The sequence below is a fragment of the Poecilia mexicana genome, unplaced genomic scaffold (assembly GCF_051168715.1).
Source record: "Poecilia mexicana isolate PSO_F unplaced genomic scaffold, ASM5116871v1 scaffold_2, whole genome shotgun sequence".
Lineage (NCBI taxonomy): Eukaryota > Metazoa > Chordata > Actinopteri > Cyprinodontiformes > Poeciliidae > Poecilia > Poecilia mexicana.
Genome location: NW_028263371.1, coordinates 16408526 through 16478081, shown reverse-complemented (window position 1 = coordinate 16478081; position 69556 = coordinate 16408526). Strand labels below are relative to the sequence as shown.

At 40.7% G+C, this 69556-nt stretch overlaps 6 protein-coding genes, 1 long non-coding RNA gene and 1 pseudogene across 13 annotated transcripts; 5 read left to right on the top strand and 3 right to left on the bottom strand.

The window, feature by feature from the left end:
- Positions 1 to 144: 144 nt before the first annotated feature.
- Positions 145 to 1227, top strand: LOC148160524 (uncharacterized). Its single transcript, XR_015765118.1, has 2 exons — positions 145 to 526; positions 764 to 1227. It is a non-coding gene; the product is annotated as an uncharacterized LOC148160524 (long non-coding RNA).
- A 9622-nt stretch (positions 1228 to 10849) lies between these two features.
- Positions 10850 to 26485, top strand: pde1a (phosphodiesterase 1A, calmodulin-dependent). The gene is made up of 14 exons (XM_088011983.1): positions 10850 to 11323; positions 11403 to 11585; positions 14546 to 14612; positions 16526 to 16642; positions 16981 to 17121; positions 17327 to 17427; positions 17636 to 17761; positions 18500 to 18601; positions 20154 to 20274; positions 21373 to 21454; positions 21559 to 21679; positions 23194 to 23378; positions 23928 to 24122; positions 24208 to 26485. The coding sequence occupies exons 1-14, from the start codon at positions 11232 to 11234 to the stop codon at positions 24252 to 24254; spliced, it is 1680 nt and encodes a 559-aa protein (XP_087868109.1). The 5' UTR covers positions 10850 to 11231; the 3' UTR covers positions 24255 to 26485.
- A 2429-nt stretch (positions 26486 to 28914) lies between these two features.
- Positions 28915 to 40710, bottom strand: LOC106904007 (NACHT, LRR and PYD domains-containing protein 3-like). The gene is made up of 9 exons (XM_088011973.1): positions 40629 to 40710; positions 38941 to 39235; positions 36701 to 38498; positions 35436 to 35615; positions 33252 to 33428; positions 32328 to 32504; positions 31812 to 31988; positions 31221 to 31373; positions 28915 to 30375 (listed from the first exon to the last, which is right to left on the bottom strand). Exons 2-9 carry the CDS (start codon positions 39221 to 39223, stop codon positions 30369 to 30371), a joined length of 2952 nt encoding a protein of 983 aa, XP_087868099.1. The 5' UTR covers positions 39224 to 39235; positions 40629 to 40710; the 3' UTR covers positions 28915 to 30368.
- A 4917-nt stretch (positions 40711 to 45627) lies between these two features.
- Positions 45628 to 46467, top strand: LOC148160523 (uncharacterized; annotated as a pseudogene).
- A 9355-nt stretch (positions 46468 to 55822) lies between these two features.
- LOC106904006 (trace amine-associated receptor 13c-like) lies at positions 55823 to 56923 on the bottom strand. 3 transcript variants are annotated; one of them, XM_014968067.2, is made up of 2 exons: positions 56751 to 56923; positions 55823 to 56636 (listed from the first exon to the last, which is right to left on the bottom strand). In XM_014968067.2, the coding sequence occupies exons 1-2, from the start codon at positions 56921 to 56923 to the stop codon at positions 55823 to 55825; spliced, it is 987 nt and encodes a 328-aa protein (XP_014823553.2). The 3 variants fall into 3 exon arrangements, with proteins under 3 accessions (XP_014823553.2, XP_087860051.1, XP_087860052.1); XM_088003925.1 differs by having other exon boundaries at positions 56820 to 56923; XM_088003926.1 differs by having other exon boundaries at positions 55823 to 56632; positions 56837 to 56923.
- Positions 56924 to 59967: 3044 nt separating this feature from the next.
- On the bottom strand, positions 59968 to 61285 carry LOC106903999 (trace amine-associated receptor 3-like). The gene is made up of 2 exons (XM_014968059.2): positions 61113 to 61285; positions 59968 to 60778 (listed from the first exon to the last, which is right to left on the bottom strand). The coding sequence occupies exons 1-2, from the start codon at positions 61283 to 61285 to the stop codon at positions 59968 to 59970; spliced, it is 984 nt and encodes a 327-aa protein (XP_014823545.1).
- A 1370-nt stretch (positions 61286 to 62655) lies between these two features.
- On the top strand, positions 62656 to 63845 carry LOC148160522 (trace amine-associated receptor 9-like). Of its 3 annotated transcripts, none has more exons than XM_088003924.1 (2): positions 62656 to 62766; positions 63047 to 63845. In XM_088003924.1, the coding sequence occupies exons 1-2, from the start codon at positions 62693 to 62695 to the stop codon at positions 63843 to 63845; spliced, it is 873 nt and encodes a 290-aa protein (XP_087860050.1). In that variant the 5' UTR covers positions 62656 to 62692. The 3 variants fall into 3 exon arrangements, with proteins under 3 accessions (XP_087860050.1, XP_087860049.1, XP_087860048.1); XM_088003923.1 differs by having other exon boundaries at positions 62656 to 62862; XM_088003922.1 differs by having other exon boundaries at positions 62656 to 62886.
- A 3891-nt stretch (positions 63846 to 67736) lies between these two features.
- LOC148160521 (trace amine-associated receptor 9-like) lies at positions 67737 to 68934 on the top strand. 3 transcript variants are annotated; one of them, XM_088003921.1, is made up of 2 exons: positions 67737 to 67847; positions 68136 to 68934. In XM_088003921.1, the coding sequence occupies exons 1-2, from the start codon at positions 67774 to 67776 to the stop codon at positions 68932 to 68934; spliced, it is 873 nt and encodes a 290-aa protein (XP_087860047.1). In that variant the 5' UTR covers positions 67737 to 67773. The 3 variants fall into 3 exon arrangements, with proteins under 3 accessions (XP_087860047.1, XP_087860046.1, XP_087860045.1); XM_088003920.1 differs by having other exon boundaries at positions 67737 to 67943; XM_088003919.1 differs by having other exon boundaries at positions 67737 to 67965; positions 68116 to 68934.
- The last annotated feature ends 622 nt before the right edge of the window (positions 68935 to 69556 follow it).

Here is a 69556-nt window from a genome sequence, read left to right as displayed (position 1 = left end):
CTTATAGAATAAATGATTACTTGTCATAGATAAGTAATTACATCTAATAACAATTGTTTTTGGGGGTTCCTTTGAAAAAAAATTTCCTCCTGGAGTCTCTAGTCTGCGCTCTGCGCTCTGCAAGTAAAACCATGCAGTTCTCAATAGAGCTTTGGAGCGTGACGTCACTGCTCTAGTCGGAGGGGTATCAGCGCCATCTTAGGGGTCCATAGACAACAGTCTCGCAGTATAAAAAAAAACAGTCTCGCAGATTTTTTCAATCCAAGTTACTTAAAATAATTTAGCTATGGTACGAACTTGCTACGTTATTGTCTGTAATGTCCGATCACACGACTGAAACGGTAAAAGGATATAAGACGGACTTTGGTTTCACTATTATCCTGCTTGGAAACAACGTGAGGAGGCTAAGCTATCGGTGCTAACGAAAAGAAGACGAATGTCCTGGTATCAGCGGTGACACGTCTTGATATCACGTTCTCCAAAATCCCCAGATACCTACAAGTTTCCTCCAGACATTTCCTTTCTGGTGAGTGTCTAAATTTGCTTTGTTGGTTTTGTGTCACAATGTTGTTCTATGATTTTGTCCGAGTGTTCTTACGTTCAGTTTCTGTTGTTTAGCTCGGGCTAATATTGTTTATGTAGCATAGTCCGAGTTTTGTCAGTGGACATCGAGGTTATTACATTATTGTGAAGTAAACTATTTTACTAGTGTTATCAAATTTACAGCTTTAATAGCGATGTGTTCTGATATGTCCTCTTAAAGGCAAACCGACGTATGAAATGGATGAGCTCAATCCTGACTGGGGTCCAGTGCTGAATGTGGGTCACTGAGGTAAACGCCACAACATCGGACCGACATGGGCGTCAATTACAGAGGCGATACAGCAAAACCATCAACAGGTTACTGAGACTGATTTCATTATTTACCCCAGAAGAGGTAAATAATGAAAACACAGTAGCAGAGGCAACAGAAGAGGAGCAAGTTGGAGAGGCTGAGGAGGAAGGAACCCCAGCAGAGGAGCTCAGCAAGGCTGCAGACTCTGAAGAGGAACAGGAACCATTTGTGTTGAAATACAGTTCTCTCATTTAATAATTTAATGTATTAAACATTCATGAATCGTTTGATTCAAGCACTTCAAGTTGCATGTAAACGTGAAGAAAAGAATCACATTTTAAGTAACAATTTGATATTTAAATATTCAGGTAATAAACATACATGTAATGAGATTATATTTTTAAATAAATATTTTATCTGATTAAAGTAAACAATTATATAATCAGACATCTGTCAAGACACTGGGTTTTTGGGTTTGTTTTGCTTTTCATTTTATTAACTTTGTGTTTCAATTCACTTAAGTGGTTCATGGTATTTAGTGTAGTTAGAATAATATTATTGCTTTTCCTTGTTTGTCTGAGTCCATGTCAAGCCTTCTTTAATGACTATTCTATTTTATCCTTCTAGTTATTTCTTATTTCAGCCTCCCTGCAGGGTTTCTAGTAATGTTTATTTCTTAATTTGATCACCATAGGTTCAGTTATTGTTCCATGTCTGAGTCTGTATCTTTCTGTGTCATTCTAGTTGGGTTATTTCTTTGTTTAGATCTTCTAGTTTCTCTTGCTCTGTGTTCCTTAGTTCTTATTGTTAGATCAGCCTTGTTTCTACATCCACATAAAGTAAGTCCACTGCCTGCTGCATTTGTGTCCACCGCCACATCATGACACAAACCAGATGAAAGAGCCCATCTTTAAACATTTAATGTGTAATTAAACAATAAAGGTGACAAATTTTATGAAATAGACCACACTTTAATAAATATTTGTTGTATTTAACATATTTCAGGTAAGTGAACATGTAATGACATAGATCCTGGCCTAGAATTTTATGCAATTGAACATTACGGGTAACAAATGATGATCATCTGAGGTAATACATTTTATGAATTTTCTTTTTTTTTAAATATAATTCTGGTTAAAAAAGGGGTCAAAATGGAATAAAAATATGCCTAATCTATAGTTTAATAGAATAATTGTACACAGATTTTGAGTTAATAGGTTACATGGCCTACAAGCTAAGAAAAATAAAAAATTTTGACTGCAGAAATAGCTAAAAAATATATAAAAGGTGTTCAAATGTAATAAAGGTGAGTGTGCCTCATCTATACAATCTAGTAGAACAATTTCAAGCAGATTGAGTTAATGGGACACAATTTGGAAGCTACTGAAGAAAACATTTAATATTAAAATTATTGAATATGACTTAAAATTTTAATAGAAGATAGTATGCCTCGTGTAATAGCATGAATGTCCACTTTTTGGTATCAGTTGGTCACAAGACAAAGCATTTATGCACAGGAGTGTTCGGAAATTGACAGCAGCAATGTGAAACTCCGAGCGCTTGTGGAGAGACTTAAGAACAGCTGGCCGAAATTAGCGTTCATAAATCGGATCAACCTTGAGCTGAACGTCTCTTACTCCGTGGAGCTCGGTTTATCCAGTATCCAACTTGAAAACAACTTTACTGCGGTTGGTAACACAATGAAAACACCGGTGTTCTGAATAGTTTGTTTTGGTCTGTGGACCCCAGACATGGCGCCGAGCGACGAAAACGTCATATCCTGTGACGTCAACTCCAAAGCTCTATACAGATATGCAAACTTACGCGGGGCGGTTTCTCGGGATCCCATTGGCCAATTTTGATGATTGACACGTCTTTCGAACCGTCAGAGCCAATAGAATCCGAGGGCGTTGACATTAATACGGAAACTAAAGCCATTCACCAATTAGAGGACGGGAAACGCATGTGACGTGCATTGACGGAGTTCGCCTCTACATTTTTATATGGAAGCCCAGGAGGCGGAAGAGGCTCTGGGCAGAGCCGAAAACAGTATGAGATGGACTTAGGGAAAATGGATTATCGAACCAAGTGGAAATATTTAGTCTAATAAGGATTATGACCACGAAACAGCAAAGGTAGGACTGAATTTATGTTTTTCGCTTCGTGAAATTAGCGATTTCTTTTTTTCTTCTTCAGCTGCTGGTTCAGTGAGTTTTGCACGTAGCGTGGTGATTCTGGTATTGTTGGAAACGGCAGAGCTTCGGCTTTACTCTGATTGATAGTTTGTGGGCTTTGGGAATAGTTGCTCTTTCACTGTTGCATTTTTTACCGCGTATGCCTCGTTAGCCTCGTTAGCATCTAATTACGTTTCGTTTTACCAAGCTACTTCGTGTTCAGGCTGGGTGTTGTTGATGTAGAAAATATTGTTTGTATCATTTAGAAGAGCTTTTTCCCGATCTGTGGATATGCAATATGCCTATATTGATAAATGTATAGCATGTTTTTTCAATCGATCTTGTTGCGGCAAGCGCAGAGGACCCAAATTTGGGTCCTCTCGCGACAAACAGGTTTAAAGTACGTTTTTTCAAAAATGTTTCTCAAGTAAATGTAATTGAATAATCTAGTAAATATAACTAGCTGCCAACCAACCCTGCTTGATTATATATGCAATATTCCAGGTTCCACAGAGGAATAATAAAGACCATTTAAAAGCGTGTGGGCTCAGTATCAAGCAGCAGGATGGTTTCCATCAGATGAGTCACCGAGACCCACAGACAGGCAAACGTAAAGAAAATACAGAAAATAAAAGTACGGCAGTAGATAAGAGGATCTGTAACATTTAAACTTCAGAAGGAATATTTAGGACAAAAAACAAGCCAATGCAAATGGGCTTGAATAAAATCTAAAAAAGGCTTTTATTGCTGTTTATTTGTGTCGGCAGAGGCTTACAGAGCAGACGCACAGCTGATGATCTGTGACATGATCCCACATTCAGGCGGAGAGCAGAAAGTATTCTGATCTCAGGGGAGACGTGACGGCGTCAACGAGAAGAAAAAAACAACAAAAAAATGGAAACAATCTAACCTCCCGTTCCCACGCACTGAACTTTACGACGACAGGTTGCCATTCACTGCCAGAAAAACCTTTAATTATCTCCAGCTACATCCAAATACACAATGTCATTTAAAAAAGGGGAAAGAATCTACTCTTTAAGTTGAATTGTCCCTGTAGCCATGGCAACTGCTAAATATTACATCCAGCTTTCTTCCAGTTTTCAGTTTTTTTTGGTTATAGATTATAATAATAATAAAAAATAGCTGCTTTGCCTGCGCGTCGTCGTTAACTTCCTGACATTTGTCAGACTCGGTCACGGAGAAAGAAATGACGTTTATCTCCCTAATCAAAACAAACATACAGGAATATTTTCCCATTTGGGCTTTTTACCATTTTGTACCAAACTTGAATATATTTCAAAAACATTTTGTGTGATAGACTAATGTAAATTAAGCTAGTATGCTTTATTTTAGTTAAAACTCACAATCTCAGACTTTTCCGGTTCTGCCGGGTTCTGGATCGATCTGGTCCGTTCACACGTTTGATCCAAATCAACAGATTTAACGGTTTGGCGTGAACCATTTATAAGACTCTGTTATGGACTTTGTTGTTATTAAATTTTAGTATAATTAGAAAAAAAATATTGATTTATTATTTAAAAGGTTTCTGTGAGTTATTTAAATGTAAGCTGATTTAATTTTTGGAAAGTTTTCGCTGCTTCTCAGTTGTTTATTTCTCTTTATTAATATTGAGTAAATCATGTGTGGATGATGTCAGCAGTTTTCTCTTCAATATGTCTTTGAACATTTATTTTATTAACAAGTGCCTGATGAATTGTCATTTTGTCACTTTCCGTGCTCCCTGTGGTCCAGAAACATAAATGCTGATTCTAGCTGCAGATTATATTAAAACTATTTAAAAACGTAGACTTTATGGGCCCAATATTTTTTTGGACACATAAATCCAAAGAGAACCAGTACTTTCCATTCCTTAATCATGTTCTTTTGTATTAAATTATACAGCAGCTTGTAGAAGTATTCATACTCTTTGAACTTAAAATTTTGTCATAAGTTTGAATTTTGAAACATGCATAATTTCATTTCCACTTCACCGCTTTCACACTAAACTCCAATGAAACATATTCACAGTCGTGTTTGTGATGTGACAAAATGTGGAAATGTTCAGGGGTGTGAATACTTTTGTCAGCCACTGTACATGGAAACAAGAACTGATCCCATCCAAATTTTGACAATTTAGACATGTCGAAGGTTAAAAGTATAAAATGTCTCACTAAAATACCTTCAATTCAAATCGAATTCAATTCAGAAATATTTTGTATAATGCTCGATAATTCTCTGTCTCCCTCCTTGGAGGCAGCTTACAGTAAAAGGTACCTACAGGACATGAAAGGTTTTGTTTTTGTTCAGCAAAGTGAGGAGAGAGCTGACAAAATGTTAAATGGAGAATGGAGGGTGAGGGAACCAGCGGGTAATCAGAACCAGGAAGTCAACCTTTGGAATGGTGAAAGACAGACAGCAGGCAGAAATGTGTGGAGAGACAAATGTAGACAGAGGTGGGGACGGACAGGCGGACAGATGGCTCGCCTTAGCGTGCCGGCCGCCAGGCAGCAGCCCAGGCTGTGTGCAGCGCACCAGGAAAACAGTATTCATCAGAATCAGTTAACGATGGACACAAACACAGACTAACTCTGCTGCTGCTGCTGCTGTTGACGGGAGATGGAGAAAGAGCAGCGCTGACTGCTGCGGCGGGCCAGAGTCTAAACGGAGCACAGGTGTGCCAGCTGTAAATTTGGAAGAAGCCAAAAACAGCTGTCACACTCTTTAACACGTACGGGAACGAGCGTGGATCTGAGAGAAACCAGAGAGAGAGAAAGGGACAGGAAACGGAAACGTCTGGAGAATCTTATGTGGCGTCAAAACAGATGGCATCAAACGTAAAAGAACGGGGAAATAAAAGCACTCAGAGGGATGAAAATGTGCATTATCCTGTCTGACTTACACAAATTCATGTGTAGTTGTGGTCAGTGCTTGGTTGGCAAGCCATTTTGTGGTGATTATAAAATAAAATCAACAGACTCCAAAAACAAAAAAAGCCTAAAAAAGACACTGGAATACAGTGTGTCATATTTTACAGAGACAAAAAAAAACTATTCACGTTCAGTGACAGGATAACTCTTTGTTTGATGGTTTTATAAACGGACTCGTGTGAATCAGCAGTCCAACGTTACGTACAGTGTTCCTGCCGTCTGTTTGACAGAGCCGGACTGATGAGCTGAGTTTCTGGACGAACACATTATTGCACATAATGTGTCAAGATGAAAAACTTTTCCTTCTGCGCAGGGTAAACTCTGGACTTCTTGCTCTACAATCAGAACGGGGAATCGCTAAGCTGGAATCGTCTAAACCTCTCAGTGTCAAAAATAATGCTGCGATCTTCTCGTTTCTCACCTTACGTGATAAGGCCTGTCGTTCACTGACAGGAATAGAGCGACACGGGGTAGAGCTGCCAACCCTCCACAGTTAAAACAAAATTAAAACCCTCTCGTCGTTGTTCTGGGAAGCACATATCTAATGTGACAGTGACAGTGACAGGATAACTCTTTGTTTGATGGTTTTATACACAGCTAATTTAATTTAGCTGTGTATTATGTTCTAAAAATGACTATTACACCCTATATTTTCATGTATCGACATTAAGGCCCACTGACTCTTATAAAACTCTGTTTTTTAAACTCTTATAACGCTGATCAAAGTGAAAAATAACTAAACTAATGCCTTCTGATACACATCATATATGGATACTAGGGATTCACAGATATGATAATGTGGGCCGATATCGATATCTGATATTAATATTGCTGTTGTCACATGACCAAACAAATGTCACATGACCAAACAAATGTCACATGACCAAGCTCCTCCAGAAACAAACAGCAACAAGATGGACATAAATCTGTTAACATCGGCCAGGTTTTATTTATCGGACCGATACCGATGTTAGCGTCAATGTATCGTGCATCCCTAATTAAGAAGCAATTGCACTTCATTTCAGGGGACTAGCAACAGGATACAGAAACTGACTTTAAATGGTCTTCTGTCAAGGCAGGAGCATAAAATCCCTCTGAAGGGCAGAAACTGAAGCGGAGGGTCACCTGTGGCAAACGGCTCCAGTCGGGTTTAAAGGGGCGGTATTATGTGTTTTCCAGGCACATAGTGACATTTTATAGCCCAAGTATTAAGGAACTAAGATATTTTCAATTGTTATAAATATACCAAATGATATTTATGTGAGGCAATTTAACAACTTGGGCCTATGTCTCTTTAAGAAGCTCCTGCTCTTTCTGAAACTCAGCTTTCAGCATGTCATTATGTTTACAACCACTGAACAGAGAAGGAGCTCATACGATGAGCTCAGCAGGTGTTTGATAATAGCTGCTGCCGCTAGTCTGGAGGAGCTGAGTGAGGGAAGTCATTTGAAAAACGTGGTCGCCCCGGGAAATTTAAGGATGTTTCAAACATGCATGGAAGAATCAAAGCAACACTCCAGGTATGTCTTTGATGAAGGAATAACATTATAACATGGTATATAGCTAAAAAAAGTCAGTTTTACAAAATACTGCCCTTTTAAATAAAATTAAACTGGTAAAATAAGCTCTACAAAACCATAGATTTTGCTGTTGGTAAACTTTCCTCCTAATCCATAAAAAAATCAGTTTTTAAAATAAACTTAAATATTTTATGACTACAATCAATGACATAATAAATGTTGGGAATTCGTAATCATGAACATTTTTTGTAACATCAGTGTTATTTATACGGTAGTGCCAGGGTTTATGAGCGTCGGGCTAAATCTGCAACATTTCCACAATTCACTGCTTCTCTCCTCTCAACTCTTAGAGCAGAGGGATCCTTAAAGGAGCGCTGACATTAGATTTGTTTTGGTACATTTGAGTTTACTGAATCTGTTCATTTGCTGATAAGAAGTGTTTTAAATCTCCATGGTGACTTTTTGCTTTGCATCGACTGATCTATTATTCCTACTTTCTGTATCGGTTTGCATGCAGAGCATCTGATATCCAGTGTAATGAAAGAAAGTTTGACTGTAGGATAATTGGCTTTTGCTGCCGCGGTAACAACTGCAAGCTGTTCTTTGTCAAGTTTAGTGAAAATCTGGCCGACTGCAGCAGCATGAACTTTTCTGACTGACTACAAGGGCCGCCTTGGCTAGGAAAAGCACAGTGCATAATGTTTATTTGACAGCTTGTTTATTCCCCGGAGGAGCCTCCAGTCGTTTAGCGCTGGCGCCGGCTGATTGACAGGAGGCATGGTGTCATCATGTGTCCATCTGGAGGAAGCAGATTTCCACATTCTGGTTGTGCGGTGCGAACGGGACAGCAGCTGTGTGGGTGCAAAGTACGAGGATCAAGTGGGTTGGCAGGTGTCTGCAGTCTGCAGAGAGGCTCTCTCAGGGCTGCTGTTTCCTCGTGTGGAGCGCAGAATGCACAGACTGCAATATATGCGAGGATCTCGGTGTAGTAAAGCACTGAAATGGCAAAGCAGCAGTAGCTCTTTGAACATTTCCTGTGTTTGTCCTTTGAATCAAGCTTAGAATGCTTTGATTATAGAGTGATTATATTAGGTGTTTCCAGTTTTTCTTGTGTCTGATGTCATTTACGAATCGGATTCATCTCATGTCTCTGATCCAGAGACATGAGATGTGCAGAGCAGGGCAACTTAAACGTTTACGCCCCAAAAACAACAGGGCCAGAGTGCTGACCCCCCATTGGCTGCCGACTGCCATCAAATATGTATAAATATTTCACTCTATATTTACTTATTTAATAAATAAATAAATAACAAAGACATATAATTTTTTAAATGAATAGATTTTTTTTCAGCTTACATTTTATTTAATTTCATTATTTAGAGGGCATAGTCAATTATTTAATGGGACATTTATTGTTACATTTATTTACTTAACAGAACATTCACATTTTAATTGTATAACAATTATATGTTGCATAAGGAGCTTCAAACTAATCTAATCGTTCAAATTCAATTTGTCCCAAATGGAAATTAAATTGAATCACGATGATTCTGAAAATATTATTTTTTTTACCTCCACCCTCACCCCAACCCCAAAGTTGGTGTCTCGCCTTTGAACATGAAGTTTCTCCTCGGAGCTGCAGTTTCCAAGCTTTTGAGCTTCACTGAACATGTTTCTCCCGTGACTTTTCCGCTCCTTCAGACTAGCCAGCAGCAATTAGCAAACACCTGGTGGAGCTGAATATCTGCTCAGCTCATTATAGGAGTTACTGCTCAGAGCAACGCTGGTAAAAACCTTGTTAAAGGGTTAATAGAGGAGCCATGTTGTGATGACTCCCTGAAGGCGGAGTTTCAGAAGGAGGAGGAGCTTCTTAAAGGGACAGAGTCACAATTTCAAAGTGTTAGAAGTCAAATTTCTTTAAGTCATATTTGAGACATAACAGCATGTTTATAACAACTGAAGGTAACATTTACTTTACTGTACTATGAAATGTAACTATGTGGCTGGAAAACACCAAGTACTGCCCCTTTAAAACAACATGGTGGAGCCATCAGAAGGATCTTATGTGTCTCATTTGCCTGAATCAAACAAGATATTCCCAAAGAAAGCAGCTATAGTACAGCAAGCCGGACGCTTGTTGGCAGAAACATGTTTTTATATGTAAATGACCTTGTAAATGTAAACATAGCTTTAAATCCCATTTTATAAAAAACAAAAAACAAAAAAAAAACAGCTTTATTTTTAGTGAGAAACACTGCATCAGAGAACCAGAACCAGTTCAATAAAGATTACTCTGGACTCGGAGAATGTGCTGTCGAAAGGATCCTGTCTGTTTATGCATTTTATTTAAGAAAACGCTCTAATCATCTCACAAAGGAGAAATGCATGGAGGAAACCACAGAGAAACCTCAGATCAAACCTCCAGTCTTCACCGACACAGTTTGTCTCTCAAATCTGCAAATCGTGAACGTGTCTGATTTTAGAACCAGTGCCTTTGCTGAGATAAGTTAGCTGCTGTAAAAGTACAAAACAATTCAAGCTGACAACAATAACTCCAAAGTGCTGAAAATAACCCAAAGAATAAACAACTGAGAGGAGTAAAAATACATCTAAAGAGGCAGGAACACTTTGATGGAACAAGCTTCAAAATGTCACTGGGAGGTGTGGGATGAAACAATGAGGCACATTTTTACATTTATATGAAGTTATTCCCAATCTCCATATGTAACATGCAATCTAATGTCTTTAGTGCAAAAGATGAACAGATTTTATAACATTTAGCCAGATGTGACGGGTTAACAAAAGAAGGGTATCACTGAAGTGGAGGCTCTATGGTTTTTACATTTTTCTTTTACAAATAAAAGTCTACGCTCCATCCTCAACACTTTATAGAACCACCTGCTGTGATTCCTACCGCAGGTCTTTAGGGCTTGGTCTCTACCAGCTTTGTACATTTAGAGCAGGCGTGTCCAGAATAGGTCCTCCAGGTCTGATATCCTGCATGTTTTAGTTTCCCCCTCGTTCAACACACCTGGATCAAACGATGGCTCGTCTGCAGAGCATTGAGACCATGAGGGAGGATTAATTACATTATTTAGTCCGTTTTTGTTAACAGAATAGCTTCAGTTGTTGCTCTGATTCCATATTTGGGATGAGTTTCACCTGATGGAAGGTGATCCTCCACTCAGTGTCAAGCGTTTGGTAAATTTTCACAGGTTTTTGTTAATGATTGCCTCGAATTTTTTAAATTAAAACAAAAACATTTTCCACTCATGCAGTATGTAGAATGTTGTGTTAGTCGTGTAACTTATGTTAATTACAGGAAATTTCAAGGAAATGCATTGAAAATTTGTTTCTGAAATGTGACGAAATATGAACATTTTCAGGAGCTATGAATACTTTTATTGACTTCAGTCCAAGATTCACACAAAATACACAAGCTTTGCTATGCAGCAACAAACAATGTATGTGTTTAAAGGTGTGATATGTATTAATGCATCAAAGACAAACCATAAATTATGCCTCATCTATTTTTTTAACCCTAACATTTTGTCTTATGTTCATATACATTCATTCCCTGACGTGAGGATTATAAAGACTTTTCTTTGAAAGAATGTATTTTATTTCTATAAAATGGTCCGTTCTCAGTTCAAACCCAATATTTAACACACCGAGTCACGAACATTGTTTTCTGGTACCATAGTGAGTATTTAACAACCTGCATCATGATGTTCCTCTCCTGTTGTTGTCCAGGCTGAAGGCGGCCCTGGAGCAGATGGACCGGGGCGTCGTGGACCTGCAGGAGCTCCGCAGGAACCTGGAGCTGGCTGCGGCCATGTTGGACGCCGTTTACACGGACGAGACCAGGTGAGTCTGCGCGGAGCAGACGGTCAGACGGATGCGCAAGTGCGCACGATGCGTCACAGATCCCATCCCTTTTCTGCAGGCGCCTGCTGGACACGGAAGACGAGCTCAGTGACCTGCAGGCGGAGTCCGTGCCGAGCGAAGTGCGCGATTGGCTGGCGTGCACTTTCAGCAGGAAGATGGGCGTGGCTAAGCGGCGTCCCGAGGAGAAGCCGAGGTTCAGGAGCATCGTTCACGCGGTGCAAGCCGGAATCTTTGTGGAGAGGTAAACGTAGACGTCTGACTTTTCTATGAAATTCTGTTAAGTTTGTTTTGTGAAACCTTTAGAAATGTGGGGTTAAAAAAGCCTAAAGTCATTAGAGTTATTGTCACAGATGGGTTGGATTGTTCTCATACATTTTAATCCACCAATGAAATCTTTGTTCTTGTTTTTCTTCTCTATAGCAGTCTGACAAAGACATTAAATGAGCACTTAAATATTGAAGTCCATTTTATAGTGATTACTCATAATATGACTCTCATCATGCTTCATTTCACTTACATTTTACATGTAAATGTGATATAAGAGCAATTTACCCATTAGGTTCATTCACCACTCTGCACAGAAGCTGCATAATGAGATTTATAACAGACTGTTCATATTCTTTGGTTTTTATTACAAAAGATCCCGGACATGGATTTAAAAATCTAACAAGCGCAAACACACAGAAGTAATGCCAAAGGATAACAATCCTTTGAGATGACCTTAGGCTTTCGGCATAAAATTCTGCTACATGAAAACCGAAGCTCTCATTCTCCATACATAATCAGAAAACTGCAACTCAACACATATCACATCAGTGACCCAAAATAGCAGGAGTTAATCTCATGCTGCCCCGACTTCACTGATGAAGATTTACTCACGTCGGCATGCTGGATGCTCGAAACTCAAAGGAACACCGACAGCATGCTGTAGCCTCTGAAAGGGGAAAAAAAATACAAAAACTGAGACATTTAGGTTATAAAAAAGTATTATACCCTGTCTAGACACAGCTGAACGCTGTACACTCTGCTCTCTATCCCAAGGTACACAATATTCTTTTTATTTCTCTGTAGTTTGACCTCCATTCGTTTTAGTGTAGCAACACATGTTGATATAAAGGAAAAAGCATCTTGGAAAAACACTAACAGTTGAGCCAAAAATTAATCAAACCTCTTGTAGTTTTAGATTAGCATAATTTCATTCAATCAAGAAGTTTGCTTCTGACAGGAAATGAAGTAATAATACTAATAATAATAACATTGTGCTAAACATCATCGTCATTGTTTAGTTCTACGTTTGTTACCACAACTAAGCTGCTTACTTCAACAAGTTCCTAAGACATCAAGTTCTCTAATGAAAGTTACTTCAGTTTGGTTTTCAATATCATATTTAAAAATATAGCTAGCGTCAAAGACACTAAATAGATCTGTAATCTTATGCATACATGGGATATAAAAACATGAGAAATTGTGAAAGTGAGAAACAGACATGTGAAACTGTGAAAAATCTTGGGGTAAGAAATAACTAGAGATGCTAACACATTAAAGCAACACTTCAGAAAACAACAGGGCGATGCCAGATGAGCTTTTCCTTTTTGTTTTCATTTTTTTATAAGTTACGGTAACAAATATTCTTCATGCGCCCCAGGAACTTTGTTGCATTTTGTCACATTGCAGCGACACACCTCAGTATGTTTCACTGGTATTTTATATGACTGACTGAGACAACAAATTGTTGGTAAATGTGAAGTGGAAGGAAAATGATGCTGGTTTTGTAATCCTCTTTTACAAACGACACTCTGAAATGTATGCAGTAGCTTTTAGTCAATAACTTTCAGATCCACTTTAAACTTTGATTCCCTTCATTAGCTTCAGGTGTCAGCCCTTCAGCTCAGACTTCCCTGTTTGTGTTAGAGAGCAGCAGTCCCACAGCATGATGCTGCCATCACCATGTTTCACACAGGAAACGGTGCATTGAAAATGATCTGCAGCATTTCCTGGTGTTCCTGCGTTTTCCCTCTATGGAACAATAAAAGCAATTTCTACCATACATCTCCATCTTCAATAAGTTATTTTAACTGATTTCTTACAATAATGATTGAAAAACATTTATAAAAATAATTTAAATATGTGATTTAAAAATGATTTCTTTTCTTTTCGTCCTCCCCCCATCTTTGAGAAATTTGTGCAGGACTTGTGGGAAACTGTATATGTCAGATTTAAAAGGGCTGAATACATTGTTTGCATGTTTTCTTGTATTTGCAAGAAATTAAACGAGAAAACCTTTTCCTCTCGCCTCACAAACATGCGCTGCTTAGTGATGATCTGCCAGCACAACAAGATACGCCGGAGTTGATGGCTGTAACGTGACAAAATGTGAAAAGGTTTACGGGGCATAAGAGCTCGTAATTAGAGTTCCTGTGGTTCACCCTGAGAAAGTTTTCATCCAGGGTCAGCTTGTCGTCTTTAGTAGAACAAAAACAACTTCTAGGAGTTGTCAAAAGTTGAAATACATGCATTTAAAAGAAAAAAAGGACAGGTTTGATGTAAATGTAGAAGGTAAATTGCACCCTTTCAGACAAAATTACACTTCCAAATGTTCAGTCATTTCCACGTTGATCAGAAATCTGGAGCGCCGGCAAAACGCAGAGGGAGCAGCAGCCATAGATTTCCTTCAAAGCAAACATAGGCGAGCATCCGGGCTGACAGCAGATGTGATTAAGAGGTCGAACATGAAGCGTAATGACGTTAGCGCGCGCGCTACAGGCGAACGGCACACAGGGAAACTTATGAGCTCCGATATCATTAAGTTGTAAATGAGTCGCAGTGGAAGAACGCAGTATCAGTTCATCTGCTGCAGCTTAATGACGCATGAAATCAAAAAATATCTGCTGCAGCCAGGCAGCGCTTGTTTGCCCGGCATCTGTGTGTGTGTGTGTGTGTGTGTGTGTGTTCGCGTGCATGTGTTTGGAGCAGGGTTGCCGTGGCAACAAACAATCCATCCTGGTCTCAAACTGTGGAGGAGGGTGTCGGGAGGGGGTCTGTGTGAGAGGTGTTTATATGCATGCCACTGCCCATATTTATAAGTGTGAGATTGGTGTGTGATATTTTTATCTGTGTGTGTGTGTGTGTGTGTGTGTGTGTGTGTGTGTGTGTGTGTGTGTGTGTGTGTGTGTGTGTGTGTGTGTGTGTGTGTGTCAACAGGATGTACAGACGGACTTCTAACATGGCTGGGCTGACCTACCCTCCCACAGCTCTGACAGCTCTCAAGGTAAAAAAAAAAAAAAAGAAAAGAAAAAGGTAAATACCCTGTTCCAGGATGTAGACGTTTCTTGTATTGATCCTTTGTTCAGGTGGAAGAGGGGAAAAGTTAAAGTGACAAGCAGGAAATCGGTTCCATTTAGTGCAGAGAGCCAATGCAAAAAAGGGATGGGGTAAATTAGAGACGAAGAAAAAGAAATGAGGCGTTTAGGGAACTGATGCAGAAGAGGGAAAACAGGAACTAGAAGTCACAGGAGGAAATGTGAGAAGAAAGAGAAAGAATGAAGAAAATATAATTGAAGACATAAAACAAAAGACCTTACTTATTAAACTTTGAAAAAAGTGGGGTGCTGTGGTGGCACAGGGGCAAAGCACAACCCATGCATTGAGGCCTTAGTCCTCATGCCGGTGGTCATAGGCTTGATTCCCGGCCTGGTGACATTTGCCGCATGTCTTCCCTCTCTCATAACCCCCCTTCTTGTCAAACTACTTTCAAATAAAGGCCACTAGAGCCAACAAAACCTTAAAAAAAAAAAACTTTGAAAAAAGTATTCCTATCCCTTGATATTTGCTACAAAACCAACAAAAGACGAAGAGCAAAACGGTGCTTTTCATGGAAATCTAAAAAAGTGACTAGCCGACATATTTGTCTCCCTTTACTGTGATACAATGAACTAAAACGGTCACATCAAAGCCTCTCTTCTAACCTCGAAAACCTCGTTCAAAACTTGTAACGAACGGGAGGAGAAGCACGTCGAGCAATTAAACACTGGTACAGATTCCCAAAGGTCACGATTAGAGTGATCTGGAAGCGGAAGTTAACTAACGTGCAGGAGCAGAGGAGCCCAGAGCGAAGCTGGACATCATTCAGGGATTTAGAGTTTATTTATACTTTATTTCTGTTAGATTTATGTTAGATTTATGTTTTACCAATTCCCCAGACGCTTGTCAATAAAAAGTTTTGCTGTTAGGATGAGGTGTCTTTTTTTTTTTTTTTTTGTCCACATCAAAATTTGTTTCTTTCGCAAAACTGGAAACACTTTTTTTTTTTTTTTTTTTTTGCATCACACGAGTCACATGATCCAAGGCGCGGCTTGGTTTTAAATGACGTGTCGCGTGGAGAAACGTATTCATGTGTGATTTTAATTTGCTTTTCTTATTTAATGAAAACACCGCAAATGTGAAATTGTGTGCAGTTTTTAATGGGCATTTTCAATCTCTTGAGATGTTTTACTTGTAAAAATCCATAAAATCCCAGTAAAACATATTGAAATTTGTAACATGAAAAAAATGTGGTAAACATCAAGGGGTATGGATACACTTCTGCTGAAAAAAAATAGTAGAAAAAACAACTGAAGAAAGGAGGATGTGTAAAGACGTTAAGAAAAAGCATCATTTACAAAAAGAACAAGAAGAATGAAAGGGAAATAACATCACTACGAAAAAGAACAAAGTGTGCAAGGAGGAGGTTTGTTAGACCAAAGCAGCAGAAGAGTCTGAAAACCGGTCTGATTAAAAACAGAAATAACAGATGTGGAAGAGCTGGTAGAATTAGATCATGTAGATGTGGTGAGCGGCGTGTTTCCTGATATATGTTCCTTCTTCAGGGCTTCCTGTGCAAACTTAAAAAAAAGAAAAGAAAAGAAAAGAATATTCAATTATCTCTCTAATTACTCTCCTTCGCTATTCTGGAGACCTGAAACTCATGAATCATGAGGGGACCAACTTCAAATATAATTGTGAGTTAATGAATAATTGCACTCATTAATTTAATTGCTGCTTTACCTCTTCTGAAGAAACATAGCGTACTGCCCCCTAGTGACGAACGGTGGTATTACACTGAAAGAGCTCGGCTTTATTTTGCGGCTTTCTGTCATTTAGACGTTTTTTTTTTTAACGGTTCTGTTCACTTTGTTTTTCCAGGAGGTGGATCAGTGGTCCTTTGACGTTTTCGCCTTCCACGAGGCCACTGGAGAACACGCCCTCAAATTCCTGGTGTATGACCTGCTGACCCGCTATGACCTCATCAACAGGTTCAGGGTACACGCATTTTGATCTGGCTACTCGGGTGGATTCTGACATTAGAGGAACGTGGCAGCACACAATTCATTTTACTAAATTATTGGTCAAAGAATATGGATCATGTTGTAGGTAAAAACAACCCATACAGACTCAGAGCATAAATACAAAATGTCACTGCTTGGCAGATGCTTCTACAGAGATTTGGAAACTTTGACAGGAACATTGGATGGATGATCGATCTTTAAAACAGCTCAAAATCAGACGCATTCCTATTATCTCTATTAGCTTTGAGGATTGGCTCGGGGTTAGCAGCGCGTTGCTCATGCTAACGGTACTAGCCGGAGTCCTGTGCTCAGATCCCTGTGCAGGCCCTGGTGCAGTTTGTTGAGGCTCTGGAGAACGGCTACAGCAAACACAGGAACCCCTACCACAACCTGATCCACGCCGCCGACGTCACGCAGACCGCCCACTTCCTGATGCTACACACCGGACTGATGGTAACACACACTCACACACACATTGATGTTGCCTTTTGCTCATGATTCTGCATAAAGCAACCAGTTTAAAGACTCTGAGCTTCTTAGGGTTTGAAGAATAAAACATACATTAGTTCAAACAAAAATGGCTTTACTGCTCATTACTCATAGGGCTTGTGAACAGAAAGCTTTCACATTAACACACTCATTGTGTGTGTGTGTGTAGCACTGGCTAAGCGAGCTGGAGATCCTTGCCATGGTTTTTGCTGCGGCGATCCATGACTTTGAACACACGGGAACTACAAACAACTTCCACATCCACACCAGGTAACACACCCGGCAACAACAGTGGAAAGGATCGTCGGTTGTGTGTGTTGGAACACAAACCTTTAAGATCGAAAAAAAGAAACTAGAAGTTCATCGACTAGGAATCATGTGTCGTCTCTTGGTAACGGCCTCTGAAGCTGGAGCCAATTAGACAAGCGTGTTGCATTTAGGGTCTGTGAAATCTGAACAGTTTTTATCCATCCGTCAGGTCGGAGGTCGCCATCCTGTACAATGACAGGTCGGTGCTGGAGAACCATCACGTCAGCGCCGCCTACAAGCTGATGGCCGAGGAGGACATGAACATCCTGGTCAACCTGAACAAAGAAGACTGGAGGTTCGCTCCGCGTCTTAATGATGAACGTTCCCGCATCCTCCCAGCCTCCAGCCTGACCAGCAGACGTGCACCAGTTCATTTTAACACAAACTAAAACATCCAGTAGGCACATATGCTGCGTCATCTTGCCGCTCAGTTATTCTGCATGTCTGCTGAAGCTCAGACACTTTCTAGTTTTGAACAGCAAAACAAATTTTATTGGTCCTCAAAGAGAGAGAAGCCATTTGATTGAGTTTGGTCCGTTGTGAGTTGTAAACAAGTCACAGCAACACGACTGTAGACGGTCGTCTGCCTAAACTCTAATACAGACTTCCTGACATATTTCAAACCAGATTTCACCAGTTTAGACATGAACATCATCAAGAGCGAATCGCTGTGTGGCAGCCGTTTCTCTCATGTTGTGTTTGCTGTTCTTTGTGTTTTCCAAAGTCGTCCACGGCAGAGGTGGTTGCTTCAGACGCTTACGGAGATGTGTGCAACGCTTAAAATAGAATTTCACATTTGAAGTCGTGGTCACTGTTTCTGCTGTACCTTCACGGCTTTACCTGCACTTTGATGCTTTTTGTGGTGGCCAGACGCAAACAGGGCCCATGTTTGGGAATCAGAAGCTTTTTTTTTTTTTCTCCAAAGATTATGTCGACCAACCAAAAACTGATGAAAATGACATTCAAGCTCTTCCAGAGAATATGTCTGTCTCAAACTGATCTGTAGGGATTCATTGTGTTGATTTTCCGGCAGGGAGCTGAGGGCTCTGGTGATAGAGATGGTGATGTCCACAGACATGTCCTGCCACTTCCAGCAGATCAAGACCATGAGGAACGGCCTGACACAGACAAACGGGTCAGTACGTCACCAGACATTATCTTTTTTTTTTTTTAAAGAATCCTCATGTTAAACTGTAGTTATAGACACATATAAAAATTCTTAATATTTTGCATCATATTTTGAACATTTTTCATCAATCAGCCACAAGGGGGTGCTCTAGGTCTCTAGCTCCCCCACTTCTATGTGGTCGCATATGAAACATAGTAAAAGTTGCGAGTATAAAGTATTTATTAGCACCATTTAACTGATGTGTTGCTGATAGTTGCAAACTATACTTTTGAAACTGTGTAAGCAAAAATATCCAATATTTGAAACTTAGGTCATAAGGGTTAAACAAAAAACCTTATAATGCTTTTATACCAGTGACTGGGTCTGCATGACAGTTTCAGCAAAAAGTTTGCCATTTCATGTGTTGACGCTTCTTGAAACAGCCTGAAATGTGTGGGGCTAGTTGTGAATACTGCACAACGGCTTTGAAACGAGCTTGTCAGGAAGTGGGGTTTGCGGTGGAGAGAAGAGACGCAGGTAGACCCAGGATGTAGATGAAAATGGTGATTTATTGATGAACAAAAGCTCAGTCCAGGATGACAGGCAGCAAGGCAGAGAGGTTAGCATGCAGCTAATTACCAGTAGCAACTGAAGACTGAATAACGAGAGCTAAGCTAACCAGGACTATAAGCTTCCAGTTCAACTGGCAAGCACGCAGTAGACAACAACTGACATAAGACATACATTTGACGAGGACCGACAAGAGACAAAGACAACAGGTGGACTTAAATACACACGGGGTAATCAAGGGAACGAGACACACCTGGGAACAATCGAGGGCTGAGAGGACAACACAGAGACTGGGAAACAGGACTAAACACAGAAAATCCCAAAATAACTACAGAAAAAACACGGATCATGACAGAGCTTTTAGAAAAGGTCCACAGTTTTCCTCCTGCGTGGACAGAAAATACTTTTCCTTTAGGACCCAATTCAGATTCATCAGCAGTCAAGCTTCCAAATTTAGATCCTCCGTCGTGAACGCCGCTTCCTGGAAGACGTGTGAGGCTGGTCCATCTGACGGACACGACTAGATCAACAGTGGGAGTTTGGTGCAACGGCCCAACATAAGGTCCTGCAGGCTGCTGGACCAGGACCAGATTGGCCAGTATGTCCCTGTAGGGGCTCTGCTCAGAGAGAGAGTTTCACAGGATTAGCGCTGAGTCCGACCGGTCCGGCTCCTGCCTCTCTCTCTCTGTTTGTCAGTGCTGCAGAAGGTGCGGAGGGAGGCGGCTGTCACGCTCTTCACCTCACGCTCCCCCCACTTGGATGGGATTTTGGGGGAAGACGCTGTCATCAGCCTGTCAGCATGCTGATTCTGCCTGTGTTTCTGAGGCTGACTGTACTCTCTGTAAACAGCACTGACAATACAAAAGAAAACACCCGGCAGCTTTTACCTAGCATACGGCTGGCAGTCTCTTTTTAGACTGAGCTGTGGTTCAGGAATAACAAAGCTATTTCTGGAATAGTTTGTGCCTTTTACGCTGCTACTAAATCTTTGTTGTTTGTCTGTCTCCAGCATAGACAAAGTGAAGGTTTTATCTCTGATGCTTCACGCAGCAGACATCAGTCATCCTGCCAAAGCCTGGCCGCTGCACTACCACTGGACTCACAGCCTGATGGAAGAGTTCTTCAGACAGGTGCACAGTTTGATGTCTTGCTTCTCCTGAAACCTGAGCTGCCAAGTTCTCTCAGTCCCCAGGACTAAGCACAAATTGAACGAGCTTAGTCCTGAGGGCATGTAAATCCTGGCAGCCCGCCAGGCTTATAATACACAGGGGGAAACCCTGAGTGGCTGAGCTTGAACGGGCAGATTTAGGAGGTCTTTTGTTTCGCAGGCAATCCAATTACTTACCTCTAAACACTGAGCCAGTATTTTTATGCTAAACTCACATCAGTACCATCATATTTTCTCCAGATTAAGTTTGAAAACCTAAAAACCATCTACCAACTTTGAAGTTATTTCTTAAGTTTGCATTTCAATTACATCATCATGCAGAATATGCGATTTAGTTCCAGCCATCTTATCTTCATCTGTGTATCTGTATTTTAACAAGGACAATGTTACAAAAAATCTTGATAAACCTCGTCACTCAGATGTTTTTATTTTTCCATTTCTGTTGTCAGATCTAAAACAAAGTCAGAAATGAACTCTTAAGAACTCATAGCTTAGTGTGTTGGAAAGGAGGCAGCAACTGATTTTGCCTCCTTTGGTGCGTTCATACCAAACACATCGGGCGCGTCTGGTTTACATTCAAAGTCTATGTGGAGATGCGTTGAGGCCCCGTTGTGGTGTAATTTGAAGCGCTTGGAGGGTTTAACGCATCAGGCACGTCTAACGTGTCTTACAAATAGACTGGCAACGGAAAACAACGGCTAGAGCGTCTAACGCACCCTCAATACGCTCTCGACGCGCCTCCACATAGACTTTGAATGTAAACCAGACGTGCGAAGCGCCAGGTGTAGAGTTAAATGTCCAGCATCTGCATTCAAAGTGCACACGCATCAAACTATGAAGGGTTGGATGCGTTTTTAATGCACCCAACGCGTTTGGTGTGGACACACCGTTAGAGACAGGAGGTTCAAAAGCTGCCTGCTTATGTTTTGTTTGCATCGTTTGTCAAGGTTGGTTTGAAATTGATTCAAAAAGCACACAGACCGGATTTGAGAGTGTAAAAAAAAAAGGAAAAAACCTAAAAAAAAAACTCCTCAACTTTCATATTTTGTTTCTTCTTTAGGGAGATAAAGAGGTGGAACTTGGTCTTCCTTTCTCTCCCCTCTGTGACCGCAAAGCCACCATGATCGCCCAGTCACAGATAGGTACCAACCTGATCCTGCTCCGTGCTTCGGTTTATCACATTTATAAAGAAATGCTAATGCTAATGCTAATGCATTCACTCATTCATCTGCCTCTCTGGTTGTAGGTTTCATAGACTTTATCGTGGAGCCCACTTTCACTGTCCTGGTTGACACAACAGAGAAGGTGATCGGACCGCTGATAGAAGAAGACAGGAAGGCCAAAGAGAGTGGAAACAGAAGGTCCAGGTAGTGACACCGTTTTCAGTGCCATTACTTATGATGAACAACGGGGAATTGTAACAGCAGAAAGCAGTAAACTGCACTGATTATGTTTTTAATGAGAAGGTGATTATGAACCGACTGCATAGAGCAGGGGATTGGTGCTGCTGGGGTCACATGCTCTGGTTTCTGCTGGTCTCAGTACCGTCCAGCTCCAGAGTAAAGGTCTGGAAGATGAGGGAAAACAGATTACCTCACCAAGAGACCACACGGCTTCTCTGAGACTGCGGTCAGCTCCACTGGTGCACCTCAGGGCAATGTACTTTAGGCACACCTTCTTCCTTCCACACATCCAACTTTAGTTACAAACAATGGATCATGACAGTAAGTGAAACGTTTTTGGACAATGCTACTTTGTTACGTAACAAGGATGGACCTGAGATAAAGTACAGAGAACTGGTAGTGGGATGTGAGGATTGATTCTAGTCTGACCTCCTGCTGATAAACACCTCAAAAAATAGACGCTGATTTTTGGATTGGAGGAGTCTGGAGGAGTTACCGTGGTTTCAATCTGTAAGAGGTTTGGGTTGACTGATTAGCAAGAACTAGGAGAGCATGAACCATTAAGAAGGGAGCAGTGGAGGACTGGACAGACTGTCTCTGTGGCTGGTATGGAGAAGAAATCTTCAAAGGAGCATGAGGAAACGGCTCGGAGAACCACTCTGACTCAGCACATTCACCAAGCAGAGGGAAACGTTCAGTCGCTGAGAAGTTCAACGGACAGAATTAGGAAGTCTTTTGTTCCACAGGAAATCCAATTACTTAACTCTAAACACTGTGCCAGCAGCTTCTCCCTTTTATTATTCGCTAAATAGGATGGTGCACAAGACGCATGGGTAACATTAGTGTGTAATATGATTATATGAGTCTCATTAAATCATATCTATCATTTTTATTAGTCTCAAATCTTTAAAAATGATCTCTCTGAAGCATAAAATGTTTGAAATTTGGGTCTTGAGAAAATAATTCCTTAATATTGATGAAACGGTACTAGCTGCATTGGCAGATTATTTCAGTGTATGAGGAAAAGGTCTTGTTATAGGTGATGTAATCTGCCGATGGAGCTGGTACTTTTTCATCATTATTTACTCAAAAACCAAATAAGTAATTTAACAAATATAGGAATTATTAAAAATCTCCTATCTCTTACTGAGAAGTTGCTTGTAAGTTAGTTTTGATTTATTTCAAGTGATAAAAATACTTGGTAAGATTTTGTGTTTTTGCCGTGCAGCTTTATGAAAATAAAGTTTTGCAGGATCAGAAGTAGCCCTCGTAATTCTCACGGTTGGTTTCAAGGCATCAGTACGACCAGTGATATTCTTAATCATCAATCCAGTCGACTGTCAGTCATGCATCTCAACATGCACATGAAAGCTGCTTGTAAGATTTCCTCTGTGTCGATGTTCCCCGAATGCTCTTGGTGGATGCGAACAATTTATCGGTACCTCACTTATGCTCTGCACGACGCTGCTTTCATTCAGCCTAACAGGAAGCGGTTCAGTCACTGTGGAGTCGGTGCAGAGACACAGCAGTAATCGCCATGGAAACACCGACGACGGACAGATGAACTTTTCCCTGACGGCCATTGACCTGCCAGCTCTGAGGCACCACCTCTCCAGCGTCATCGCCAGCAACAAGGATCGATGGAAGGAGCTGTCTGTGCACGGTAAGCAGGCGCGAGAACAAACACTTGTTTTGGCCTAAAAACTGATGGAAAACTACACAATGTTGTTTGTTTAATGATTGTTAAGGGAACAAAAAAACACAATTTATCTTGTTAGATTTAGAAAAAAACAAAACATTTTACTCTAGACACGAACAGAACTGAAGTTCTTTTTAGCCAGGACATTTCATGGACATTTGGACCACTCAGATGTCCTCTTAGGCCCCTCCCACAGTTACTGTAGCAACCAAATCCACTTGTCGAATACCACTGTTAAGAATTAAAAAAAATATCCAAGCATTGTTAAATATTTTAAGTTGGTGTCATAAGCTGTACCAGGCTTCCTTACAGATTCAGAAATCACTGCTGACCGATGGGCTGCATTTCATTCATCAGCGCTGCTGCCTGGTGTAATTGAAGATACAAGCAGTTTCTGCTCCGGTCATCATTTCATGGCAGCCCAGGGTTATTCTGAACCTGCAGAGTTCTGACTTTTAGCTTTTAGAACGCTTCTCGTTGACCTCGTTGATTGTGTCTTTACTCCCGGAGCAGAGCTGGCCAAGAAGGAGAAAGAGGAGACCGAGGCGAGAGACGAAGGTGAAGACATCGGCTCAGACGTCCCGTCCCAGGCCTCGCCCGGCCACGGCGCCACAGATCCGGCGCCGAACTCGGACGATTGCGCTCCAGCTGAAAAGTGCGATGATGAATCACCTGACCACACGGCCGCGGATCACCTGACCTGGAACGGTATGAAGACGACGTGACAGAAAAAAGCTTTTTTAACTCCAGATGTGGATGAAAACTCACACACTACCGCGCTAACTTTCTGCAGGGGCAGAGGAGGAAGAGGGGGATGACAAAGTGCCTGAAAACGCCTGATGATCCGAAACTACAAGTCCTCTATTAATCTGACTTTGGCAGATCACCATGGCAACAGGCAGCTCGGTTGCAGTAACCACTAGGGTTTAGACTCTTCTGTGTAAAGAAGCTGACTCAGTGGCCCCTCGGTGGCCCCCAGAGGACCTCCAGATTATCTGTTTACAAGTGAATGTGGATAAATCATACTTTGGAGTGACCATCCCCCCCCATCAGATCATGGCTTCTTAGCAGCTTCCTGGTTCATTTTCTGTCAGGCTCAGAGGTAAATTGTCTGGAAAAACCAAAGAGTGTGTGATGGTTGGCGAATCCCCGTTCACGATTACCGCAGACAAAACGTCGTTTATCAGGATGAATGAAACACGAAGCTGTTAAGAAGCAGCCGTGGCGGTGACATCGGCGGGCGTGTGGTTTTGTTTGGGCGCCGTCAGTGATCCGTGATGGGAGTGAGGCGTCGCTGCTGCTCTGCTCTCTGCTCCAACTTCACATTCTCAGGTATGTCGCATTCACCCAGTCACACCTCCGCGTCTGCGACGGAAGACCTTGGTGTGTTGAGATGCTCGTCGAATCAAAGTAAACGAAGTCGATGTAAGTATGCTGACGCAAACAGGCTTTTAAACTCCTTAAATTACTTTTACTTACTCTTCAGGCCTCGGCGTCTGCCAACGTTCGCCACCACTTTACCCAATTTCCATTTCAATATCGTGTAGGAATTTTGGTCCTCTAATTCAATTAAAAATAAAAATATTGTAACTCATATCATCCATGTGGCAGGAGGGATCAAATTGAATCAAATCAAGTCTTGCAGCCAATCAGAAGAGGCCTCCGACTGAAGGCTGTGGCTGTACGACAGGCTCATGACAGCGATGCTATGCTAAGATGCTAACAGTTCAACTTCCAGGCAGCAGAGATGATATTTCACAATAACATATCCTGCATGTCTCCATTGCTTGTTAAAAAGCTCCACTAATCCACCTCCTTTGCTTTTGCCGCTCCTCTTTAAAGGTCTTTATGGCAGCACGGTCCGACGCGGTGAAGTCTGAGGTTTAATAGCTGTGTATTGTGATCGATAGACGTAGTTTTAACTTCCTCATTCGCTCTTTGGTCCTGCTCAGCATCCGTGTAGCCTGCTTTTCAACTCCTCTGCGTTCTCCATCTCAATAGATTAACAAAATGTGAATAACATTACAAGTGGAGACGTTTTTGTCATATTGATAAAGCTTCTAGGAGAATGTCCATTGGACAGATGAGACAAAATTTGAGCTTTTTCACAGGACATATCGGCTGTTTGTTCAGTCACACAAAAATTAAGCAGAGCTAGAAAAGAGCACAGTCTGCTGTCAAACATAGAGGAGGCTGGGTTATGTTCTGGGGCTGCTTTGCTTTGCTTCCTCTGAAATCTGTGCAGAATAAAATTAAATCTCAAGGGAGCGTTCTGGAGAGAAATACGCTGCCTAGTGTCTTCCAACACAATAGTGACACAAAACACAGCTGAAAACCCCCAAGAATGGCTGGGAGCAAAACATTGGACTGTTCTGATTGTCCTTCTACATTCAATAGGACGTCTAGGAGCTGAATTACGCCATCGGGAGAAGACGCCCTTCAAACCTCAGACAGTTTGCCCTGGAATGGGGCAGAATCCCTGTGGACGGGTGCAGAAGCCTCACTGACGCTTGCAGAGATTGATTGCAGTCGTTACCTTAAAAAGTTGAGCAGCAAAAATGTGAGGTTGCAGGTACCATCATTTTTGACCAGGCATGTTTCACTGGTCGGCTTTTTGAAACGATTCTGCTGAAACACGATTGAGAAGAAACGTCTGATTTTCAGTGGTTCATTTTCAAGGAATTTTATTTATTGCTTTTGTCCGTTTCACGTCATCTCAGTGACCTTTGTGGGATTTTCATTCGCGACCTTTAAAAGTCCAGTTGATCTTGAGCTCAGCAGCTTTTCCAGATGACACATCTCAGTTTTTGTTTTGTGTTTCATGTCCTAAGATGTTGTTTAATTTCTGCTACCCTTCACACGCGGCCCTGCTTTCACTTAACCCTTGCCTTCCTACTTTATTATCCAGAGTACACGGGCGTTACTCTGTCCTTTCTTCTCATATCCATGGTTTCCTCCTGTGTTCCTTTATTTTAAATTGTCTCTCATTCAGATGTTCTTTATATTTTTTATTTATGGACTTTCTGCATCTGTCTTTGTCTCAGTCAAATAAAAACTTCTCTGTCATCGGATACTGGTCTGTCTGATTGTGAGCCTCAGTTTGAGTCCTTCGTCCATTGATCCATGACAACTGCCTTAAACGAAGAAGAGGAATGTAAGAGCTGAACAATTTAGGCGATGCTTCAGACTTTCATTTATTTTAACAACTCATAAAAATAAAGGTGGCTGTTTGACACCATCTTGAATTCAATAGAATCCATCCAGCCCTAGGTTCTTATCTTGCGTCTCTCTGGTTAGAGACCCAGCACCGTTAGTTCTTCCTGGGATGACACTAAGCGCTTTGTGCTGTCAAAGTAACGCTTGACTCTGGCAACACAGATTGCTGTGAGTCCAGGTGGGGAGCAGAGCAGCAACAGCGAGGTGGTCTGGATTTTACTGCGTTGTCTTCTTCATGAGATGTTTTCTGCAGCACGGAATGTCTTCTTGTTCTTTAGGACAATGTGTCCATAGCATAATATTATGATCTGTGCCATGCTTGTATAAACCGTAGAGACGAGCCCTCCGCATGGAGACGGATCGATAACGGTGACTCAGTCATCTGAAAATAACCAGACTACTCCTTTAAAACAGCAGCTCGTCGTCTGGGCAGTTTCTCTTCTCTGTGTTACCGCTGCAGCTGCTGACTGTGAGAAATGACGGTAGCGCCGCAGTATTACCACGGCGATGAGGTCATTGTTGGTTTCCACATGAATGGCCAGAGAGCCAGCGCTAAGCCAAGTGAAGACTCTGTAGATCACTGTGTTTGTTCATGCGATGTTTGCTGTGGTCGTTGTGTTTCCTTGGCTCTTTGTGTTACAGTATGTTGGGATGGGAGGCCGAGCGAGACACAAAGAGAGAGAGAGAGAGAGAGAGTGTGTGTGTGTCTGCTGTACAGTCATTTATTGTATTAAACATCCTAAACTCTGCTTCTCCGATCTTTTTTTTCTACATTTATGGTGACCTTCTGCCATCTTTGAGATTGCATCGTAGGCATTTCAAAAAAATTAAAATAAAAAATGGAACTAAATATTCCCAAAGATGAGACATAACCTTTCTTCCTTAATCACTGTAAACACTTACATACTGTATGACAGATGCGTTAATGTAAGGGTGTCAAACTCATTTTTGTTTTGGTGTCAGATCAAGATAATAAATGTTCTTAAAGGGCAGGTCATGCCAGAATGTATTGATAAAACCCATTATAAACTGTTAAAATAATAATAAATACCTGTCTCTGAATATTAGAAGTACTTCTTAAAATTAAACATCTCCTCATATTGCTCAGTCCCTTCATGATTTTTGTTTGTTTTTTTGTTTTGTTTTTGCAATTAACTAGTTTTGTGGAACTAGTGAAGAAATAGTTTCAAGGAATTTAGCAATATTTGCGTTTATGTATGGCGCTTGTGAGTTTGTTAATCGTTGGTGTCGATGATGGACAAATTAACTTGATGTCAAATAAGGCTGAGGCAGCGGTGTGGCAAAAGTACAACATACTGCCACCTACAGGTGTTAGTAGTCAGTTAAACACAATGGATTTTTTTGTGGAAAATTTGCAATAAACTTACAGTTACGCATTATCGGGGAAAAAATGTGGGAACCTGTTGATTTTCCGTGAATTTCCACAATCACAGAAAACTGGGTGGACTGTTTGATGTAATTTAGCGTCTGGAGTCTCGAGGGCCACACAAAAAGCCAAGGCAGGCCAGTTTTGGCCCATGAGCCTCAAGTTTGACATATGTGCTTTAATCCGTCAAGACAGGATCCATTAGGGGAGGATTACAAAAGAAGTTCAAACTATTCGGGCCTGATGTACTCTTGCAGTGGCTTCCCTCTCAGGCACTGGCTCCTAACCGTAACCCCTGACCCTGACCAAAGGTTTAATGCTGGCTGTCTGATCTAACCTTTGTGGATCAGGTGATGTTTTAATCTCATGTTCCTCCTGAATGCCGCTATGATCTTCCTTCCTGGAGCCTTTCACTAAAATATTGAAGCTTTTCAAAATAATTTCTTATGCCTTAAGCCAGATGGATGTTTGCAGGTGAACTAGCGGTGACCAAAGGAACGACCACAGAAACTGCAGCAGGTTTGGATTCAGAGAAGGATCTTTGGTGCACCCTAGTGATCAATGCCTGGAAAAGCACCTTAGATGCGTCATAAAGGTCTGATTCTTGGGTACAAAAATATTTGAGCTGCTCCAGAAAGTGTTTCTAATGCAAGTAAAGGAGATGCTGAAGCGCAATAAACTTTATTTTTACGTTTTAGATGTTAACCTTCATAAAGAAGAAAATAAAAAAATGTTTGATATAAAATAATCAAAAAAGCTGCATCTCTCTAATAAACCATCATTTAGTCACTGAGCTCAGTGCAGCAGTAGATAAAATGACCAAACATCGATAGAAAATATTATGAAAAAAAAAAACATCTAAAAACTGCATGAGGATGAAGAAAACTGCAGCCTGGAAACTGTTGAATCGAGTTTTATTCCGCTCGTTTTAGTTGCAAGCTGAAAATAAATCAGAGAGAAACTTTCCAGTTGAATCAAGTTCAGATCAAAACTCATGAACCCACAAAGTGGAGCTGATTTTGAACGCAATCTTCATCGATCCAAAGAGACACAATATCAGCAGTGATGGCGAGATGAAGCTTCATGAAGCACTGAGGTTTTCCTCGTGAGCCGACGCGCCGCGGCGCTTCATTCGCTTCCACTGCGACATGGAGGGAACGACGCACGTAAAACAGGCCAAGTGAAAACAACGTGACGCCTTAAACTGAATAAACAAGCACAACATGTCTGTGATACTAATACATCAATTCTGATTATAGACTTAATCTGTTCATATCAAACAATGGAGGATCCCAAGCTTGTTGCAAACCTTGGGAACTTATTTCTTTATAACTTAAAAATAAAAACCTTTACTGTGCTCAGGCTCGCAGGGCGCAGATGAAGCGCTTTGTCAGAATGTGTCAAAAACACATTACAGCTCATTTGACACTTCACATTTGAAAACATCAGAAATAAGAAGGAAATTAGAATACAGGTTCCTCAGTGTTGTTTTGTATTTTTTTTTTTTTTTTGACAAGTAATGATTTATTATTACTGTCTGATGTGTGAACCTTAGGAGAGGGTCCGAGGACTGGAATATTTTAGTAATTGAGTACTGCAGCGATTACTGTTATTAATAGAATACTGTGGAAAAATCCCTCTCTCTCGAAACATGGAGTTACGGGAGGAGAAAGGCCGTCACGCCAGTTCATTTAAAAATGCTTATAGGTCCCACAGAAAACAATAAAAACCCAGAAAATCTGACGTTATGCTGCTAGCGCTTAGCAACAACTCATAGGGAGAAGTGAGAGCGCTGCCCAACACAAATAATGACCCGGCCGGAACACGGTGCGCTAAAAAATAAAACATAGTTTAACAAAGCTTCGAGGCAGATGCATTTTCCTCGAGGAATTTTCATAATTGAGGAACTCGAGTCATTCGAGGAATCATCCCTAGGTTGCATCGCACAAAGGTGCGCAAATTAATTGCAAACGCACATGCAATAAAGTCCTAAAATAAGAAAATGTGACAGGTGAAACAGCAGCGTTTTGCCATTTGTTTTTGATTCACAAGCAAATTGGCGAACCACTTCTTGAATCGGTCGCGTGTTTGATAACTGCGGTGTATAACTAAGCATATTACTAACTAAGATGTTAGAACATAGCCTGGATCTGTACCATCTGCTCTGATGAGATGGAATCAGCCGACTCACGTCTCCTTAATCAGAACGCTTTTGAAACTTTAACAACAGATATGAGAAAATAAACAGGATAAAGTTCATCATCGTGAATCTCTTTTAAACTGCCTCTTCAAGCAGGTCATCAGGAGGATCGTCAGGACACAGCGATGCTTCTCTCTTTTCTCCGAGATCACTACGCCCTGCAGAGAGAAGAAAGGAGCAGCAGAGGAGATCGGTGAGCGCTTCCAGCCTCTCTTCATCAGCTCACAGTCACTGATGCAGCTCATCCAGTGGAAAGAGCAGGAGGGAAACCTTACCTTCAGCTCTCATCTTATCACGCTGGAGTGAACACAATGAACTCCAAGCTCACACACACGTACACACACTTAGCGTCCTCGGACGGCTCCATTCAAGTAAACAGAGGAAATAAACTGCTGAGGTTCACAAACACTTTGGTGAGGGATTTCCTGCTGCTCCATCCAAAACACACACACACACACACACACACACACACACACACACACACTGCTGCTGCTGGTGAACACCTCGTCTGCCGTTGAAACATCAGCTGAGTAATAAACACGGAGGCTGTCCCTGAACACGTCTGGATGAAACTAAGGACAGAAGGACAAATGTCCAGCTGTGACGAGTGGACTTCAGCAGAAAGACCACCTGGTGGCTAAACGTAATGACGGTTTGTGAAATAAGAGCCACTTAGACTGATCTCAGAGCAGGGACAAACATGAAACTTTATCAGTTTGTTTCTGTTGAACAGGGAGAACAAACAGTCTTAGATCAGATCTGAGATGCTTCTACAGATTGAACAATTACGAGCACGCAGTCTGGAGACATGCTGAAAAACCAGCAGCTGATATCGAGCTTGAATTCCTGGAAACAGGAACACAACAAGATTCTATCTCCTTGGCATGTCGCCATTCAGCATGCAGCTTTACTGGAAACACTGCAGCTTCGCTTTGATGCTTTGGACTGGGTTTGGTTCAGTACTGCTGACCGTAGCCGGACTCGCTCACAACCATCTACTGACCTTACAGTCTCTACGAGATCCTTCAGCTGCTGAACATCTGACCTCTTCAGTTTGTTCGACAGCAAGTCCAGTCGTTTCAGATGGGAAGGGTTGGACTTCAGAGCCGAGGCCAGAGAAGCACAGCTGACCTCTGACAGCTTGCAGTTCACCAAACTGAATAAACAACACAAGACGTGAGCTGAAGCCAACAGAACCAGTTAAAGATCGCTACTTAATATCAATGACATCATGCTGCTGCGTTCACAAAGACTTCAACTCTTAAAATATCAGCTCCACCAGCGTACGCGTCGATACAAACTCAGCTTCTGCAGCCAAATTATTACATTTTTTACAGAAAGTGAACAAATTAGGGGAAATTTCAGAGGAAATGCAAACAAATGTAGATTAATGCAGATACATTAATTATTGCACAGCCACAAAGACATGGCGTCACAAAGAACACTTAATGTAAAACTGACTTTAGGGACCTTAGCTCCAAGTCCAGGAACAAATTCAGGAAAAATATTTATTAGAGCAGAAGACATGACCTTTGTTTTTCAAATGAATTATACCAAAGTATTCACTGAGATATGAAGGGAAATAAGCTTGCACCTGAGTTTTTGTATTTTGCAGTCAGGACTCTGTAGGAAACCACAGAGCTCTTTGACTCCAGCATCTTTCAGGTGTTTGTTGTAGTTCAGGTTCAGTTCTGTCAGATGGGATGGGTTGGACTTCAGAGCCGAGGCCAGAGAAGCACAGCTGACCTCTGACAAACTGCAGCTGCTCAGTCTGAGTACAGAATAAGACGCGTGAGCTGAAATCAACAGGATACGGCTTAAAACTGAACAAAGAAATATCCAATTGTTTTTTTATTGTTTTATCCAAATAAAAAACAACTTTTGACCTTCTCTCTGCAGACGTGGTTAATGCCTGTGAAATTAGCGCTGTGACTGGTTGGACATGATGCTTTATTAACAACAAAGAAACTTCAACCGGACCAAGCCAGAGAAGAAGAAGAAACAAACTTTTCCATGGAGAGCCTCGGTGTAGATCACATAAATATCCGCCATATGCCTACAAATTTCACATCAGAAATATCGGCGTTAAACTAAAAATATGGCTTCTGACCTCAAAATCTTTATTTTGCAGAAAGGAGTCTGGAGAAAACCACAAAGCTCCTTCACTCCGGCATCTTTCAGGCCGTAGTTGAGGCTCAGGTTCAGTTCTGTCAGATGGGACGGGTTGGACCTCAGAGCTGAGACCAGAGAAGCACAGCTGATCTCTGTCAACCCGCAGTCCTGCAGTCTGAAAATAGATTAAAACAAATGAGCTGAAGTCAACAAATTGAGGGTTAAAACTGAAATATGAACAAATTAATATAAAATGCAGAAATGAAATAAATTCACTGATTGTAGAAATCACAGAAACATGATGAACTGATGTCAGAGGAGAATGGGCTGGTTGACATTATATATCAAACTGTTGTGTGTAAGACAACAACATCTGGACTAAGTTTCTATGGCAACCTGTGGAAGACGGACCCATCATAGGTGTCAGTTCAAATATTAAAGGATTGCTGGCATCGTTGCTAAAAACCGCTAAGGACGTGAAAAGAAAACACGTCTCTGATGTGATGGGTCAAATGGTCACGATCCTCGGGTTTTATTTGTACAGACCGGACTGAACCCTGGCCTGCTGCAGGTGAAACGTTTTGCAGCATTTTATTGAGAGAGTCACCTCCACAGAGGCCCAGATACGTCTTGGTGCCCTGCTTTGTCGTCTTTGACAGCTGTGAACCTGTGACTGTCATCTCTGCAGGAGGTGGTCAGACATTTAAAGCCAACAGGTTCTCCACCTCCTCAATGTTACACCAGAGATCTCCACCACATCACTAACTAGCAACCAGTAGCTTTAAGAGCCTTTTCCAGTAACTCGCCGAGGGGGTAATAACACAAATGGTCAAGAAAACAACATTTGTCCATTGGTGAAAGTGGACAAAGATAAAGTTTCACATAAGAAACATCAGCTCTAAACTAAAACACGGTTTCTGACCTCAGTTTTTGTATTATGCAGACAGGAGTACGAAGGAAACCACAGAACTCCTTCACTCCAGAATCTTTCAGGTCTGTGTTGCCACTCAGGTCCAGTTCTGTCAGATGGGTCGGGTTGGACTTCAGAGCTGAGAACAGAGACGACCAGCTGGTCTCTGACAAACAGCAGCTCTCCAACCTGAACAAAGAAAATAGTTAAGCCAACAGGATGCAGGTTAAAACTGAAATATGAACAAAAAAACAATGCAAATGTAGAAATTAAATAAATTCACTGCATGTAAAAATCATAGAAACATGATGAACTGATGTCAGAGGAGAATGGGCTGACTGATGTAGTTTATCTATCGTTAAGTCACCTGTGGTGTGCAAGACAACAACGTCTGGACTAAGTTTCTACAGCAATCATTATTTATCTGCATCCAAATCACTGGAAGCTCATTTTTACTTAAAGCTCCTGAACTAGATGATTAGCGATCCAATGTTTTCTGACTTCTTTATTAGAGATGAACCTGTGCAGGACTAAAGCTAAAGACAAGATCACAATGTTGAGAGGCGGCTTAAGCTGCAATAAATGAAAACACTGAAGAATTGTTGGAGAAGAAAAAATATGCCGATAAAAGAGCTTATGGAACAAAAAATGGAGGAGCAATTCTTTAAAGATGATGTGGTGGTGATAGGGCTGTTGTAAACGAATATTTTAGTAATCGAGTAATCTATCGATTATTCTTACGATTAATCGAGTAATCGGATAAAAAAAAATTATAAAATGAAATATTGGTAAATCTGGCATAGTACTATCAGATATCAATATCAGTCCAATTTTTCATATTTGAGCATCCCTAACAGTTGCTTTTTTGTAGTTTAGAAAACTAACCTGTAACAATAATAGCTCACTTTCTAAGTTAACCAGAAGAAAAGTTATAGAAAAATCTGAAATTATATTGAATTTAATAACAAAGAGGCAGGCTCACAAATATGCTTATAAAAAATGTCTACAATCCAGCTTTTAGTTTATGTATTCATCTTCAGTGAGTTTAATAGATTAATTAAACTCACCTTGCCACCTAACCTGTCACGCTTTGGGTTTGAAAATACGGGAAATGCCGCCTGGAGTGGGAGGAGAGGGCGAATGAACGAACATGGGGTGGAGGGGAGGAAATAGACCAGCGGACTGACGAACCGTTAGACCGGGGGACGAACACGGGGGGAAGCAATACGGGATATTTACGACACCTTCACTGGTCACACTCAGAAACTCATCTACCAGCCATGTACGATGCGCTCCGCCACCCGTTTCTTCAGACCGGGATATGAAATGTATTGTGCGGTTCGTCGGTAAAGCTACATTTACACGGTAAGCATCAGCTACTCAGCCGCCCGCCCTGTTCAGGCTATCCGCTCACCTCAGCGCTCTTCCCGCCGTTCGCTTTCAACCAGCAGCCCCGGAGGAGAAATGCTGCCGTACTCCAGGCATTCCCCCAGTCATTTTAAGGTCGGGCATTATCATCAATCAATAAAATCCCCACGGGCCAATCTTGAAGATTGGACTTTATGCCGCTGAGACTTAGCTTTTGTCAACAACTCAGAGGCGGAAGTGAGAGCTCCGCGCAACGCAAATGAAGTCCCGGCCGGAACACGGTGCGCTAACTAATAAAACATAAATTAACGAAGCTTCGAGGCAGGTAAATTTTCCTCGAGGAATTTTAGTAATCGAGGTACTCGAATCATTCGAGGAATCGTTTCAGCCCTAGGTGGTGAAGTACTACATCAGGCTTGTATGGTTGGTGCTCTGTCTTCTCCTCATCCGTTTTCTATGGATTGGTTGAAAACTTTAACCTTTCCAGACGTCCCCCCTAACACTGATGTAGCTAAGCATTAATCTTCCAATCCAGCATACTGCACACATTATACACAGGTTACTTGATGACAATAAGTGTTGGAAGACACTGACTTATATTCCTCATTTTTGTTCATCAGGCAAAAGCATTTTAATATGAGAAAAATAAAGTTCAACAGTCTGAAAGTCAGATATAATAAAAAATAATTCATTTATGAGGTAAAGCATTTTAGAAATACTATTCTGACAACATATTGTTTTAAAAGATAATGCATCAGAATAAAATTATTCAGTACACGTGTTAAAATATCCGTGACTGATTTTATTAGAGAAATAGAGAACACAAACCTCAAACTCTTCACTATGCTGGCTGAACTCTCCAGGATCTCACACAGATGCTTCATTCCAGAGTCTTTCAGTTTGCAGAACTGACTTATTTCCAGTTCAGTCAGATGGAAACGCTTGGACTGCAGAGCTGAGGCCACAACTTCACATTCAGTCTCCGAGAGCCAACAGCCACCACCAAGTCTGTGATTAGAGAAGAAATACTAAGTTGTATTTACAATCACACAATCCGTTATAAACACAGAATAAAATATGATAACATGCATCTATAGTGGTCTGTCCATTGTCTCAAAGAAACAAAGGGTTGGGGGTTAGAAGAAATCGTAATGTCCAAGTTTCCATAAAACCTAAACCAGGGGTCCCCAAGCTACAGCCCGTGGGCTGGATCTGGCCTGCCTCCTCATTTGGTCTGGCCCCCTGAACAATGCCGGATCCGGCCCACCTCCTCATTTGGTCCGGCCCCCTGAACAATACCAGAGAGCATTCAGTGTTTTCTTTTTTTTTATTTATATATATATATGGGGATTTTTCTTCAACCACCAGGGGGCCTCTTGAGAAGATATGAAACTTAGTTTCCCTCAATGGAATATATACTAGTCAGTACCAGTCACCGTTTCGCTCACGGTTTTTTTCCATTTGCATTCTGGGTAAAAATCTATCTACAAACGCGAATATGTCGTCGGCAGTAATCCAATGCACCTCCCCCCCCTCCAAGGTTTCATTCTCCCTGCACCCCCCCGGTCAACAAAACTTTTCTAAGGTTTCTTTCTCTTAAGACCGGCCCCGACCAGAAAAAGGAACAGTCATGTGGCCCTCGCAGAAAAAAGTTTGGGGACCCCTGACCTAAACAGAGAGTTTATAAAAACAGCTAAAGATCCTAAGTGGTGAATCATGTGGTAGCAGCCCAGTGAGTCAAGAGGGGTTAGAAGTTTAAAAAATGTCTCTGGATGATTGGGTCTTTCATATAAAACAGAGATTTTCTTGAGTTGTCAGCATTTTCTATTAATTTCAACACAAGAACTGATAAAAGTGGGATACTTTTTAAAAATGATTTAAAAAAAAAAATCTCTAAGTACCAAACGCTGCAACAGTGCTGTCCTGGATGAGCAGAACATTAAGATATTTGAATGGTTGAAATAGTCCAAAGGGTGAAGGAAGATGTTAAAGGCCAAAAAAATGCCCAGAAGCAATCTCTTGAAGAATGAAGAAGAAACATGAGGACAGCAAGGCCAAATCGGCATTCAGACCATGAAGACATCTGGACTCACACAGCCTTCCTGCAGTTTGTCACAGCTGGAACCAGTCTCTGTCGTCCATCTGGTGATGTGTTGTACTTCTCCAGGTCCAACTCATCCAGAACCTCCTCGGACATCTGCAGCATGTAGGCAAGAGCTGAGCACTGGACCTCTGAGAGTTTCTTCCCTGATTCCAGGAGCTGTTGAATCTCCTTACAAAATGAGAGGTCGTTCATCTCCATCAAACAGTAAAAGATGTTGATGCTTCTATCAGGAGAGATATCATCAGTGTTCATCTTCTTCAGAATGTCGGTGATTCTCTGGATCGTTTCTGGGCTGTTCTCTGTCTGACCCATCAGGCCTCCTAGGAGTTTTTGGTTGGACTCCACAGAGAGACCATGAAGGAAGCGGACAAACAGGTCCAGGTGGCCATTTTCACTGCTGAGGGATTTCTCCATGACTTTCTTCAGGAACTCATCCAGTGAGTAGCCATGGTCTGTTTTCTTGGACGTCATGAAAAAAGTCAAGAAGTAATACAAAGATGAGTGGTCATCTTCTTCCAGGAACATCTTCATTACCTCTGTGTTCCTTGTGGTGAAACTGTGGAGCATGTAGACGGCAGCCAGAAACTCCTGGATGCTCAGATGAACAAAGGAGTAGACCGAGGTTTTGCCCATCCCCTTCTCCTCTTTAAAGATCTCAGTGAACACTCCTGAGAAAGAAGCGTCTTTGATCTCTATGCCACAATCTTGGAGGTCTGATTTATAGAAGATGAGGTTTCCATTTAGCAGCTGCTCCAAAGCCAGTTTTCCCAGAGACTGAACCATCTTGCTGACGTCTAGATCTTGCTCAGCTCCTCCGTCATACTTTTTCTTCTTGATTTTGATCTGAACTACCAAGAACTTGATGTACATCTCAGTCAGGGTCACGGGCAGCTCTCCTCCCTCTTTGTTCTTCAACTCATCCTCCAGAACATCAGCAGTGATCCAGCAGAAGACTGGGATGTGGCACATGATGTGAAGGCTTCGGGATGCTGTGATGTGGGATATGATCTTGTTGGCCTTCTCCTCGTCATCTCTGAATTTCTTCCTGAAGTACTCCTCCTTCTGTGAGTCGGTGAACCCCCTGACCTCTATGACCATGTCAATAAACTCAGCAGGGATCTGATTGGCTGCTGCAGGTCGTGTGGTTATCCAGAGGAGAGCAGAGGGAAGCAGTTTCCCCCTGATGAGGTTTGTCAGCAGAACATCCACTGAGCTGGACTCTGTAGCATCAGTCAGGATCTCTGTGTTGTGGAAGTCCAGAGGAAGTCGACTCTCATCCAAGCCATCAAAGATGAACAGAACCTGCAACTGTTCAAAGCCACAGACATCTTTGGTTTTAATAAAGAATTTATGAATTAGTTCCACCAAGCTGAACCTTTTCTCTTTCAATGTGTTCAGCTCTCTGAAAGTGAATGGAAATATGAACTGGATGTTCTGGTTGGTTTGGTCTGCAGCCCAGTCGAGAGTGAACTTCTGTGTTAAGACTGTTTTCCCAATGCCAGCCACTCCCTTTGTCATCACTGTTCTGATTGGTTCGTTTTTTTCAGGTTTGGGTTTAAAGATGTCGTCTAGTTGTATTGTTTTTCCTGGTTTGCTGGTTGCTGTTTCAATCTGTCTGACCTCATGTTCATTATTAACCTGTCCAGTTCCTCCATCCAAGATGTAGAGCTCTGTGTAGATATCATTTAGAAAGGTTTTCTTTCCAGCTTCTGCAATGCCTTCACGGAGACACTGGAATGTCTTCTTCAGATATTCTTTATGGCCATGTTGACACCGACCAGCAAAATCTGAACAAAGAAGCAAAGATACAAGAGGAAACATTCAGCAAATTAAGACTCAGACTAAATTTATTGTTTTTATGTCAAGTTATTTAATCGAGGGGGTAATTGCAACTACAGACCATGAGCATTTAATTCAGACGAAACTTGAGACCGAAAATGGCACACATGAAAATGAAAAATGTAAAGAGGGAAAATTGTACAACTTTGCCTATTAATAAATGCACTCTTATTCATAGACTCCATTTACATGAATTGTAAATGGACTCTGTTGGACTTTAGGCCACCATCATGTGGTCTAAGGTACATAAGACCAGGGGTACATAAGACAAGAAACACGGGTTTCTTGTCTTATGTACCTCTGGGTCAAGCATCTGAAATCCAGAACTGACTCTCCTTTGGATCAGTTTTGGGCTCAGAAGGATATGAAGTCCTTCTGTCTGTTACTGACCTTCAACTACTGCAGCTTCAAGACTCAGGTCACTGAGCTTCTTCACCAGGTCATTTCTGTTGATCTTTTCCATAATAATCCCCATAACCATTACAGCTCCAGCAAACTGGTATTTCTGCACCATTAGGTCCACGACGTCCTGCCTCTCTGCCCTATCCAACTTGGAGGTTTTGATGGGCTCCATTCCATTCCAGGTCTCTTTCTCTAGAAGCCATTTGAAGCGACGGAATTCATCATCAACTATATCATCCAGGATGCCAGCAAGCTTTTCATCCTCGCACATCTCGACCTACAACTTAAATCAGAAGAAAATATGTTAGAAAATCTCTTGGTTTTTCATCTAATCAGAGGCCTCCTTCAAAAGTGTACAGCTTTCACACTGAAGTTTGCTGTAGGGAGAAATTCTGAAAAAAATTGGCATACTATAACATTGTGTGTAGACATCACCATAGACATGTCAGAGCACATGGATTTGTAGTCAACTGAAGTCTGAGCAGCTGCTCTTGCAGCTCTGCTCTGACATGTCAGAGCCTGACAATAAGAGAACTGATGTAAGCACCAAATGTTTCTCCATCTTAAATCATCTCCATCTTGCTGTACGGAGCTGCTTCAGTTGGTTTGCAACAACAACTGAAGCATCTAATCTGTGCAATGTAAAAAGTTTTTGTATAATCTACACTAAAATTGTGACAGACTGGCAACCTGTCCAGGGTGACCCCGCCTCTCGCCCAAAATGTTTCGCTGGAGATAGGCAACATGACCCCTCCTTACCCCACTAGGGACAAGGGTGTACAGAAAATGAATGGACGGATGGGTCTACGGTAAAATACTGGCAGCTGTGGTTGCCAGAATTTTACAGGAATTTACCGTTTTTATACGGTAAAATTATGGCAACAACAGCTGCTGGTATTTTACTGTAAATTAGAGATGTGTTTTTTTCACAGTATAGTTGTCTGGTTACACTGAGTAGTAGAAAATATTGAGATTCCTTCCTGCTAATTATCATTTTCAGAATTGACTAAGGTGGATGTCACTAATTTACAGTCTGGAAAATGAAATCTGTTCTGAAAGAAGGTTCAGCAAACTCTTTCTAGGAACTCTAAGTGGAATTACTCTGAAAATGAGTTTCTGGTTCCAGAACATTTTTTCTCACTGATAAACAAGGTACATGTATGACTGCAACTTTACGAGCTTTCAAAAACTGTGCAGCCCAGACTGAAATGAAGGTTGCTTATTTTCGTCGCAAATCACAACACCATACCTCAGTTTTCTTTCACTTCCCAATTATGCAATACTTTGAGTTTGACTCACAAAAATACCACTGGAAGGTGACAAAATATGATTGATGAGTAATTTTACATAGCATGATTTGAAAATCAGACCATAAGCCTAGTTTTTGCCAAGGTTGAGTGTTTAGAAAAAATCCTATCATGTTATGCAAGTACAAGTATTTAATAGGGATATTTTTTTAAAAGCCAGTGAAGCCAAATAAATAACCTGTTTCTCCTGATCGTATCATGCCTGACTCATGAAGCCCTCCCCTCCCTCTCACAGCTAATATACAATTTCAGTTTGACTAAACTGCAAAAATTGAGTTTTAAAATATTCACTGCGGTCCAAAAAGCTCAAAGAGAATAAACCCTCTCAAGACAGTAGGGAAACAAGAAAAATATGGAGTAAACACTCACCCTGATCCAGATTTTTGGTTCTCCTTCTGCTCTGCTCACAAATGGAGTCTGAGCCAAGCAGACCGGTTTCTCCTGATCTTGTTATACATGACCCACCGACGCCCCCTTCTTACAGAATAGGTGTGTACATATGTGTTGAAACATGTTAGGGATCCTCTCTGATAATCTTTGCTTTACAAGGAAACAAATGAAGATCATCAAGTTCAGATTTAACCTGGTATGCACTGCAAAAACACCAAGCCTTACTAACCTTACGTTTTGATCTAGGTTCTAGTGTAAACAGGTGAGTGCACTTGAAATACGACAAAACTAACTTACAAGTAACTTTTCAGAAAGAATTACGTACTTACGTTCTAAGTACGTAATTCATTAATATAAAGTGCTAGTTGCACTGGCAGATTATTTCACTTAGAACATGAAAAATATCTTGTTACAAGACTTATAACAAGACATTCTTCATGTTTAAAACACATTTTAGGATCTTAGTCCATTTACATTGCACCCTAGTTTTACCCAAAAACTGCAATAAAAACAACAAGAAAAAAAAAACAACTACAATAAAAACAAGACTAATAATAATAATAGTTGCTGCTCAGTATCAGGGTTTGCTGCAAAGTCAGTGACTTGATGTAATCAGCTGAGTTTCCTCAGATTGAAAAAACAAACAAACAAACTTCTTACCAATTGAAATAAACAGACTTTATTGCATTGTTCAGTAAATAGGATAGACCCAGGATGAGTGTTTTTGAATTTGAATTTACATGATTTGATTAATCTGACTAAATATTTCTGAATATAGACACGATGTCTTTGGTTGAGTGTCTTTACAGTACATTTGTTGGGAAGTCATGCTTTGTAAATTAACTAAATTTAATTCATTTAAACATCTTGAAAAATGTTTAAATCTACAGACACAAAAAAGTCTTGCAATTATTTTACATGTGGACCTGAAATGTGTTATTTTTAAAATGAAGCATGCTTTTTTCTTCAATAAATGTATTAATTTCTGTAAAAGCTTGATGTTATTCCTCATGTAGACCTGAGAGTCTGATAACATTTTGGTATTGTTTTCCTAAATAATTAGGGATTTTTTAAAATTAATTTATTAAATTAAGTCAAATAGTTCAACTTGCTATAATGATTCTCACCTGTATATCCCACCCACACAATCCTTAAGATAATATCCAATCAAACCTTGAGCCCCGTTAGCTTCCAGGGTTTAGGTTACATAACCAGTTTGACACAGCTTGAAAAGGTTAAATGTCTGCCATGTTACAACAGATTTCAACATGCCAGAGGCATTTAACATGTTTATAAGTCTGTCACACTGTTGTACAAGAATTTCAACCAGCTCTTGATTGCATCGTTTCTGCATTGCTTGCACGTCCCGGTTTGGGCAAAGTTTCTGTTGGCACACAGATGGCCTCACATTTGACTCTAGAATGTTTTTGCTATATGAAGGGGTAAATGGTTGACAGTGTCATAGTTATAAAATATGGCCTAAACCAACAACATCTCTCTATTGTCTCCCATCAACCATCTGGTAATGCAACAATCTATATGAGAGAAAATCATTGAGCGTAGAATGATCTTGCATTTTCTAACAAACTGCTTCTTAACCAGACTTTCAAAGAAAGTTTTCAGTCAATAACTACTCCTTGTGATGGCCAAAGTCATGGCTATCTCATGGCTTTTGGACTGCAGGGTCACTCTACAGCTCAGGACATTGGCACATTTCAAACAGCGTCACGGCTCAGTAGGCCAGTCAGAGTCCAGTGACTCTTAAAGCACCTTGTTTGACTGTATACTTGAAGCTGTCTGATCTGATTCTGTTTGAGACACTGCTCCCACAGAGCAGACGGCCTGAAGACAAACATTGTGATGGTTTGCTATTTCTTTGAAATAGTTCTACATTAAAGTGCCAACTGGCAAAAAAGCTTAAGTTGATGTTTTAATAAATATGTAGTCATTTTAATTATAATTCCAATATGTGTATTATTTATTAATCTTATGACTTCTACCATCATAAGTTATAATGTAGACTGGGTTTGTTCCAACATCTATGCATTACTCCAGGACGAACCTATGCTGCCATCAAGTGGCCAAATTTGGTAATTACACTTCTAATTTTTAAGTTTAACATTTTGACCTGTAGGTACCAAACTAGAAAATTCCTGCAGAAATTTTAAGGGGCCTGCCAAAGTGTGCCCGTCGGTTTGGATCCAGCGTTCTGATACTAAAAATTAGCCTTAATGCTAAAGAAAGCTTCAATGTAGTCAATAACCTGTGGAGAGTCAGAAGCATAAATTAGCTTTAATTTGTCATGTACTTATCTGGTCAGATTGCACCACCTGGGACATCTAAAAAAACAAGAACTCCATCTTATCCTCAGACTGGGAGAGGTCCAAGTCCATGAGGTAATTGAGGGTGTCCTTGACTAAAAATACACAAGTCATTCCATCAACAGACAGCTATTATGAACAACTTGGTTGCTACAATTTAGATACATTTGCTACTTCTCATGGGCCAAACCTCCATGTCCCGTTTCCTCTCTCTCTTTATGGCAGCATCTAAGGATCGTTTTGCGTGGAACAACCTGCAAAAACAGACTAAAACTGGAAGACCAGGTGAAAAACTGGAAGGGTATTTAACTCTCTCTTTTTCCCTTCACAAAAAAATCAAAGCAGCCGGACCAAAACAAAAGTTCAAGAAACACTCATTCTTGCCTCATGTCCTCAAATATTTTGTGCCCTTTGTGAACATAGCAGTTACACAGAAATGAGGCTTCATAAACAGGTTTTGTACACGCACATTGAAAGCTTTATTTATCTTTGCAAATTCAAAAGTGGCTGATCTTGAAATACTTATCAGTTTTCTGTCAGAGGAGTTGCTGGAAATATTGCACCATTGCAGTAGATAAAACAATCAGGAGCTACATGCATATTCTGTTTTATTTTGAAATTGAAATGATTTGAAATAGGTTTTCAATGAGGCCCAGATAGTTTTTCTTATTTTTTTAATACAGTTAGTATAACTGAAAATAAGTTTCACAATTTTTTGCGTTGTCATTTTGGCCTGGTGGGACCGGTTGTCCTGTTTTCGCTCTTTCTTTTGGAGTAGAATCATTTTTGGCGTTAGTCCGGTACTAGAAGGGGCTTCGACGGCCCTGTATAGGGTTGGCCCCCTGCTGTACCGTTTTGTTCTCTTTGATCGGCTCACCTGGCCCAACTTTCTATTAATACATTTGTGAGTTTTGTCATTTCTTTTGCAAAACTCCTTTTTTTTATTCATAACCATTTGCATCATTCAATGGGGTATATGCCAGGGACTTCCGTTTTAGCACTTCCGCATTTTTTAGCCACATAGAATGCTTCCGGTTCGCAGGTCACTCTGTGTTAGGCGATGGAGTTTTTCACTCGGTCCTTGCTGGATTTGCCCAAAGTAAACGTTAACGACGTTTATCGGATTATTGAAGCAGCTTCAACAACTCCGACGTCGAAAAAGGACAAGGGTTTTAAGCTGTATGTGTGCAGTTTCATAAAGGACTTCCAAGGTAAGTGATTGTTTTAAGTTCTCCGAAATGCCTGTATATGTGTATAACACAGCTAAGCTAGCCAGTAAGTGCTTTGTAAATGTTACGTGTCACACACAGTCACAGCTTTGCCTTGTGAAGAATCTAATGTCCTTGTCCTATAATGCAAAACGTTGAATGCCAAATCGCTACCTCAGACTAAGGCTCTCCACCTGTTTCCGTAGTTGGCGGATTTCCTCCCGGAGAGTATTGTTTTCCTCCAAAATCAAATCCACAACTGCAGGGTCTGGAGCTGAGGCATAATCGTGTTCCTTAGTACAGACATTAGCCGGTGGGTTAGCCTCCTCCTCGCTGTCCTCTGGTAGTGGTCTTTTCCTCCTCTCCCAAACCCCCGGTCGTGGAAGGGAAAAATTATTCCACTGGAAGAGAGCAGATACAGCTCCCTTTTTTAACCTTCGTCTTCTGATTTCAGACTCAGGCTCTTGTATGTCCTCACGTTTGAAATGCCGGCTACAAACTCTAGTGTGAGCTTTGATGGCTAAGTTAGCTCTCCGGATAGCCACTATCCATTTTTTCCGTAACTCCTCATCAGTAGGGAAGCAGAAAAAACTGACAAATTTATTACACCTGCTACTCACCGGACACAACGGTACACAACAAAATTCGGATGTTGTGCCAGTTGCTCGAAGATATGTCACTTCCCGTGACTTCTACATTCTCACAAGTGCTGAGAACTATATGGAAGCACAGGCTACCGGACACATTCTATGTGGCATAAATCTAAACGGAAGTACGTCACCACCTCTCGTGGCATATACCCTATTAAACCTCTCCTTGTTTAATCTCTCCCCAATCACACTGCACTTTTTACTGCTGCAGCCCCCTAGTGGTTAACATATTGTAACTTCACTAGCAGAACTAAAGTTCAACTCACTTTTGTCCTGTTAGACTCCCTTCACATGGTCAGCATTTGTCAGGTTTTGGTGGAATTAACCTTTTTTTCTCCCAGTTTTAGTCTGTTTTTTGCAGGTTGTTCCACGCAAAACGATCCTTGGCTCTGCATGTATCTGGAGAAGATGCGGGTCACGAAGTAGAAGCGGAGCAGGTGGTGGTCAGACTGATGCTGACGGACCTCTGTGTACTCGGTCCCATTGTTCATTTGGTTCAGACAGCCTCCTTCCACCAAGCAGTCCAGCTCGCAGCTCATCTCACCCTTGCTCTATATCTCACACAATGCCGGTACAAGACTATATATCACATATAAATATACGCCTAGAAACATTTACCTTTCCCTAATGACAATGCCTATTTTTAGAACTTTCGGGTGACCAGGTGCCCGTGGGCACCGTGTTGGTGGCCCCTGCTCTATTATTTGGAAAAACTCTAAATACTCCAAATATGACTGTAGAGTTCTGCTACATTCCAAGTCAGTTCCAGTGGTAACAGATCTGAGTTTAATTTATCAAAATGGGAATCACAGATGTACTAAGAGAAGAACTCCAGGTTTTAGTCGAAGACTGTGTAATTCCTGCAATTGAAGAATTTATCCGCCATATTTCAGAAGAAGATTGGGAAAATTTGGCAACAGGACACCAAGATGAAAGCTTCAGAGAGAGGACTAAATATCTGCTGAGGTATTTAACACAGGTCTTTTCAGATGTGGTTTTGAACCCAATTACCACCAATACAAATATAGAGACTTAAAAGTCATATTTAGAAACGTCGTTTCTCAGGCCTTTGCTCAAGCTATGGGTATTGAACGAGGACTTTGAATCTGAGTGTGCAGAGACATTTAACATGTTTTTCTTAAAGCGTGTGATATTGGCGGTCAAGTCTCCCTTCGAAGAACCCAAAGAGCTGCTAAAGGTGTGTTTAAGATTCAGTTCTTTGGTGCAACCTGTCATCATTACCATCCAGGAACTGATAACGATGAGGCGTGGAATTGAAGATCTCAGAAAGTCATGTGAGAATGAGAGAAAAGAGACAATACGGCTTTTTGTGAAATGGCTGATGTGTAGAGGCATCAGGAAGTCAAAGACGTGTTGCTGTCTCTACCTGAAAGACAGAAGAATTAGTAGTTGACAAAATCTGGGCTAAATGGAATTTGAAATCAAGCAGAAATGGCTTCCAAGTCTGAGCCAGAAGGTTTTCAATGACATAACTAAAACCTTGGGCTTCTCTGCTGGATGGTCCCTGGCTTTAATGGAACAAAAGTTTGTCGACAACATATTCTTGTCATGTTTTGAAAATGAAACCAAGAAGCACCAGAAAAAGAGAGGCAGTTTTATTACATTCTCGTGCTGTTGAAACCTTGACACGCAGTTTCATTTGCCCTGAGTTTTCTTAATTTCCTCCACCTTTGGTTGTTGATTGTTTCCCTTTATCGATTCAGCTGTTTTTGTTTTCGTTTTTGTTTTCTTATCTCCCCGTGTGTATTTAACCCTTGTGCGTGCGAGGACTGAGGCAAACGTAGAGGACTATGGCAAATGATACAAGTTTTACATGTGTGGGCTCGGTTGGACCCCATTTCTACAAGGGTTAAGTTCACCCATGTCTCTTTCTTTTCGTGGGATCCTCTGTTGTGGTCCGTTGTCGACTCCAAGCCAGTTCGAGTTGTACTCACGCACACAGTGTGCGCAAAGTCCTTGTTTTCACTAAAGACGCCCATCTGTCCCTCCGTCTATCCCCAAGACGCCACGCTGGAAAAACAGAAAATATTGCATATTTTCATTTTTTGAAGAGTGGGGGGAGGGAGTGTTTTTTTTTTAAACAAGCATCTAAAATGCATATTCTTAATCAAAGTACAAATATCTGAGTGCTCCTAAATGCCTCCGACGTTTGTTTGTTTGTGATTCTCTACAGTTGGTTCACCCTTCTTCGGTTGTGCCTCACAGGTAAGCGCTGTTGGCAAAAGTTTTTCCAAGTTGTTCAAAAATGTGTTGATGTTGATTCCATCATAATACAAATATGGCAGAAAAGTAGTTCACATCTTTTTCTCTCCTTTTTTTTCCCATAGGATGGCTTTAATTAAGCTCCTTAGCAAGAGACCAGACACACCATAATGGCTCATAATGGACATTGACAATCCTAAGAAGAAAGAGATTCTGCTACATAACGAACAAACATACATTTCTGCAGCTCTTTGGGAGCCTCTGGAATCAGCAGATATAAAACTTAATGGAAAGTTAAGTTTTAGTGAAAGTTATTAAACAATACTTTTACCGTGAACAAAAAATCCCTCTCAAAATATTAATGTTGCCTTTGTTGATTTTCTTGTGAAAGAAGATTAAATTTGAGTTTGAAAAATAAATTGTTGGGGTTTAAGTCATGATGTAATTTGTTTTGTGTAAAGTTATTTCGTATGTATTAATAGTTCTGACAGAATTGGTTTCTACGATGGCCCTGAGGTGCAAACCACTTAAACAAATTGAAAAACACAAAATTAAGGCAGTACATTTACAAAAATAAATTTATTGTGGCCATTTATGTTATTTTTTTCACAATATTACAGCATAAGGAAACAGCATCCAATGTTTACCAATGTTGCTTTTAACGTTATTGTGTTCGCCAGTTAAAAACTAGTTGCAGATTTAAGAGGGCGCCTCCTTGCTGCTCTCTGGATTATTTTAATTTCAGTCCACTTCAGGTTTGCTGTTATATCAAATTATTTTAACTCAGACTTGCTTAATTTATAAGAAACATCTTTCAGACAACTGACATGCCCTAATTGTGCGTGCGAGGACTGAGGCAAACGTAGAGGACTATGGCAAATCATACAAGTTTTACGTGTGTGGGGTCGGTTGGACACCGTTTCTATACAAGGGTTAAAATCGTTACCATGTTTGACCACAGATAAAAAGCAACTTGCAAACTTCAGGTAATCATAGCAATACGTTTTCAATAATCATTGCAAAATACTTTATAAAGTTTGGTCCATTTACTTGTATTAATTTACTGGCAAGTGGGCCACATTCAGTATGGCAACTGCTGTGACGTATCGCAGCAGTGGGCCTGTCCACTCAATGAGGCGTCGACATATTCGTCTCTATGGGTAGAATGATCTTAAAGATGCACCGAATGAATGCAAACTACCCAGCATTGGCTGAGATGGTGCATAGTTTTTTAAATCAAGGGTTTCCAAATTTTTCTATGCTTTCTGCAGGAATCTGTCACAAAACTGTTTGCAACACCCTTATTTATACACAATTTCTATAACATATGGCTTAAAGTAAAGCTGAGAAAATTGCTGATACCTTAATAAAATATGTATTCTACCTCTAAGCAGTTTGGTTTCGGTCAATACTGTCAAGATGAAAGAGAGGACTAAAACTTATTTTTTATATTGGACAACTAATTTATTTTACATAATTTCTGCTGTAAAAGATCTATAATATACATATTTTATCATGGCTGTTGTGAATATTGCCAACGAACAAGGCATTTAGTCCAGTTTTGGTCGTTTATTGAACTTTTGGAAAACAGCGGCTACAGTGCAGAAAAATAAAAAGGAGAAATAATGTAGAAAAACCGATTAAGAGTAGCGAGATATTTGCTACCGGTTGTTCGTTGTTATCTCGTCTCCCCAGGTCCGTTAATGTCGTGTGTAAAAGTGAAACCACAAAGACAACAATCATTGTTCAACTGAACAATCAACCAGAATTTTATTCCAAACAATCAAGTGCATAAAAATCACACCAACAGCTCAACATGGTCATCAGATACCAAAGAGAGTGTGGCAGTTAAGACAGTTCCACCCCAGTGATCTGACCAGCTGTTTTAGCTCAATTGCTGGGTTTCGAAATTCAGATGGAGGGCCGGAAGTGGATTTCTCCTGTTCAAAGCAAAGCAAAATTGATCATAAGTAAACTAATCTCCTAAATGGGCTGGAACAGTCGAGGCATCTCGAAAAAATATGCATATATTTAGGATATGATCCATATTATCTCGGTAAGAAAAAAAAAAGACTTCTCATAATCTTGAGGATTTACCAGGTGTCAAGGCCATCCACGAAACTAACTACCTGGAGCTGCAGACCTCATATTATACGATGAGCCAGAAGAAAGTTTTCAAAAGCCTGGAGAATACAGTCATTTAGTTTCAAGCTGGGTCAAGCACTTAGGATAAAAAGCAGCATTAGATGGCTGTCGACTTGTTTCTGCGGGTGAGTAGTGAGTTGTGCTATTTTAAGTAATTTTAGTCTATGATAACGATGCTACCGCTAACAACAAACTAACCCATGTCTTTTATGAGCTTGAATCTCCTGGTATAATTTGTTTAGCTTCTGTAAACCCAAATTCATGCTGGAGTTGTATGTTAATGTTGAGTCGTTGTGACGCTGGATTCAGGTCCGATAGGTCAACGATTAACACCGAGCTACAGAAACGAAACTCCGTGTTCGTGTCTGTTCGTGGCCAGACACGAAGCATGTGGGGGGATAGTAACAGCTCACTGTGACTGTATGGCTAGGTAGGTTATATTTAATTTATTTAGCTTTTTTCATTTTTATTTTTTTTTAGCATGAAAGTCCCACTGAAAAAACATTATCTGCCTGTGACTCGGCACTGAGCTAGCTGCTAACAACATTAGTGGTCTGGGGACAACCACGCTAGGGAATAAAAATAATATATCTTCCCTTACATGTGAATGCTTGTCTTTCTAAGTAACTGTCCAATAACATATCTGGCATTGTTAGTTTCCGCACCTCCTGTTATTAGCTGTAAATTGTAAGTTTTTAAAAATTAAGTCCCCAACAACACTAGGTGGTCTCAAAACACCTAGTACACCACATAATGTCGTGTTGCTGTTTCTACGCCAGAGACCGTGCAGGTGTAACCAAGGCCCAAGGGATGAATTAATTGCTGTCTAAGCTATCCTCCCTGTGTACTTTCCCAGGGCACGAACAATAGATGTGTTCATTTCATACAGAAACATTTTACTCAAGAAAGTAGTTTATCAGCTATTTCGTCCCTTCAAACTGGTTCCTACCGCACAGAGCTCTCCTGACTTCTCCTCTGACCCAGGGCAGATTTTGATTATAAAAATTAGCACACGTTTCATATAATATCTTCAAACTCTTATAAAACAGACATGAGCAGTTTCAATTACTAAACATCTGTTACACTCAATATTTTATGATTAGTTTTCAACCTCTTTGGTTATAATGAACTAAAACATTTTCAGATGAATATATGACTTATATGCTCTTAAGAATGTGATCTACTATAAAAAAACTACTGATTAGACTAATTTTAATCAAATCATGATCATTATATCTAAGAAAAATGTTCTACTGATTAAGTTATGTGTTGATTAAACCATGAGTCTCAATCTAACCTAAAACGAGGCCTACTCAAAACAATCAGGATCAGTCTAATATTTCAACATGCGCTAAAGTTAAACATAATTAAAACTAGCATAATTAAACAAATTTTTCCAACAAGAGCAATTCAAAACCACTCCTATTCTTATTTTTTTCTCAGTCTGCACGCCATAACCTCCTAGTGACAACAAATCCACTGGACGATAGAACAGAGATTGTGTTCAGGATTCAGCAACAAAAACACGCAAAGAACAGGATATTCAGTCCGTCACTGTTTTATGGTTTGAGGCTTGTTGTTTATTTTGCAACTAATAAGTGATCGTCTGAACACAGCGTTGGTTGACGACTAGCTAATTGAAACACCTGCTCTGCCGATGATCTATCTAGAGTTAGTGTGAGTCACCTTATGTTAGCCGAACCAAAACAAATCCAACTGCACAGCACAACATCTACGTGTTAAAGTTGCTAAAGTCAAGCTAACATAGCTGACTGACTTCCCTCTCCCTCCTATTTTTTTTATTAAAACCTTTTACTGTACTGACCTGTGAAATGTGATGAGGACTTTGTTTTATAGTTGTCGAAGTGTTAGCAAAGCACTGCGTTCCTTTTTCTTTTATATACACTGATTTAAGTCATGAATCCAAAACAAACTGAATTGAAGCCTACTAAAGACAAGCATAATCAATCTAATAGATTGGAACCGCATGTTTTGGTACGTGCTGGTGGCAAGACAATAAAATGTTTACATGGTCCTGAAATAAAAAGGAGAAATAATGTAGAAAAACCGATTACGAGTAGCGAGACATTTGCTACCGGTTGTTCGTTGTTATCTTGTCTCCCCAGGTCCGATAATGTCGTGTGTAAAAGTGAAACCACAAAGACAACAATCATTGAGCCGACAGCTGAGCAGCTAGCTTGCTGCCTTCTCTCTCAGATGCATATAGGGTTTATTGAAGCAATGCCACCAGGGGTATGACTTTTGAAATGGAAAAACATTTTTCAGCTAATACTTTCCTAGTTACCTCTTCAGGGAGAGGCTGATTTCAAACAACTATTCCTGAGTGAATCAAAGAGAGCTTTTGCCAAGAAGACAGAGGACCATGGTAACTGCATCTTTTTGCACGGACAGTCTCTTCCACATGTAAAATACCGAGTTCCATCTGGTATCGACTGATTGAAGCAGTTTTTGCTCAGGAAATTTCTGCTGCTTTTGAATTTCCTTGAGTTTGGTGCTGTGTTCAAAGCCAGAAACAAGTGCACTCGTTTTCTTGTTGATGTCAACCAAGTCCTTTGTTAGACAATCTACGTCTTTTTGAACAGATATGGCTGGGAAGCATACCGACTATAAGACCCAATTATAAAATGAAACACTGACTTTATTAAGGAAAATATAAATTTTAATTCTGTGGTTATGGTGTCCTAAACGAAAGATCTATAATACCGTGTTTGGCACCACCTTAAAGGCGACATGTGGCTGTCATTTAACCCATCTTTTGAGTCTCTCTGACCAACACAGAAGTCACTGGAGCTCTTTAATCTAAAAGTGAAACCTATTGTTTTTTTCACTATTTAGCCTTCTGGTATCCAGGGTCATCAATACTCAGACTCAGGATTCAGAAAATGTATAATATGTCCATACTCTCTGCTTAAGGGAGGTATTAGCAGACAGAATAACTCTCACATAATAATTCTCTGTGTTTTCTAGTCTAATTCACGCTTGAGCCAGAATTTGTTCTACGCAACAATACATTTTAACAGGTTTTCCAAAAATGTCTGTGTACATATACATTTCAACACAATACTTATTTTAATAGATTACATCTTCACTTGTAATTTCAACATGACGACCCTTTCCAACTAGTCAGTTATCAACTGTTAATGACAACACCCATGATTCAAAAGAATGAAACCATCTTGTCAATTTATTTATACAGAATGTCAGAAATTTCAGAAAACAATAACGCAACCTATAATAAGAAAGTAATACTGTAGTAAACTCGTAACTTTAATCACAATTATTCTATAAACTGTTGCTACATTATATTCTCAGGTTCTAACACTCGATTCCTCTTCATCAACATCATGATCATAATACTTGGTTAATTCCATGTCAGTCTCCAGGTCCTCTTACTCATCTTTCTGAGTGGTGCAGGTGTGTAGTTTGCACATTTCTGTGCACTTCAGCCTGTTTGCAAGGCAGGAACAGTCTGGCAGTTTGCAGGTCCGTACACAGCCATGAGTTCCAGGACGGCCAGTGGTGCTACGGGTCCTCGCATCCAGTCTAATATCAGCATACCTGGTGGAATAAGTGGAAGGTAAGTCTTTTCAATTTTTTAAGAAATCTAAACAGAACAAATTTGCCAATACATAAGTATACTGTTTTATAAGTAAACTAAAATGGTCAACATTTCTGGTGAAACCATTACCTTGGTCATCAGTTGCCCATCCATGACCTTTTGGCTCTGGTGTGTGTGGCTGTCAGTGATCGCCTCCACACTGCTGCCTGGTAATTGGCACACTGTATATGCATTTTCAAACAGTCACGGCAAGGAGGGAGTCCACTCTACCTCCTTTAGTGCAGAACATCACGTAACGCAGAGCATTAACATTATTTATGCCTGATGATGGCGCATCTGTCTTGTAAACAAATGACTCCATGGTAGTCCACAATTCCTTTGACACATCCCAGGATGTTCCCAAAGTTTTGAAGGATTCTTGGAATGATCCGTTGACTTTGAAAAGTTTGAATTCACCACGTTTTCCTTGCCCTGCAAATGCGCTTACGCTGTCACGACCTGTGAAGTTTACACCAGCAAGAACCTCATGTGGTTCATCTCCAAGGAACTGCGTAAGATTGCGGGTGTTGATGCATCTTGTCCAATTCTGATATAGGTGGCAATTTATCTTCTCACTCTGTCCGAGACAAAGTACCTCGAAATCTGTATTCTCACTAACAATAACTGCGGTTCTGAAGGCATTCTGGTTGACATGATTAACATGTCAGAGCGTACGTGTATCTGCTTCCTCATGGGAAGACTTCAGCTCTTCAGTGACAGTTGTCTTCAGACAATAGCATGTCTCACCAGAGGGTAAAAACAGCTGCTTATCCCTCTGGTTGCTTCCACTGGCCTACAATAAAAGCTTCTTTGGTCTTCAAGTGCCAACTGCGTAAACCTGAGAAAATGTTGGAGACAATTTCTTTGCTTGACATTGAAATTTATCAAACTGATCTCTTAGACCGCCAATGTAGTCCCAGAAGGACCCTACTAAATCCACAGCTTTACACATGTCCAGTTACACAGACTGCAAAGCTACACTTGCTTTTTCAAAGCACTGCAGAATGCAATGCCACAATGTGGACATAAAGGCCTTTCAAGCTTATCCATTTTTTATCAAGTGACCTTGCTTCATTCGTTCTTGCTGCATTTTGGTTTGTGTATACCTAAATGATTATTTAATATTTTCAGTCCATTATGCACACTCCGGTTCAAATCGTTTCTGCAGTTCTGTCTCTATCTTTCTACTGGCTGTTGTAAGTGTGACATAAGTCAGCATTGCTTTTCCGGAGATGTTGGAGGCCCTAAAGACCGAACCAACATCTCCTGTTTTCATGCTCTTTCATATGCTCCATTTTGTGCTGTCAGTTTCAAAGTGAAAATACGACCCGCAAAGCAAAACGCAGCTCCGATGGACAGAGAGTAAAGCAGCTGCTGTCTTTCAACTGCATGTATCTCACTGTCTTCCCACTTACGTTTGGGGTTACCTCGGTTGCCTTTGAAGAAAATATAGGTGTCAATATACTGCTTAAGACATTTAAAATATTAAATCCTCACCCCTCTCAACCTAATTGCTGTTTAAACATTTAGTGGACCATTATTTTTTTTTTTGTTACAATATCTGTTTTATATATAATTACCTGTGCGTCATCATCACTGCTGCCTCAGTGTTGGACATGGTGCTCATATCAATCGACCGCTATGTGGCGATCAGATCTGTGATACTCAACTACAGTCATGTGAAAAAAGAGTAAAAGTTGGTGTGTGCCTGTGTTGGCTGTATTCAGCTCTCTACAACATTTTATTTGTAAAAGACGATCTGATATGGAGAATGTGTAACCTTTGTTGACTTCGTTACAGGAACTGTTGATTTTGTTTTAATCTTTATTTCAGGCGCATTTTGGCAGGCCAGCTTAAATTTCTCCAGAAATATTCTAGTTTTAACGTGTTTTACATAAATAGCATTTCTGCGTATTTCTTTTAAATATGTTTCCGCCTTTTTCTGGATGAGGTCTGTTAAAAATGTAATTAAAAAAAAAAACCATTGGCATCTTTACGTTCCCAAAACATTATTTGTCATATTTGAATGCGTAAGCTTGAGGAATAATTACAATATTTTCTGAGCTTTTTGTGTTTGGAGATGTGCAAGCCTTTGTTGATAAGCTGCCTCCAATAACCAGAGGCTGGCCCTCTGGTTAGATGCCTTAGATTTGCTGACCCAGGAGATTTAGGAGCCATTTTAGCCAGATGTGTTGAGAGAACCACACAACATAAATTACAAACAGTATTGCATTTAATTAAAAATTAAATGTAATACTAATACAAAATAATAGTTAAGGCACAAGAAGCATTTTTTTTTCAAAGTAACACTTCAATATAAAACTTATCAAACTAATACAGTAGGTAATGTGTAAAGTACTTCCATTGACAATGCATAGATCTTACTACGTCTTTTCCACAATCACGTATCTCAGCAGGTTCACAAAATAGAAACTAAAATCAGAACAACAAAGCTTGTGTGTAAGCAGTAAGTCTCTTGGCTGGATGTCTTCGTCAGGATTGGACCTTGGGCTCGGTGAACGTGCGAGTGAAGTTCTATGTCCTCTTGTCTTAGTTTATCTTTCTCTCATTCTGCTGAGATGTTTTGTGTATGCATGTGCGACTCATTGATCCTGTCATCATACTGAGGCATGACTGTACTTTGATATTTGAAATCATGACTTCATTACTTTAACAGGAATGCTTATACATAGTTTATATGTCATAGTTGTACTACCATACACTTTCAATATTTATGAGATACAAGACATTTCTCAAAGGATATTGAGAAACGTAAAGGAGTGATGTCTTATTTCTTCATACTTCTGGAATAAAATAAAAAATTATAAAAACTACAGGTGCCAAAAACAAGTGAAACAACTTCATTGGAAATCATTGACTACTAGTTGTAAACATGTGATAAAATGGGTTTCAACCCTTTTTATTCAGGATGTGCCACACTTCTAACCTTTCTAAAGGATTTTTTAGCACAATGTTATTGTTATTATTATAGTCATTTCTGGGCATTTTACAATATATTAGAGTCACAAGAGCCAGGAAGCAAAATTTGGAAAGTGACAATGAGCTTTACTGCTTTTCTAAACCAGGGATAGAAAAGTGCATAGATCACAGGGTTCAGAGTGGAGTTGAAATAAAACAGGAAGAGCGAATATGACGCGTAGGTGTCACTGAGCAGATCCTCTCCTGTGAGGGAGACACAATAATACGGACAGTAACATATTAGAAAAACCACCACGAGAACACCAAGAGTCCTGGCTGCTTTCAGTTCAGATTTCTTTGTCATATTCACTGAAAGCTGCAGAGTGACGGCCGTGACGTGAGAGCGCAAGGCGCGGGCCTGAGACACGGCCGCAACAAACACCCTCATGTACAGCACTATGATGACTGCAACTGGAACGGCAAAACTCACAATGAGGTCAACAGTTCCTGCGATAAAGTCAACAGAAATTAGACAGTCTCCCACGCATGATTTATGCCTGCCCGGTTTTACTAAGTCATCTAATACCACAAGACAGCCGTAGATAACAGAACAAAGCCAACACAGACAGACAACAGCTTTAACTCTTCTGTCTGTGACTCTGGTGGGATAACGCAGAGGGTCACAGATAGCCACATAGCGGTCAACTGATATGAGGACCATGTCTCCGACTGAAGCAGAGGTGATGACAAAGGACAGAGAGTTATACAGAGAACAAGCGAGATCGCCGAGAAACCAGCAGCCGGTGTTTCGGATGATTTCTGCAGGCATCAGCAGGAAACCCAGGAGGAAGTCTGAGACAGCCAGTGAGAGGAGGATGGTGTTAGTGGGCGTGTGAAGCTGCCTGGAGAGAGACAGAAAATCAATATCAAATCAATAAATGCTGGTTTTACAATAACACAGCTATGTACAAACAGCAAAAATAATTCAAACAAACAAAACAAGATTGAATCGCTACTTGAAATGGGAGACGGAGATGATGACAAGCAGGTTGAGAGATGCTGTCAGCAAAGAAATAGAAGACAGCATGATTTGAGGGAGCACGGCTTCAGTCCAGGTCCATCCAGGCTTCCTGCAGGAGGCGTTGGTTAACTTTGGAAAGCAGAGCTCTTCTCCAGTCTCTTGCTCCATCTTCAGAGGTGTGCAAAACAATCAGCTGCAAAGTCCAACTATATACCTGATGAATGTCAGCTTGTAACTCCTCCCTTTTTTTCCCTTCATCCTCTCTCCCATTGTGTATTTTGCTCTGTTTGTCAGTATTAGTGAATAGTTTTCTAATATTTGCAGATCATTAGATGCAACGACAAACATTGATGTTAAGGCCTGTCACTTCAGTCTGTCTGTGTCTTTCCTTTTAGGATTCTTTTCTCACTGGCAGCAACACCTATATGTGTACACCTTGTATGGCATTATACATGAACACTAGAAACTTGTCTTTTTTTAGCTGTAATTGCACAGAACAGCCCAGGAGCTGTATTGACTCCAATTTAAAAAGAAGCATTTACTTTCACCTCAAAGGAGGCACAGCGGTTGCAGAAGAAAATTATGTTGAATATAGTCTAGAGATCAAGAATGTGTGGTTTCTGCAGTGATATCGGCTGGCCTTATCCTGACCCTAGACCCGTACAAGTCTGGAATGGAGGGAAGGTCACCCCAAGTGATCCTCTCTGCAGACCTAATTGTTGAAGTTCAGGCCTTTCCTGTTTTGTGAAAAGTCGGAGTGATGGCCGCGCACTGGACAGGCTAATAGAATAAAGCCAGTGTAGAAGATCACCAGCAGCTCCTTCAGCAGGTTGTACTACTTGAGCTGCCTCGGGTTGTACCCGGTCTTTACTGGGTCTTCCTCCGAACAGTGTCTATGTGTGAGACTCACCTGAGAAATGGTGATTCCTAGGAACTGGAAGCGATTCACTTTAAACAGTGTTGTTGAGGATGGTGAGGGCAGACAGTGTGGGTAGAGTTCTGGGCAAGTCCAGTCTTGACAGGTTAAGCTCCAGGCAGTTCTTACTGAACCAGTGGACCAACATATCCAGTCTGTGAGCAGACTCATCACTATCCTGATGGATCAAACGAATGGCCATGGGGTCATGTAGACTCTTCATGAGTTTCACTGACTGGTCTGCTGAGGTTTGGTCATTTGTGTACAGAAAGAAAAGTAGTGGGGAGAGAACACATCTGTGTAGATGGTTCTCGTGCCGGAGGAGAAGATCCTCCCCCGCTGATGATCCACTGACGGGTAGGAGCTGGCACTGCGAGTTGGTGAGCTCCTGGTGGAGAATGCCAAAGGTAGGTGGTGTTGAAGACTGAGCTAAGTCCACAAGCAGGATCCTGTGTGGTTGAGTACACGATTTATGGCCCCAAGTTTACTGGATCACCTGCTCATATGTTTGCCCAATTAGCAAACTGCAGGGGGTCAGACAGGGGAAGTGTGCTGTCTGTCATATGCCTCAACACCAGTTGCTCAAAGGATTTCATGATCACAGCCTTCATTGTGAAATGTCTTAATTAATTTAATCTTGCTATGGGGTGTTTCTTGGTGACCTGGATGATGGTGAAAGGTTTGAAGTAGGAGGTAACCTCACATAGCTCCAGAGACATGTTAAAGATCTGGATGAATATGGTGGCCTGAGTGCAGGCTTCCAGGAAGAATGATAAAATACCATCATCCTGGGCCTTTCGTGATCTTCTGAATCTGTTAACATCTTTCTCACTAATCCTTGGTGTTAACAGGAGGTGAATGGTGTAATTAGCCGTTTTTCAAACTTGCAGAAGAAGCTTTTGAGGTTGTCAGCAGAGTTTAGCCATATAAAACCTCTTAAAATGAAAATGTTCATACATGTGAGCTGTGGTTTGTCAGCAGAAATTACATTTCTTAAGTTTTCAGGTTTTTCAATTGTTGTCATTCTGCTGACTATTTCAATCCATGCTGTCAGTCTTCTCCATATCGTAGAGTAAACCTTTAACTTTTCACAACAAGCTAACATCCATGTACCAAGACTGAGTGTAGTATGTTCCTGTGTTTTTCCAAGTCTCATAGTCGTTTGGAAACTATACAAAACAATCCTACAAGCTGGCAATCAGCTGAAAGGATTGATATGCTGGACTGACAATGTGCCAGCCTCAGGCAGTGCAATTTTTTTAATATAGCAACACCATTCAAACAGTGACACACTTAGCAGTCTCTTGTGAAAGTGTAGATGGCTAACATCTCGTCATCTTCCTAAAATATTAGCGCATGTCTTTTTTTGTTGTTGTTGTTTGTTTTGCCTAAATCATCTTTTGGCAAAAATTTACCCATGCCATTAATTTAGGAAGGTGACTGTGTCAATATGACATATATGCTACAGTTAAGAACCTTCACAATTTTAGTTGTTTTAAACTTCAAGAATCAGCTAAAACAGAGTTTGTCTGATTAGCTGTTAGCCTTCCACTGCTCCAGGGATTGTTTCACGTCTTTTATAAATTCACTGTAACATGGCATAGATCTACCACAAGTAGAGGAACTGCTACCATCACAGAACCTCACTTCAAATGATCTCGTCCTTTTACCTTGTCTAAAGTACCTGGTTTTTTCTACCATATGTATATCTTTAATGGGCCATCACACATTGGAGCTGTGTTATCATCCACTCAGGATGTCAAATATGACAAATCATGGAGCAAAAAATGTCAAATTAGGCTACGTGTATCAATGCAGCTTTATGTACCTTCCACCTCTGTGACAGCAGTATTAATGCATAACCTTATGTTCACTTGGTTATTAGAGCAACAGCTGTTACCTTTAAAACTGCACATTATCAAGGGTCATATTGTATAAGAAATACATATATATATATATATATATATATATATATTTAGGCAGTCTGCTGTGATACCAAAGAGATTTCTAAAGAGCAAGACAGACACTGTTGTCCTGGCCTGCTTGTATTTCAGACCCAGCAGATCAGAAAACACAAGACAAAGCATTTGTAAAACACCTTTAATCTGAATAATTTTTGTTTGGTGATTCTAAAGGCCAGAATGTCTTTAAAAAACATCCAAATCACAAGGTGGAAATGCAACAACAAAACAAATTTAACAAGCTGCCGTCTGCCAATTACGGATGTGGAAAACTCCCAACGACGTCAAGTTTTAAATTATTCCTTTTGTGTTAGTTATGAAACTGTCGTCATAATTTACTGTATGTTGGCCTCACAGGAGCCGGGCTGCAGTATCTGAAAAGTGATGATGAGTTTGGTAGCTCTCCTGAACCAGGGATAAAACAACGCATAAATCACTGGGTTCAGACTAGAGTTGAAATAAAACAGAAATATCACATAGGACGCAGACGAGTTGATAATGTCATCACCTGCAAGGGTGACACAGTAATACGGACAGAAACATATGAGAAACACCACCATCAGAACCCCCAGGGTCCAGGCTGCTTTTAGCTCAGATTTCCTCGTCAGACTAACCGAGAGCTGAAGGGAAACAGCCGCGACCTGAGAGCGCATGGCACGGGCCTGAGAGACGGCCACCACAAACACCCTCATGTACAGCACAATGATGACTGCAACTGGAGCAATAAATGTAACAACAAGGTCAAACGTTCCCAAAATGTAGTCAACCACAATCACACATTCCCCATAGCAGGAGTTATGTTGCCCCGGCTGAGTTAAGTCAGCCTTCACAATGACGCTGCTGTACAGAGCAGAGCTGAGCCAGCAGAGACACACGCAGACTTTAACTTTTCTCTCTGTGACTGTGGTGGAGTAATGAAGGGGGTCACAGATCGCCACGTAGCGGTCCACTGATATGAGCACCATGTCGCCAACTGAAGCAGAGGTGACGATGTATGATATGTAATTATACAAGGAACACATGAGGTCGCCAAAAAACCAACAGGCTGTGTTCCGCATGATTTCACCCGGCATCAACAGGAGCCCCACGAGGAAATCTGACACAGCCAGAGAGAGGAGGAGGATGTTAGTGGGTGTGTGGAGCTTCCTGCAAGGAGACAGAAACACTTCGTTACAACACACTCTACAAATTTTAATTATTTGTCGCTGTTTTGTTCAAGTTAACCCTAGTATGTAGAAATGGGGTCCAACCGACCCCACACACGTAAAACTTGTATCATTTGCCATAGTCCTCTACGTTTGCCTCAGTCCTCAAACACACAAGGGTGAAAATGAGACATATTCAGGTTTAGAAATACGATTAGAAATGCTATCATCCCCTGTTCTTGTCATTACAACCAAATGCCATTTTCTGTCCAAATGCACAGTTGTAAAAAGAATGAAACCAAAGCAGAAAATGTGATCAAGGAATCTATCTGTGCCTGAAGTGAGAGACGGAGATGATGACGAGCAGGTTGAGAGCCACAGTGAGCAGAGAGATGAAGGACAGTATGGTGCGAAGGAGCACAGTTTCAGTCCAAGAAGATATAGGTTTCTTGCAGGAGGTGTTGAAGAGATGTGGGAAGCAGAGGTCACCTCCAACCTGCATGTCCATCTTTGAAGTCAGAGAGGAGCTCAAGCTGTGGCTTTTTTCCAAACAATTCTTGATTTTATGCCTCCTACCTGCTCACTCCTCCCCTTTGCTACCTCCCTTCTATTGGACACTGATGTCTTCCTGTCTTAATCTTGTATACCATTCAACCATCTTCATTATTGCACCCATCACTCTGAAACAGGGTCATTATGGACTCATCAGACTACATGACCTTCTTACATAGCTCATAATCCAATCTTCATGCTTGCTTGCAAACTAAAGCCTTTTCTCGGGTTAGTCTCACTGATTAGTGGTTTTCTTATGTCAACACAGCTGTTCAGCCCCAGTCCCTTGAGTTGATCATACTTTATTGTTTCACCACACAATAAAGTGATGGTCGATCGTGATCATTCAGGATTTTCTTCTGAGCACATTTCTGTTCTGCCTACACAAACAAATGTGGCTCTTATTAAAAACTCAACAGTTGAGAAATGGAAAAACCCTTGTCTGTAATTGTATCGTAGTGTCTGATCATGAGGACTCAAAGGGACACTGAGTTCAAAAATCAAGTTTCACATATGGATTCCCAATGCATTAGCAGACACACAGCCACCGTGACATAAACATGCCTATATCAGGAAAATAGGTATATGATAATGTAAACTTTGAAGACAGTGTGTGTTGGCCAGGACACTGGAAAAGGGGTGCTGTCCAACGATCGGAGGCACTTCATTATGATTGGGCCAAGATTTCCTCGCAATTTGGTCATGCTGACTTAGGCTGCAATATTGTAGATCTGGATGACACAGGCTTTGAGCGTCCTCAGGCTCACACCATCAGGGCCTGCAGTTTTTTCAGGCTGGAGCCTCACCAGCTGTCTTCTAACATCTGCCATAGTGATTTGAGGTGACCTGCTGAAGGGTATTAAATGTCACTGAGTAGAGGAGGATGGAAGGAGGTGTGCATGTGAGAATCACATGGGGATGGAGGACAATGGGGAGGAAGAGGGAAGAGTGGGTGGACAGCAGCAGTGGTGTTGGGAGTGTGGGCTAGGCATGTATATTGTGTTCATTGGCCAAAGAGTTCAATGTCATGAAGAAAATATTGCATGAAAATATAAATATGTAATAATGTCAGTTGGATAGAAATATTGGTATTCATTAAGATTTTAAAATCCCCTTTAAGCTTTCAGTTTTCTAGTCTTAGCAAACTGAAACATTCTAACAAGAGCGAAATTGTTCAGTAAAACTTAACAAGAAGATCAAGTGAGAAGCCACAGACACACTGTTCACGTGACGTTGCCAAGTTGCTATGGATGAGGTAGGTAGGGAGGAGCTGTTGTGATCGGTTTGCCAGAAAGAAATAAAGTGACATAAAGAGGAGCTACAATCACAGAGCTGTCTCGGCTCTGATCTTTCATGGTCTCTGATGATGGAGGTTCATGATGAAGAACTTTGCTTTCCACAACTCAACACCTCCTGTAGAAAACCAGCAGTTCCATGGCTCAAAGCTGTGTTTCTGCAGTCTGTTCTCTCTTTCAGCTGTGTGTTTTCTGTGTCTCTCAATCTACTTGTTATCATTTCAGTCTCCCATTTCAGGCAAGGGAACATATATTTTCCTTTGTATGATGATGATTTTCCCAACAGGAAAGCAGCAACTGTTTGTCATGATTTTATTGATTAAAATTAAACAATGCATACAAACTGTAGACAGATATTAATTTTACTTGGTCACTTTTACACCTTTCAGTGCTTTTGTTTATTATTCTGTTTTCCTCCCCAGGCAGCTTCACAAAACCACCAACTTCCTGCTTCTGTCTCTGGCCATATCAGACTTCATGGTGGGCCTTGTTGTTTTTCCAGGTGAAGGTAGCAGACTAACATCCTGCTGGTTTCTTGGTGATGTTATGTGTTTACTGTACATACACATTGTCAGTATGATTGCCTGTGTCTCAATTGTAAATGTTGTACTGTTATCAGCTGACCGCTATGTAGCTATATGTTACCCTCTGCATTATCACAGGAGAATCACTGTGGCAAGAATACGACTGTGTATCAGTCTGTGCTGGATTTATTCAGCTTGCTACAGCACTTTGTTTGTGAAGGATGGCTTCAGTGGAAAAAAGGCTTCTTGTCATGGAGAGTGTTTGGTTTTCATCGACTTCAGTGCCGCAGTTTTAGATCTTATTGTAGCTTTTATCACTCCAGTTACAGTCATCATAGTTCTCTACAGCAGAGTGTTTGTAGTGGCCGTTTTTCAGGCTCGAGCCATCCGCTCCACTGTTACAGCTGTGTCCCTGCAGCGTTCAGCAACAGTAGGAAAATCTGAGCTGAAAGCAGCCAGGACTCTTGGTATTTTAGTCATTGTGTTTCTGATATGTTTCTGTCCATTTTACTGTGCTGCTCTAGGAGGTGATGTCTCGTTTAACACGTCTGCTGCTGTGCTGTGTCTTTTCTGCATTAACTCTTGTCTTAACCCCTTAATCTATGCCATATTTTATCCCTGGTTTAGAAAAGCGGTTAAACACATTGTGACACTGAAGATATTCCAGCCTGGCTCCAGTAAGGCCAATATACTGTAGAAAAATATTCAACTGTGTAAGTAAATAAAACCTGCCACATGTTGAAAGTCCTTAAAGCATTTATATACAATGTTTGTTGAAAACCAATCCAATAAAAGAATTCACCTACTTGGATGGTTTACCCTTTTTATTGCTTTTACAAGTAATAATAATAATGATCAACAAAATTGGGCTTTAAACTTTGTTTTTCCAAAATGTCTCTTTCATTTGGATGTAGCTGAGAACCAGATGTCTCAGCTACATCTGGTTCTGAACTAGGAACTGGAACATCCTCCACCTCACAAACAGGGTAAACCTTTTTTCCTGCTATGTCATTGTTTAGATTTGCTTACCGAACATAAACAATAATTGGGATTTGAATCCAAACCCGTGTTCAAGCACTAGAAAGAAAAGGGGTGCGGGTTTAGAGTCCCCACCTCTGTTTTAAAAGGGGTGCTGGTTGGAGTCCCCCCGTTGTTGAAAAGGGGTATGTTTGTTTGTTTGTTTGTTTGTTTTCTGATGATTAGAAGGGCAGAACTTTGACTCGGCGGGAAATTTTATGTTTTTGATTGTTTATTCAATGTTGCTTTACTCTGTTATTGTGTTTAATGCTGTAAAGCATTTTGAAATGCCTTGCTGCTGAAATGTGCTATTACAAATAAAATTTGATTTGATTTTGATTAAAAGGCTCTGACACCAACTCTGGGTCCAACAACTACTGGTGGCCAGTTTAATGCCAAGACAATCCTTTCAAAAACTCCAAAGTAGCTTTCAACCTCAGATACACACACAAAAAAAAAAAAAAAAAAACAGAAACCAAAGGAATGTTTTTTGTGACATCAAAGGTTAGAGATACAATTAATAGTGACTCAACCATAGGGCCTGGACCAGCCTTTAGCTCGAGCTCCCACATCCTAATAGCAGTCTTTGCTTCAAGCTTCTTTAATTCCAGTTCTCTGTGAAGCTGAAATTCCCATTCACAATCTTTTTCCAGCTGAAGGCAAGTGAGATGAACCCTCAACCGAGCCTCCATTCTTGACCAAGCAGATGATTCTGCTGAAAAGAGATCATATTGTGGTAATATAGTACAACCCCTGGCAAAAAGTATGGAATCACCAGTCTTGGATGAGCAGTCATTCAGACATTTCATGCTGTAAAACAAACTCGGATCAAAAACATGATACAATATTAAGGTCATTCCAAAGTGCAACTTGTTGGCTTTCAGGAACACTCAAAGAAATGAAGAGAAAACATTGTGGAAGTCAATGAATGATACTTTTATTGACCAAACACAGGGAAATAAATATGGAATCACTCAATTCTGAGGAAAAAAGTATGGAATCACTCAAATTGGAGGTAGAAAAAAGGACACACCCAGTCTATTTCCTTTCCCTAAATGGACACCTGCCCCAGATTAGATGTGCCCGTTAGTGTGCAGTTCAAAACACCTGCAGTCATGACACCTTGGAGGGCTGCTGGACGAAGTGGAGTGGCGAGAACCATGACTCCAACAAGAGAAATGTCCCTTGAAACAAAAGAGAGGATTGTGAAACTTCTTGAAGAAGGTAACCCTTCACGCATGGTTGCTAAAGATGTGGGCTGTTCACAGTCAGCTGTATCCAAGATATGGTCCAAACACAAACAGCATGGAATGGTTGTTAAAGCCAAGCGTACTGGTAGACCAAGAAAGACATTAAAGCGTCAAGACAAACAACTAAAGGTCATTTGTCTTGAAAACCAAAAAAGTACAACTAAACAGATGAAGCATAAATGGGAGGAAGCTGGAGTCAATGTATGTGACCGAACCGTAAGAAATCGCCTAAAGGAGGTGGGATTTCAATACAGGAAAGCTAAATGAAAACCAGCATTGACACCTAACCATAAAAGAACAAGATTCCGATGGGCTAAGGAGAGGCAATCATGGACTGTGGATGACTGGATGAAAGTTGTCTTCAGTGATGAGTCAAGAATCTGCAATGGACAAGGTGATGATGCTGGAACTTTTGTTTGGTGCCGTTCCAGTGAGATTTATGAAGAGGCCTGCCTGAAGAAAACAACCAAATTTCCACAGTCCTTGATGATATGGGGCTGCATGTCAGGCAAAGGCTTCTATCAATGCACAAGTTTACATTGACATTTTGGACAGTTTTCTCATCCCTTCAATTGAACAGATGTTTGGAGATGATGAAATGATTTTCCAAGATGACAATGCATCGTGCCATAGGGCAAAAACAGTGAAGGCATTCCTTGAAGAAAGACACATTCAGTCGATGTCATGGCCTGCAAATAGTCCAGATCTCAACCCAATAGAAAACCTGTGGTGGAGATTGAAAAAAATGTTCCACAAGAAGGCTCCAACCTGCAAAGCTGATCTGGCAACTGCTATCAAAGAGAGTAGGCACCAAATACTGTTTGTCCCTCATCAAGTCCATGCCTCAGAGACTAAAAGCTGTTATAAAAGCCAAAGATGGTGCAACTAAATACTAGTGATGTATTTTGAATGGTCTTTTGTTTATGTGTTTTTCATGATTCCATACTTTTTTCCTCAGAATTGAGTGATTCCATATTTATTTCCCTGTGTTTGGTCAATAAAAGTATCATTCACTCACTTCCACAATGTTTTCTCTTCATTTCTTTGAGTGTTCCTGAAAGCCAACAAGTTGCACTTTGGAATGACCTTAATATTGTGTCATGTTTTTGATCCGAGTTTGTTTTACAGCATGAAATGTCTGAATGACTGCTCATCCAACACTGGTGATTCCATACTTTTTGCCAGGGGTTGTAGGTTTTTCTTCCAACCTACTAACTTTAGGAGTCACATTATTGGATGGTGACTGAGAACTCCTTTCTTGTGGAAACCACCGTGTCATCTTCATCAAAAGCCTCAACTTTCAAGCGAGAATCCTCCATTGATTCTGGAACACTTTAGATGCCACTGCTTGTCAAGTATGGTGGCATAAAGCTCTTTCTTAACCATAGCACTAGAAGATGGTATGCTGAAGTGACGAGCTATGTCCCACAGATCTTATATCCCACAGTTGTCCAACTGACTAATGGAAGGATTAGCCACAAAAGTAGCCAAGACAAAGGATGCCATGTTAAGAGGACAATCTACTTAGAAACCCCACTTTCCCTCAAAAAATGAAAGCTTGTGCTGGGACAGCCAAAATGTACAAAGGACAGGAGACCACACAGACAAATCCGCTCATAGGACTGTCGGATCTGGTAAATCTCCCTCTACCCTACCACACCAATGACTCACTTACCTTACAAAATAAAAGAAAGAAAGCTGTGGAAAATGGGGTAACTGAACCCACCACAAAAAAAATGAAAAAAGACAAAAACAAAAAAAAAACCTCACAAGTTTGCTACAACAAAAAGATCTCCCGGACGAGCCCCCAATTGTTACATTCCAAAGACAGTTGAGGAGCAGATGGGGAGTGAAGAGGTAAAACCAGGAGGGTATAGTTAATGATTTATTTAAAAATAATCCAGGAAGAATCTTGAGTGTGGAGGGGAAAATCTAGGAGAGACCATGAACCTTGGATCTTCATAGACAAGGCCCCACTCAGCTACAAGCCTGCAACAAAGGAATTAGTGCACACACTTCAATGGTGTGTGCAGTATTGTTCCTTCAAACCACAACAAAGACTCAGGACACATGCTGCCCAGCTGGCTAAGAGGCACTGAGATCAGTTTCCTTTTTTGCCTTATACTTTGTTCATCAAGAGGCAGAGAGTAACTTTGTTACAGTAAAATAGAAAAAATTAACAAGAAGATCAAGTGAGAAGCCACATACACACTGTTCACGTGACGTTGCCAAGTTGCTATGGATGAGGTAGGTAGGGAGGAGTTGTTGTTATGATCTGTTTGCCAGAAAGAAATAAAGTGACATAAAGAGGAGCTACAATCACAGAGCTGTCTCGGCTCTGATCTTTCATGGTCTCTGATGATGGAGGTTCATGATGAAGAACTTTGCTTTCCACAACTCAACACCTCCTGTAGAAAACCAGCAGTTCCATGGCTCAAAGCTGTGTTTCTGCAGTCTGTTCTCTCTTTCAGTTGTGTGTTTTCTGTGTCTCTAAATCTACTTGTTATCATTTCAGTCTCCCATTTCAGGCAAGGGAACATATATTTTCCTGTTTGTGGTGATGATGATGATTTTCCTAGCAGCAAAGAAGCATAAACTGTTTGTCATGTTTTTATTTATTAAAATCAACATTGCATACAAACTGTAGATTTATATGAGTTTTGCTTGGTCACTTTTACATCTGTCAGTGCTTTTGTTTAGTATTCTGTTTTCCTCCCCAGGCAGCTTCACAAAACCACCAACTTCCTGCTTCTGTCTCTGGCCATATCAGACTTCATGCTGGGCCTTGTGTTCTTTCCAGGTGAAGGTAGCAGACGAACCACTTGCTGGTTTCTTGGTGATGTTATGTGTTTACTGTACATGCACATTGTCAGTATGATAACCTATATCTCAATTGTAAATATCGTACTGATATCTGTTGACCGCTATGTAGCTATATGTTACCCTCTGCATTATCACAGGAGAATCACTGTGACAAGAATACGACTGTGCATCAGTCTGTGCTGGATTTATTCAGCTTGCTACAGCATTACATTTGTGAAGGATGGCTTCAGTGGACAAAAGGCTTCTTGTCATGGAGAGTGTTTGTTTTTAATTGACTTCAGTGCCGCAGTTTTAGATCTTATTGTAGCTTTTATCACTCCAGTTACGGCCATCATAGTTCTCTACAGCAGAGTGTTTGTAGTGGCCGTTTTTCAGGCTCGAGCCATCCGCTCCACTGTTACAGCTGTGTCCCTGCAGCGTTCAGCAACAGTAGGAAAATCTGAGCTGAAAGCAGCCAGGACTCTTGGTATTTTAGTCATTGTGTTTCTGATATGTTTCTGTCCATTTTACTGTGCTGCTCTAGGAGGTGATTTCTCGTTTAACATGTCTGCTGCTGTGCTGTGTCTTTTCTGCATCAACTCTTGTCTTAACCCTTTAATCTATGCCATATTTTATCCCTGGTTTAGAAAAGCGGTTAAACACATTGTGACACTGAAGATATTCCAGCCTGGCTCCAGTAAGGCCAATATACTGTAGAAAAATATTCAACTGTGTAAGTAAATAAAACCTTCTTTCACGTTAAAAGTCCTTGAAGTATTTATTTATATCTTTTGAAAACCAGTCCAATAAAAGTATTCACCCACTTGGATGGCTTACCTTTTTTATTGTTTTTATAAATAATAATAATGATCAACAAAATTGGGCTTTAAACTTTGTTTTTCCAAAATGTCTCTTTCATTTGGATGTAGCTGAGAACCAGATGTCTCAGCTACATCTGGTTGTGAACTAGGAACTGGAACATCCTCCACCTCACAAACAGGGTAAACCTTTTCTCCTGCTATGTCATTGCCCATTATAAAGTGAACACCATTAACGGGGAAACACTGACACACAGCAACTGGGAAGACTCCAGAAACTAAATGGGTTTCATGATGAAAGGGCGCAGGCAAACGGCGCATCCCAACCCCTCTCACAATGTTACTTGAATTAAAAGTAGACTTCTTGCCACAAGGCAACACAATGACCAGGATCAAGGACTGTGAACCACCTGTGTCTCTCAGCACTGTCACTGGTTGCTGGTCTTCAGGTTGATCTGTAAGAGAGACTAGACCATCAAAGATGAAAGGTTTAAAGCCTTCATCAGGGTGATGAATTTTCA

What these genes read in the sequence shown, in the direction of transcription:
- pde1a (XM_088011983.1), top strand. Translation starts at nt 11,232, where the DNA reads ATGGACCGGGGCGTCGTGGACCTGCAGGAGCTCCGCAGGAACCTGGAG. An exon ending in GATCGCCCAGTCACAGATAG is followed by an intron (nt 21,455 to 21,558) that starts GTACCAACCTGA and finishes CTCTGGTTGTAG; the next exon opens with GTTTCATAGACTTTATCGTG. An exon ending in AGTGGAAACAGAAGGTCCAG is followed by an intron (nt 21,680 to 23,193) that starts GTAGTGACACCG and finishes GCTTTCATTCAG; the next exon opens with CCTAACAGGAAGCGGTTCAG.
- LOC106904007 (XM_088011973.1), bottom strand. Translation starts at nt 39,223, where the DNA reads ATGTGCGAGGATGAAAAGCTTGCTGGCATCCTGGATGATATAGTTGAT. An exon ending in AGCATAGTGAAGAGTTTGAG is followed by an intron (nt 33,429 to 35,435) that starts GTTTGTGTTCTC and finishes TTCTTTGTTCAG; the next exon opens with GTTGGAGAGCTGCTGTTTGT. An exon ending in TGCAAAATACAAAAACTCAG is followed by an intron (nt 31,374 to 31,811) that starts GTGCAAGCTTAT and finishes TTGTTTATTCAG; the next exon opens with TTTGGTGAACTGCAAGCTGT.
- LOC106904006 (XM_014968067.2), bottom strand. Translation starts at nt 56,923, where the DNA reads ATGGAGCAAGAGACTGGAGAAGAGCTCTGCTTTCCAAAGTTAACCAAC. An exon ending in ATCTCCGTCTCCCATTTCAA is followed by an intron (nt 56,637 to 56,750) that starts GTAGCGATTCAA and finishes GTCTCTCTCCAG; the next exon opens with GCAGCTTCACACGCCCACTA.
- LOC106903999 (XM_014968059.2), bottom strand. Translation starts at nt 61,285, where the DNA reads ATGGACATGCAGGTTGGAGGTGACCTCTGCTTCCCACATCTCTTCAAC. An exon ending in ATCTCCGTCTCTCACTTCAG is followed by an intron (nt 60,779 to 61,112) that starts GCACAGATAGAT and finishes GTCTCCTTGCAG; the next exon opens with GAAGCTCCACACACCCACTA.
- LOC148160522 (XM_088003922.1), top strand. Translation starts at nt 62,693, where the DNA reads ATGATGGAGGTTCATGATGAAGAACTTTGCTTTCCACAACTCAACACC. An exon ending in GGGAACATATATTTTCCTTT is followed by an intron (nt 62,887 to 63,046) that starts GTATGATGATGA and finishes TTTCCTCCCCAG; the next exon opens with GCAGCTTCACAAAACCACCA.
- LOC148160521 (XM_088003919.1), top strand. Translation starts at nt 67,774, where the DNA reads ATGATGGAGGTTCATGATGAAGAACTTTGCTTTCCACAACTCAACACC. An exon ending in AAGGGAACATATATTTTCCT is followed by an intron (nt 67,966 to 68,115) that starts GTTTGTGGTGAT and finishes GCTTTTGTTTAG; the next exon opens with TATTCTGTTTTCCTCCCCAG.